The sequence below is a fragment of the Zootoca vivipara genome, chromosome 3, assembly GCF_963506605.1.
Source record: "Zootoca vivipara chromosome 3, rZooViv1.1, whole genome shotgun sequence".
Taxonomy (NCBI): Eukaryota; Metazoa; Chordata; class Lepidosauria; order Squamata; family Lacertidae; genus Zootoca; species Zootoca vivipara.
In genome coordinates, this window is record NC_083278.1 from 46,661,234 (window position 1) to 46,733,322 (window position 72,089).

Sequence of the window (72,089 nt, forward strand, 5' to 3'; positions counted from 1 at the left end):
TGCGCAGAAAGGCTAATTAATATGAACAACCACATAATCCAGCATTTCACATTGATATTGATGCCTTTTAATATTCTCTTGCCTGGCTCCGAGTGCTAATTCATGCAACTTTTCTGCTTTCAGCACTACTACTGCATCAACATGCCACCTAAATAACTGTAATTAAGCATTCTCTGTAGTTGCTGATTACAGTATGCTGATGATCATTCCCACTGGATTTTAACAGCCTCTTTCATAACAACTACAATAATCATCTCATATTATAATGCCTGTGCTTCTAAAGACTTCTTAAATAATCTAAAATTTAAATTGTACTGACTGTTGATTATTACAATCTAAAGTTCAACAGGAGCTTAATCAAAAAGGTTCAAGTATTGCATCACTGACATCTATTAAGCAACATACATCATGGGAAATAAATGCTAAAGCTGTTTAGTCTTTGAACCAAAGTAAACTTTTTTAAAAAGAGCGCACAAGCCTGATTTCCTACTTACAAAGTGACATTTTAATTTATCCCTTTGCTGCAATGAATAAAACAATTTTGAGGCTTTTTAAAAAAGAAAAAGAAGAAGAAAAGAAATAACAATGCTTTCAACAACAATTTGCTATTTAAGAAAATATTGCAGTGAAAATGAATGACAGCTGAAAAGGACAAGAACCGATTAGAAAGATTCAGAGTGCATTCACATTATTTTGTGTGACTTTGAGAGGTATGAGTGTGCTAGTCAGTGTACATATGTATGCTGGGCAGAAGCTGTAAATGAGTGCTTGGTTCAAGGAATGTCGCTCTCTCTCAGGAATAGCCAACATGGTGCCCTCTACTCTTGCTAGACTACAGTTCCCATCAGCTCCAGCCAGCACGGCCAATGGTCAGGGATGATGGGACTTGTAATCCACAAATGTCCTTCAGCATTTCACAGGGACTCAAGTGGCATTCATGTCAGGGTTGACTTTCACAAGCTGAGCCTTGGGCACCAGCAGCAGCCCTTCCTGGAGGTCACCACTTGACATAGCATGTCCCCGGCTTTCTGCCATTCCAGGTGTTCACCCTTGGCTAAACTATGGGTCAGCACTACCTGCAATGGTGCAGGGAGCTAGTCGAACCAGAGCCTATGCAACCACTCACTTGCTGTAATTAATAAAGTTGTTGCCTAAATTCTGCTCAAAACCAAACCAAAAATTTGAGTCTTGTGTGAATTTATTTAAGGGGGAGGTTTAAAGGTCTGAACACGCAATCAATATTTCTTAACTGGATATTCCATGGGGGGGGGGGGACTATAATGTTAGTCCATCTGAAATCTGATTCTTTCATATGCAAAACTGGAGATGTTCAACTCAAGATCAGTATTTTATGAAGTGGTGTGTGTATAATCAGGTGCATAATATGATAATGCACAACTATGATGGGATAGTTCTTGTTAGTTCTTGTGATACACTAGAGGGCAGTCACTCTATTGACTCATATTTTTGAAGGGTTCACCATGTGGTGGTGGGAAAGAGAATCCTTGCACGTGGTAATTTAGAACAGAAGGGGAAATATATTCCCATATCCATCTCCTAAGTATGCACTTTCCTACTGAAAAGTGGGTGAGCATTCAAAAATTATTACTCTTCTGAATTAGTGCAGTTCAGACTTTGGCTACTTTACAGTTCAATCCTAGCCATGTCTACCGAGAAATAAATCCTATTGCATTCAGTGGAGCTTCCATCCAGAGAAGTTGGGTTGCAATCGCAACCTCAGTCTGACACCTTATTTTGCATAATATTTACTTTCCAGATTTTTATCTACCTCTGCAATTCACTTCTTGCCACTATTTGGATACATGCTGACACCACACACAGGTAAATGCAGCCAGGTACTCATTGGAAAAACGCAACCGAAAACAGGAGCAAGGCATTTTTAGGCTTTTAAAAATGGCGTCAGGGGGGATTTTGTTGAATCGGCAAAACGTCAGGGAAAACCTGGATGTATGGAAAAAGCAGCGAAAACAGCTCCAAAAGCTTGAGATCATTTTGGGGGGGGGCAGAGATTTCCCAAGAAAAGCTTCATAGTTTGGGGGTCTTCCTAAAACTTTGCAGGTGTCAGGAATTGTACTTTTTGAAATATGGCAACCCTGTGTTAATTCTCTTTTTTATTACGTAAGGTAGCACATCGGACTGATGAGGAAGTGCTTTCTGCTTGATAAACATCCAGCTTTGTTCCAACTTCATCTTGGGGTGGGGGGTAGGTTTGTGAAAGTACTTAGGAGGCATTTATTTTAAAATGGAAAGTATTTACAATTTTCATATCAACATAAAAACAAAATGATTACCTTCAACTCGAACAGCAGTTTAGCCATAGTAAAAAGAAGAAGAGAGATGCAAATGTCTGGATCTGGATATCCTGAAGTCTGAACTACTGTACTGCCCTGGGTCTATTACTTTTGCTCTCCACGAGCTCTTCCCCCCATTTCAGCTAACCATTGTGGTAAGTTTGAGAAATGCTGCTGACCTTTAAGTTCCAGGGAAATGTTTTAAGTTTGCCTATTCTTGCATATCCATATGAATGGTCCAGTGGTAAAACAACAACCAAAAACAAACAAATAGAAAACCAAAGAAACACCCAACACTGGTTATTTTTGCCCTTTAATTCCCCATAATGCAGGAGAAAGGAATAGGGGGTGGAAGGAAATCAATTGTAACTTATCCCTTGTCGAAGATCAGCAAACACTGTGTCACAAAACCAATGTGAAGAAATGGAGTATGGATTTTCTGCTGACATTTGTAAAGTGTTTGTGTCAAAGTATTTTTCTAATATAGCAAAGGTTACAGTTTAACAAATTAAAGCACATGTTTCTTTTGAACTGACATGCTGGTCATTTGGGTTAATTTAAATGGCGTGTGTTTTTCTAATAAACTCTTAACCTAACCTTCTCTGATCATGGCCGTTCTTTGCATTATTCAGACAGAAGTAATTGCTTTTTTTCATCAAAAATGAGCTCAATGGAGATACTGTAATAGCCTAATTTTTTTAACCTATTATTTTTATCTGGTAAAATTAGTGAACATACCCTATTAACAATGTAATAGAAATCACCGTCCATATGTACCAGTAATAGCTTTTATCTCCATTTGGGCCGAAGGCCTCTAGGCAGTGGTGGAATGCTCACTGTTACATTTTGCCAATTATCTGAGTTCTCTTCTTAGCTGCTCCAGCAGCATTAAAGTGACTTTAAAGTGTTGGTGCTGACCTTTAAAGCCCTAAACGGCCTTAGTCCAGTATATCTGAAGGAGCGAATCCACCCCCATTGTTCTACCTGGACACTGAGGTCCAGTGCCAAGGGCCTTCTGGCGGTTCCCTCACTGCGAGAAGCCAAGTTACAGGGAACCAGGCAGATGACCTTCTTGGTAGTGGCACCCGCCCTGTGAAATAATAATAATATTATTATTACTATTATTACTTGTTTCTTCATAGCTTTGTGACTCTGCCACATTTTACCAGTACAGATTAGTTTGCTAAAGTATTTGTCACTCACTCTGACCAACTTCATATATTGTGCTGACTGGTACAGCTCAGCGTCTTAGAAAATAAGAAATAATTCGAACAAATCTATAAGCAAAGCTCTCTCTCTCTCTCTCTCTCTCTCTCTCTCTCTCTCTCTCTCCAGCCTGTATTCCAGCCTCCATTGGGCTTAGGCTTTTTACTCTCCCTTCAGGAAACTTTCATTTACATCTTCACTCCATGGAGGTTGGGAGACAAAGAATCAAAAGCAACCTCCATGTGTAGAAAAGGTTTGTTGCTGCGGATGTAATGGCGATCAATCACAGTGATGGTAGGAGGAGCTCTTTGACTGGGGTCCATGCATAGCCTTGAACCCTTGTCACCACACTCACCTTTTTCATATGTATAACAAACACAGCACTAGCAACGGGTTTTTTACTTATGTCACAAAACACGTATTAAAACACTGTTTTGTCTCAGTGTCCCACCAAATCCCTTGCCATGTTGCTAGGCTTACTGGAAGAGTTGAGGTTGTTGGGATTGTTGTCCCAATGAGAGCTCAGCAGCAGGAATGCCATCTTGGCTTGATCGCTGCTTTCACACGGTGGAGGCCCTGCTTCTCACTCACAGAAACAGAAAAATCATGGCATTATGGTCAATTTAATTTTGGGTGCATGTTCTTTCTCATACATATGCAATGTTACCACTTTGTCTTATCTTATGGGTTCTACAAACTGAATCCCGATAATCCTGTTGGAATCAATTAAACCATCATTTTTTGGAGGAGACATCTATGATATCAGATGGTTCATTCTATATACTGTATAGTAGTTGGGTTTCACATTTTCCTGAACCTCCGCTTTCTTTCTTTTTTTCTGTGTTGAACTCTTCTTGTTCTTATGAATTCCTTCTTCCTTGGTTATTGTGCTCTCCATAAATAGCCTTGCAGATCTAATTTGTGAGGCAACACCTACGAAAGGAAAGAAGCAATAAGATGTATGTAAGCTATCATTGCAACAAATAGATTCTGGACAGGATGACATTGACCCCAATGCTATCCAAAGCAACTCTACAGGCAATGTTGATTTATAGCATTATCCTTGTGGATTTGCACAGAGTGCAAGAAATACAGAAAAGGACAAGTTTCCTAAGCCAGCAAGGCATATCCTTACACGGGTAAGGCATCTGTGTGCAGAGGTACATATGCATTTGCATCCTAGTTTCATATTCATAGCCACCTTGAACAAACTGGAATTGGATGTGTCAGTGCTCCAATTACATGGAGACCTTCTTCGCTAGCTTTTGTGATGGCTCCCTTGTCAATGCTTTTAGAAGGCTCTGGGGGCATGATTTAAGGGCTCCCCTGCCCTTGCCCCTGGCCTGGCTCTCACAGCTATAGCTCTTTATACCTAAGGGCATCACTGATCTTGCATTCTCCTCGGCAGAGCCAAGAGGCTAGAGAACCTCACAGCACTACAAGCAAGTAAAAAGAAGGAGAGAAGTCAAGAAAGAGTCTTGTAAAGTTATGTATCCCATCCCTGACTTACTGGAGGATTTGTGGCTGCACGGGTTCAGTTCAAAAACTGCATATAAATTTCATATGCAGTAAATGCAATATCAGGAGAGAGAGAAGTGTATGTGCATGAGAACATACCAATATTATTCCAGCAACCATGAAGTGGAATGTGATAATGTGGCCACAGCCATTCGAGCAAAAAACAAACAAACAGGAATGGTGTGTGAGTGGTTGCTGAGTGCTTAGCTCTGTATGTTCACTATCTGTTCCCTTGATGACAATATTAATCCCACATTTGTGTGACTTATTTTTTAACAACTTGGAAGTTATACCCTGAAGCCTCCATTATTCTCTGGGCTCATTTTAGCCCTCTTTGGGCATTCTTTGTTGTTGTTGTTGTTTAGTCGTTTAGTCGTGTCCGACTCTTCGTGACCCCATGGACCATAGCACGCCAGGCACTCCTGTCTTGCACTGCCTCCCGCAGTTTGGTCAAACTCATGTTCGTAGCTTCGAGAACACTGTCCAACCATCTTGATCCCCTTCATGGATCAATGCCTTGTCGTGGCGAAGGGGCTTGAATAACTCAGAGAAGCTATGAGCTATGCCATGTAGGGCCACCCAAGATGGACAGGTCATAGTGGAGAGTTTTGACTAAACGTGATCCACCTGGAGAAGGAACTGGCAAGCCACTCCAGTATCCCTGCCAAGAAAACTCCATGGACAAAGACAACAGGCATATAAAAGTTATGACGCTGGAAGATGAGCCCCTCAGGTCGGAAGGCGTCCAACATGCTACTGAGGAAGAGCGGAGGACAAGTACAAGTAGATTCAGAGCTGATGAAGCAGCTGGGCCAAAGCCGAAAGGACGCTCAGTTGCGGATATGCCTGGAAGCGAAAGGAAAGTCTGATGCTGTAAAGAAAAATATTGCATCGGAACCTGGAATGTAAGAACCATGAATGGAGGTAAGCTGGATGTGGGCATTCTTAGATACAGTCTATAGGAAGAAGCATAGGGGCACAGAGCAGAGAGTCTGATGGGAAGTTGTAAGCACATTCAGTGAAACGTGCTTTCAGTCCTTGTGGCTGGAAACGTGCATAAAAGAGAGGATTGTAAAGGTATTCAACCAGAGATGTCTCTTCAAATCTTCCTTCTCAGCAGTGGAAGAATCCCTTGTATGGGTGAAAGTATCTTCATGTGTTGACATACAGCTAGTTGAAAGTGGTCAAGCTATTCTATTGATAGAGGTCCTAACTGAAAATTGGTAAAGCATAAAGGGCAGGCATTTGCTGAAAACGCAGCACTTGAACAAATGCAAAGCCCAACTGCATTAGCATTTGCCGCACTGTGGAGATGCAATGTAACTCTTTGTGAAGTTCATTCGTATCAAGAAAAGGACGGAAGGCTGTGCCTTTGCTGATGCAATATCAGGACAATGTGTTGCTTGCCTCCGGGAAAGAATTAGCACATCCTATTGACCTGTTTGGCTGCTTGTAATTCTACAGGGCAAAATGTGGCTTCTCTTTGTTCCCTTTGCATGAATCACTGACTCAAAAACAAAACACATTTCAAGCAGAGCAGAGCACCAGAACCCAAATGTACAAAGCCAAACCATTTCTTGACAACCATGCAAAGAATTCATATAGATGTGTGTTTTTAAAAATTATATATATGGATTCACATTCATATAAACAATGTCATCAGTTTATCAGATGAAAGTTATTAACGGCCCCCTTAACTCCTGTATTGTTCACACTGCCAGCAGCTTTAGATTATAAGCATTGCAATTATTGCTTCAAGGCTTCATAAACACACAGTGACAGAGAGACGGGCAGTGTGGCAGCAGGACAGAAAATGACACTTTGGTATACCAGCATGTGGACTGTCACCTTAGCTTACAGGGGTCCCCAAACTAAGGCCCGGGGGCCGGATGTAGCCCAATCGCCTTCTAAATCTGGCCCGCGGGCGGTCCAGGAGTCAGCATGTTTTTACATGAATAGAGTGTGTCCTTTTATTTAAAATGCATCTCTGAGTTATTTGTGGGGCCTGCCTGGGGTTTTTACATGATTAGAATATGTGCTTTTATTTAAAATGCATCTCTGGGTTATTTGTGGGGCATAGGAATTTGTTGATATTTTTTTCCAAAATATAGGCCGGCCCCCCACAAGGTCTGAGGGACAGTGGACCGGCCCCCTGCTTAAAAAGTTTGCTGACCCCTGGCAGATAAACAGACTTGTCAATTATAAGCAGGCAGGAAACACATGGACACCAATGTGTTTTATGATAGGGACGGGGAACTGGTGGACCTTCGGATGCTGTTATACTACACTTCCCATCACCCGTGGCAGCTAATAGTCAATGGTCAGGGATGAGTTGTAGTCAGCAACATCTGGAGAGCCCAATCTCTCATCCTTGTTTTATGAGGCATGGTGTGGCATAGTTTTAAGCATATGTTCATAATGGAGACCATGGATAGCAGCTGCCATGGACACATTTAAGGACTGTCTCATATACGGAATATAAGCTTACTTTCTGTTGCATCTCTCTGCCTTCAACAAGTTGCTATTCTTATTATTTAGTTTGTATAGCTTTTAAGCTTTGTATATCTAAAACAAAAAGGTGGAATTAGTAGATGTATAGTTCCGAATTATCTATCTATTTATAGATATTAAGAATGAAATTGGATATCTGAATGTGGATCTTTATGTAGTAAAACGGGCACTTCCATGAACAAGAGAAAAGTTTCAGTAGGCTTTGGGGAATCACAAAGTTCAAATATGTGGGTAAAGGGGACTTGGGATCTCACCTGCCTGCCACCTTTCCATTTGCAAATTGGCCTACCAGTAATGGTCGACCATCACCTGGGCTTCCAGATAAAGAGCACATGAACTAAATTGTAACAGAATAAAAACAGAGTTGAATGTGTCGAAATATAGCATTTCAAAGCTATTAGGCCTGGGGTGAGATTCAATCTAGTGCTGCCTATAAAATGTGGTCCATTCGCTGCACATAATGACCACAATGTGCTTCCATAAAACGTCTCTATCTTCAGAAGCCATCTAACATGGAAAGCGATCAGGAAATCTATGGGATAAAGGTTGCCAACAATAACGGCTAAATCCGATCATTCAAAAGTAAATTACTAAGTATAATGAGAAGACATAGAATTAATTTGCATTAACCATAAAACAAGACTGGACATCATCCAGAATTCAAATTTATTAACATTCAGAAATGCTGTCAGAGCTCATGTGTACATGGGACATTAGTCATGCATTTTGTTAATGTAACATAATATGGGACATAATTTATCAGGACATCAAAATAATAGCTTTTACTCCATTTCCCCATCTCAATGAGGACATGCACAATAGACTCGGAAGCTATACATGCACTCTATTAGAGCTAATTGAAAATAGATGATACAATTAACCTGCTTCTTAGTAAAAAGCATTAACGCTTGATGTAAAATTCTAATCACAATAAAAAGAGGTTAACATGGGGAGGGAATGTGGTGTATAATTCAAAATTATACTCTTCGCTTTCTCACAAACAATTTTGAAAAGTTGCAAGTATAAGTATACTCTAATAAAAAATACCGGGAACTATCTTAAAGCTCTCCCCCCTCTCCCCCCACACCCTAGGCTTTTGATTTTCCAAGGAATGTGACATTTCAGTCACTTCCAGAATGATTAAGTACACAGACTCATGGCATTTAGGCACAACATAACAGAAGTGAACAGGTGGCTATGGTACGAATGAGTTGTAAAGGCAATCCATTTACAATGCATACTGTGATGTTATGAAAATTGGAGCTGAAACCTGTGTAGGAATGCATACTAATGAGACCGTCAAACTATCTACTCACTGGTGGAATCCATTACAAATTGAGACTGTTGATTATGATTATCTTTTAATTCAGTCATCTGTCAACAAAAGACCCAGGTCAGTCATTATCTATGGAATCAAGTTATATCTATTATCAGGTTGTCACCTAAAAAATCTCTGCAGTTTCATTTGCAGCCTCCCCACAGTTCCCAAACTGGAAATAAACTTTCCACAGGAGGATGCTTTCAATTTTTGATACAAAATTAAAATGACAGTTCATTTTTACCCTTGTAATTTTTTCAGGACAAAAAAGCAGTGTTACTGGAGACAGATCTGCCTCCAGGCCCTTGCATTGTTCAGTTTGTAAGTCATAGATGTGATTGTCCCATTACACCAAATAACCAACCAGATTTCAGACACAGAGACATTGCTAACAACAAACAGATCCACACAGTGCTCACTTTGAATAGACGCCAGGAAGGAGGTTCCCCTTGTCAGTAATCCCTGTCTTGCCCCCTGCATTTCATTCACAGGCAGTTTAAACTACCACAATGTCACACTGGGAGTGTGAGCCCAGTTGTCATTGCAATAGAAACATGCCATCATTTCCTTCCCTTGGTGCCTGTCCTTACACAATAGATGGGTCTTTAAAGACCCACAAACTGTGCCTGCTTACAACTCCCCTCTGCTCTGCTCTCTTCATTTCTCTCTGTGTTCTAGGAAACCAGGGGAGAGGGGAACTGGTCACAGTAGGAGGGGAAGACTCCCTGGCTTCTTCATCAGTCTGCCTCTCTGTCTCCTGGCCCCACACCCCTCCAGCCTCCACTTCTGCCTCAGAGTCTGAACTGCCCTCTGCCACCACCTCTTCCTGCTCACTAAACCCTGTTACCCCTTCTGCTTCCAACACCTCCTCCTACCAGTTTGCTCCTTCTTCTCCCTCTGACCACTGTGTTGTCCCACCACCAATCCCCTGGTTCTGAGCCTTGTGGGGTGCCATTGGGGGTCCCCCAGCTAGTACTTCCCATCACTTCTCAACATCCAACCAGTCCAAGACAATATAAGGCAGCTTCCTGTGTTCCTATGTCCATTAAGGAATCCATCAACATATAATTAAGCATCAAGAGCAATCAATGCAATCATATCAGTCAATTAAAAATTACTAGATTTAAAAAAATATTTTAAACAACCCAACCATCAGAAACATAAAACATAATGCATTTTTCTGCTGATGCTGATGCTGATTTACACGTGACATGATAAATCTCTGTACACTGCAAAAATACGGATGAAAGAAAAAAATGTGTGGGGAAATAAAGAAAGGCAAAGTGGTCTGGTGGTCTGGGTGTTTTTCTTCCTTGTTCTGCATGAGTTATTTCCAAACCCATTTGCCCCTCTCTTTTTCTCACTCCTCAATTTATACCCAATAAGTGCAAACATAGCTGCCAAGTATCCCGTATCCGCCGGGAAAACCCCTTTTTTCTTACCGTTTCCCGGCGGTCTCCCGTTTGGCAGAAAATCCCGGTATTTTCCCTTAAATCGGGATACTTGGCAGCTATGACTGTGGAGGAGAATGCAATTGTTACCCGGCCATTTTTCTGGTGCCGCTTTGCCCTTCTATGGGCACCAGAAAATGGCGGCGCCGGCGCCAGAAGTCGCTTCCGCGCATGACCGGAAGTTGCGTGACGCGACTTCCGGTGGCGCTTTGCCCTTCTATGGGCATTAGAAAATGGCGGCGCCGGTGCCGGAAGTCGCTTTTACGTGTTTCCGGTCATGCGCGGAAGCTACTTCCGGCGCCGGCGCCGCCATTTTCTGGTGCCCATAGAAGGGCAAAGTGCCACCGGAAGTTGCGTCACGCAACTTCCGGTCATGTGTGCGCTGCCGATCCCGGATCTTAACGACCCGGACTTGGCAGCTATGAGTGCAAAGATTACCATTCTCCCTAGTCCCCTGTGATTAGCCTGTGTCCAGTTTCTGGCTAGCAGCACTGAAGGTCCAGAAGAACTTACAGCTGAATGTATTACCACAGCATCCATCCTTACCAGATGTTAAGCTACTTCACCTGCTGAGGTCAGGGCAAGGGAGGTCAGGGCACAGATAAGGCAGTGGGTGAGCAATGGAAATGCCTGTCCCTCTTGTGTGTCAGATGTTCACGATGACATATTGGCTTCTTTTACAAGGAAGTGCTCTCTCTCTCCCCCCTCCCCATGCAAAACAACACAGTCTTGGGTCATACCTACAACCCTTTTCTACCTCTCAGCTATGCAAAATTCAATCAATAACGTACTTTTGAGAATCTCATTCTGCATCGGATAGACCTAGTGATGAAGGTTCTTTCTCTGGTGTTTCATCTGTCTTCTTTACTGCTTTTGAACTGCAAGAAGTAAGAAAACAAAGCATTTATTGTAGTCTAGCTCTGAAATGAGCAGGTGTTATTGCTCCTTTTACATTTTTCTCTTGTTTTGACTTCTACATGGTGGGAGGGATGGCATGGTTAAGAAGCTGGTTCAGTTTCATATTTTGAGATGTGGCTGGGGTAAGATATCATATTGGGTTATTGGCATCCCAAAAAGCCACTCCAGGTGGTCAAAATCCAGGAAAGTTACCATGTAATGAGGAGCAGGAATGAGTGCACTCTTTCTGTTTCCCCTTTGTTGAGATTTCAGTTGTTCTCTAACTCATCTTCATTTCTAGCTATACTTGAGTGCTAGTTAGTGCTTGAAGGGGTTCATACTATGGAGCTGTTTCTAGACTCAGCTATGTCACACCCCCTCTTGTCCATGAGGAAGAAAGTGAAGCATCTTCTCTTCCTTTCTTTCACTCTCTTCTCGCCATGTAATCCAACAAGATGGATGTCTCTGAACTTGGTCCAAGTTCTAACAATATGTTTGAAACTTTGTGTATTTTGCACCCAAGGGTAATCTACCTATATTCTCCTTGCTGCTGAATGAATCAGACTTTTTGAATTAGTAAGTAAAGATTTTAAACTTACGAAAGAATGTGTGGTTTGTTCATTGCTAGAGGGGCAAAGAGAGGGGGACAAGAGCTTTAAAGCAGACTAAATGGGATATACAAAACATTTTAGCAACCTGTATTCCAGGCAATGCAGCTGGTTCACTCTGAGAGTATTTTTAACTCTGCTGGGGACTTTTTCTTGCTGGAGAGTGTACAAAGCCCAATGTTTTGAATCTAGGTGCCTAGCCAATTCTTTTAGTTAATTACCCACACATGGGTCAGATCTATTTCCACCTCCACATTATTGAGTTCAATTAGTGCTTAACAAACTAGTACATTTGGCACCTAATTGTTTCCAAGGTAAATAAACTGGTCACAGAAACATATTACCTAATACAGGCTGCTGTGTTTTTCTTCACTTTGACTTTTGTTAATTTTCTCTGATTCTATATACATATATATGCATATATTTATAACTGTTTCATTTGGTGTTTGCATACTTCTACTGTTACTCCAATGTTGTGTTACTTTACCTTCTATAACTGAAAGGCAAAAAGGCAGCTTTATAAGTGCATAAATACGGAGCAGCTAGGTTGTTTTATGTCATCAACCTATATGCATATACAGTACTGTTATTTCTTAAACAGTGGTCAATGAAACAAATTCCTTTGGAATTGAACCATGAGCTTGCACTCTTTCATATACTGCTGAATAGGAACATAGAAATTTGCCTTACACTCAGTTAGACCATTGATCCATTTTCTTCTTCTTCTTCTTGCACAGGAGTCCACATGTCTGTTCACCACTTTTATCATTGCACATGCATCATTGCCAACTAGCAAGGCTGATGTGAGGACCACCAGTCTTCTGGTTGAAATAGTACTCGAAAAGGCATAGAAATTGCCCTCACAGTTTTACTGAGCACAGGACAGCTCAGCACAATAAAGCAGAATATCCTCAGCTGTTCCTAAACAGATTCAAGCTGGATAGGAAGTTTGAAGGTGGCCATTTTGGCAGTGGGAAGCCAAAACACTCCAAGTACATCAACAGCAAACCTCCAAAATGAGTCCAAGCCTTTCCTTCTGGCTCTAGAGAGGAAGAGTGGGGGTGGCTGTTTTGTGAAATTGATTCTTGCACTTGAAGCACCTCAACAAAACAAGCCCTTGCTCCCCCATCTCTAGCTCCAAAGGTCTGGAGCTGATAAGGGTAGGAAGAGATTGTCCCTGAATTTCTGCAGCATTAGTTCAGGGCAGCAGTGTTATGCAAACTCACAGGCAGTAAGCCCCACTGAACACAGCAGGCCTTTTCCCCTAGTGAATACCGTATGCATAGAATTGCACTGCAGAAGGTCTGGGCACCCACAAGTTTTGACCTGGCTACCTAGGCCAGTCAACAATGGGTGAACCCTGTGCCTGCATATTTGTGTACATTTTGCAAAGTGCAAATTGGGGCAGGGAATCAGCCATTTTGAGTCAACAGCTGGTAGGGAAATCAGCCAGCCTTCCACACATGCTGATCCTCTGCTTAACCTCATAGCCACTTGCCATCACCTTTTGTTAAGCAAATATATATATATCATGGGGAATAATGAATAATGAAACTACCCATAAAATGTAGCCTTTGCAATGTCAAGTTACTGAGCAGTTAGTAAAAAGAAATGGCAGACAACCCAGCAGTGCTGTTCCCAAAGCAAAATCAGTCCCAAGGACAGAGCAGCAGCTCAGGGCAGCTTCTGTCAACTAGCTCCACCAACGTTCGACTGCTTTTTTGTTTCTCTGGTCCAATTCAAACTCTAAGGCAGAAAACTGGTCTCAGACATCAACTTGGAGGGGCTTCTACTGCAGATATATGAAACAGCTGGTGATCGGCTTAATGAGCCACTGGCAAGCACTTTGAAATTGTCAAGCCACACCAAGTCCACTGACACGGGCACTTTGCGTTTGACAGTGTGTGTCCAACACGATCCAAGCCCTTTCTCTTTCCTGGTTTATAGCTTGCACTGTGCATTTTTAACACATGAATTATCCATTTGTAGTCAAACTTCTTAATCTAATGTCTGCTAAAATGGCAGCACAGCACAGAACACTAGGAAGCCCCTGGATTAAAACTGGGTTAATTTTGTCGACCTCAGAGGGAACATAGACAACGATGTGCTGTCTTTTTAAACTGGGTTTTGGGCTGAGCAGTGCTCCTTTTTCTAGTCTATCACCTATCATTCAGGTTAAGATTAGCATGCTTGGGAAAAGAATGGGCAGTCCAGTGTTTGCTTGCTCATCTCTAAAAACTGCAGTGTTCATAACAAAAGACAAGGACACTCTGGCTGTTAACTCTCTGCACGGGCAGATACCTCTAGAAGTAAATAAAGTCTCCAGTGATGACAGATAGGCCTTTATTTTTATTTTTTTACCATGATAGATAGCCATTCTCTGAGTTTTCTATATATCCACTGCACAAATTCTATTTCATCAGTCCGATAAGGGAAAGTGATAGTAGATAGAAATCTGTGTCAACACAAAAGTAAATTAAAAATGTGGGCCTTTCATCTGATAGGATCTTTTATATAATGTAATTTCTTTGGCTAATGTTCTCTGTTTTACTTCAAAAGGTTATAGAAAAAGTGTGTGTGATAGATTATAAAGGAAACAAGCAAAGCTACTGGCAAGGATGCAGTATCTAGGGTTGTCTCAGTAGGTATTATATAAACACAGCTTGTTGTAACTTTTAATAGAAGTCATATATATCGCTAGCTGCCTGACAAGGGTCCAGGTTTTTAACAGTAAAAAACAAAAATGTATTTAACACGAGGAGACTGGGAGTGCCCACTTTTAATGAACAACAAAATGGCAAAGCATGACTGAATATTTTACATGTTGCATTCCAGCTGGAGTCTAGATTAAATGAAATATGTCTGAAGAATGATTTTTAAGACAGAATGAGAGAGAATGAGCGATGTATATTTAAGTTCAGGTGATAGAAATGTAGTGACTCAGTTTCCACAAAACTGCAGCATAATAACTAGGGCTGTGCACAGACCCACTATCTTGCCCATGGCCCCAAACTGGGCATCCCCAATCAGGGGGACCACCCTGGGCCAACCCGGGGGCTAGCTGCCCTACCCTGAATCCAGTGCTGAATTACTTCTGTGACATGGCTAATGTTTGATCAGAGTTAATTAAACATACAGCCAGGAGGTGGGACAGCAAATAAGTTGGAGTTCTAGTTGTGAGTTGAGCCGAAAGGAAAGATACCAAGCACTCTGGCCAGAAATTTCAATGTAAGGGATAAAACCTACTCACGAGTTGCAGTCAAAGGTATGTACAGTAGTACCTCAGGTTACGAACACGATCCATTCCGGGTCGCAGTTCGTAACCCGAAAAGTTCGTAACCCGAACCACCATTTTGCGCATGCACAAACCACTATTTTCGCGCTTTTGCGCACGCGCAGAACGTTCGTGCGGCCGAAAATACTTCCGGGTTTGCGCAGTTCGTAACCCGAGTTGTTCATATCCCGAGGCGTTCGTAACCCGAGGTACGACTGTATTCTGGTGAGAATAACAGATTTAAACAGAACACACAAAAAGCTTCAAGTTCACAGGAGCATATACATGTGTATACTGCCTATAATGGTACATTACAATGAAAAGACATGAAAGAGTTGTTTTATATATGATTTTCTAGCGCTTAGAAGAAAGCAGATACACGTTGATCTTTCCAAACTCAGACACAATATTTGAAAAGCATAGAATTTCATTTCAAAAATCAACACGACTTCATAAATTAGCTGACAAAGGCGTCCACATCAAAACAGGGCCCTGTCCTGGTTTTTTTTCCCCTGAATCGACTCAGCACTTCGTCTTTATATATAAAACAACTCTTTCATGAACAATACTGTACTGGGGTCTTGCCCTGAATCGACTCAGCACTCCAGCTCTATATAAAACGACCCTTTATAACACTTTTGGAATCGGTTTGATAGTTATTGTTTATTGATATCTTTAGGAGGTGGGACAGGGCAGAGGCAGATTTAGGGCAGTTCAAGCAGTGCAGCCGCACTGGACAGGTATCAGAGGAGGCCGCCTTCTCAATGCCCGGTAAATGCTTGCTCAGCTTCAGAAAGGAGGTGTGAGGGCTCTGATAGGGTCCTACCTTGAACTCTGCAGCTCTTCTTCAGGGAGAAAGAAATAAGAAGGCAGCTTCAGCCTCAATTTTCAGATCTCTGTCTCAGGTAAAGGATTCCACCCAGATCAATAGCAATTTACAGAGTCAGACCGGGTCATTGTCAAGGATAAAAGTTGTAGGTCAAATCTGTAAGCAACAAGTAAGAACCTGAGGTGGAAAAGGTTCAAGCTTTCTAGAAGATTCCAGAGGAGAAGACTGACATGAGATGCAAATGACAGCGGTGCAGAACTACAACATAGTGAATTGAGCAAAACAGAAGGCTAGGGGCTGGGGGCACAAAAATTTGGTCTTGCACAGGGCACCACTGAAATTTGAAAGACCAAAGTTTGTCCCTGCACTGCTAATCACCTAGACAACACTCTTTTATTTATGTTTGCTTCAGTGGAAACAATCTGATTTTAAATTCCCCGTGTGTTATACAAATTATGAATGCAACAAATCCATTGGCATTTTTGTTTGAGGCCAAGCTCTTAAGCCTAATGCGGAAGCTGAGATTTTCAATGTGGGGAGGAGCATGTATTTGAAAAAATAAAAATAAAATCTGATACTGAACTTGCAAGACCAGTCACCTCTAGAGCTCCCCAGCCTTGCTTTCAAATATGGTACAAATGGGCCCAAGTTCAGTTTTGACTGAATGTGCTGAGAGAGAGAGAAACCGATTTATTCCTGAGGTGCTTTTCTTAGATTGTTTTGTGTGCAATAGGTTGTGATGTGGTGACTGGTCTGAAGGCAAATTATCTCCTAGATAAGACTACGGGAGTTTAACAAGATTTATCTTTGGATAATTCAGGTCAGCTGTGCCCTTTTTGCTAGAGAACTTGACCTTTTTGTGCATGTGGATTGTTCTGAGAACGCTTTCCACTCCATCGCCCTTAGTGTTTAAGGGCGTTTAGATGCATGCAGGTGTGACGGAGTGAATAATACAAGAAAAATGGAGATGTGATACACTGTATCCATTGTTCAGTTGGGGAAAAAGTCTAAGTATCTTCAATCAATACCTTTTCCCTTTACACTGGAGAAAATTAGCTGCTGTGTTTTGCTTTTTCGGTTTCCCCCCTTCCCTATATGAGGCAAGGTGCTGATTGCTACATGTGTGCTTACAAAGAGTTATCGATCATCATATTCTAGGGAGAAAGATAAAATTGCCTGTTCATTTCAATAAGTCTTGCTTTTGAAGTGGGAAAAAAGTATGGATCACATAAAGCATTTATAATTTATCTTTGAGTTGTGCTCATTTACATTCTGAATAAAGCGTCAACCATCTCCAAACAATAACAAAGTAGTAGCATCTAGAGGTGTCCTTCTGGCATGTTCTTTCCATAACATGTTCAGTATCATCAAGGACCATAAAAATGGCACAAAATGAATTTCATGTTAGGTCACCTATCTCTGTATGAGACACTGGAGAGGATAAATGGGTAGACCTTCCAGAATCAGAGTAGGCAAAATGGGCTAGGTAGACAGAAAATATTGTCTTTTAGAAGAAGACTTCTCCCCCCTCCAACTAAGACTGCTTATGGGGAACTAGATATTTGCAAATGCTTTCATAAAATGGTCTGTTCTGCCCCCTCAACTAATGTGAGGATCAGAGCTCAGCTATCCACTGAATTTTGCTTGCCTTCAAATGTTTCAATACACACCTCAATATTTTAAGAGAAAGATTTTTTTTTAAAGAAATCGAGACATGTTATGTCTTATGTGTTCTGTTTATTATGTGATTTTTGTTGAATTGAAAAATCTCATATATATATATATATATATATATATATATATATATATATGCACTCAGATTAATGCAAAACAATGGAAAATAATTATAGGTAAATGATGAATACAGAAAGATGTGAAACTGTCACAGCCCAGATAGATTCACCCACCCCTAGTTGTTTTCTAGAACATCTTCCACAACGGACATTGTGCAAATTCAGTCAGCTCACAAGACAAGATGTTTTGTGATCATCTGATGAAAAATCAGTTGATTATGACATGACACGACACACAAGTACTGCCCCACATATAACACAGAAACAAAGAAAATGGAATCATATGAACTTAAAAGTTACTTTGCACAAATCAAAACTAAGGTAATATTCCTAACAGATCACCAGTGCAGGTCATACTGTCACTATTTTTTCTGCCTGAACATTCAGAGAAAACGCTAGTGGATTTTTAAAAAATTCACACATCTAAAATGTAACTGATGTTCATGACTCATTTAAGCAGCAGGTCAAAACTAAATTAAAACTGCTGAATGAATACAAAACTTAATGGAGAGTGGCCTCTCAGTGCAATACTTAATGAAATAGATAAGGTCAGTCTCCATATGTTTGATAAGGTCATTGTCTGCATTCTCTATCTGGCCTTTAATATAACTTTTCTGTTGCAGAATTTGTTTTGTTGCTGTAAAACACCATGTTTAATCTTTAGTAGTATAATTGTTATGAACCATATTCTTCCTCACCTTAAAGGAGTTGAGGTTACTCCTGTTTGCTGTTTCATGTGGTCATGTGCCAATACTTGTTGATGTTGGCAGTGGTGGGTGGGAGGGGGAGCTAACAAAGCAATACTGTTTATGTCAATATAAAAAAACCTGTGCTCTAACTGAAAAAGCTAAAAGAAGGATAAGCAGAAAATTGCAGCAGGATGGGGCGGGGGTGGGGCAGAGACTGTCCACTAGCAGCAGCATCACCGTTTATTTGTCTGCTGCCTATTAGGGATAAACTATCAAGCAGTGAAAAAACAGAAAGATTAATCAGCTAAAGTCACATGGTAGAATTGCAGGTCTATAGCTGGCCCTCTAATTTGGCCACAATCAGAGACTTGATTCTGCTTGAAGCTGAAAGAGTATTATGTATCATAGTATTCAGCATTATAGTGCTAAGTAGATATAGTATTAAGTTCAGTTCTGTGGAACACTGGATAGTTCTAGTGGCTCAAATAAATGCCCTTAAATGAGGGGATCATTCAAGGGAGCCAGTATTTCAGACCCTGCTTCTGAGATGGCATGATCCATGGTAAGAGATCTCATATGTTTGGAAACATTGTGATCCACTAGAATATGTAATACTGTCACCATTTAATTACAAGGCACAAACTGCCCCTCTGTCTGAAGCAGGTTATAAATCACACGTGGGCCATCAAACAAAAGGTAAGTTACTTTTGTATTCTAAAGTGTGTTGTTTCCAGGCCCTCTCAGAGAAAAGGTTTCTCTCTGCATGAGCATGGAAGCATCCTGGGAATTCTAAGAGCCACACTCTGGCTCTCCAAGCACAGAGAACTTCAAGGGAGACAGCACAGTTGCCTGTGCACCCACAGGAGCTGAACTAGGCAGGCAAGTGAGCAGCTTGTCTGCCTGACCAGGGGGCCTCAAAGCACTGGGTGGGCACTCACTCACTCACTCACTCACTCACTCACTCACTCACTCACTCACCTGTCTGCCTGCCTCTGGCTGTCCCTCCACTGCCCAGGCTGCCTCAGAGAGCTTTTCCTCCTCATCCATGCCCCTGCCACCCACCTGCCTCACCTTGGTGACTGCCACCCAGGCAAGAGTTGCACATAAGACAACTGAGGAGTGCAGCAGGACTCAAGTCTGGCCAGAATGGAGCAGTGACTGGGAGAGAAAGTAATGCTTTTCTCTTCTACTTCTGGGAGCAGGTGGCAGAGTAAGCCTATGAGGAGAAGCAGCTGCCACTGCTGCTGCTAGAGGTCCCTGCCACTGCCTCCTAGCATATGCCACCAGAGGCAGTTGCCTCCCTTTGACTAATGGTAGGACCAGCCCTGTGAACCCTAGTGCAAGTAACCTCAGATACAGCAAGTAGCCTGGTGGTTACAAACAATATAAACAAGTAAAAAAACCACAGCTTTTTTACTGTGATAAACACAGAATTCCTATAAATTATCCAGTTCTTTATCTTCCATGAGGACTAAATATTGTCATTTTACTTCAGGGATATAAATATAGCAGTGAAAAAATGCTTCTAGTTGTTTGTCAAGATTTGACAAGATATAAATTATAGTCTAAAGAGCTGATAAAAAATTGCTTTTCCGTCTAGCCTTCAGCATTATGACACAGAGACCTGACATAAATAAGTATTCCTCTGATTAGAAAGAAGCAAAGTTGGGCTTATTAAAATGCACCTTGGACAGGAATAAAAAGTAGGTTGTGCACAGTTCACAGAAAATACTGAAAGTCAACAACTTTGAAGTATCTGGAAAGATGTCTGCTGTTGTATCTTTCACAAATAGAAAAGTATTATAATTATCAGAACTGGTGCTTGCAGATTTAAAGAAATTAAAGAGGTAGACACTGAGGCCTGGCATTAAACAATTTACCATGCTATTAAAATAACATGCTTAATGTTCCAGTGTAGGGAATGATGATAACCCAGTTGTTATGCCCAAGGAAACTGCCATGGAAGTTGACACCACTTCCTTGTGCAATTCAGAGTATTCTAAGCACCCGATAAACTAATTGATAAATTATTTTTTCCCCTCTTGTGGTGAGTTGTTTGAGGTAGGTTCTGAACTGGTCTTCTGCAACCCTCTTTATTGTACCAAAATTCCTTTAGAGGAACAGTCTCACTCGTGAGCTTTTAGTCTCGTGAGTGTCCTGCTAGCTATTAACTTACTGAGACTTCTCTTTGAAGAACATAAGGCCTACCTTGTCTAGCATCCTGTTCTCACAGTGGCCAGCCAGAGGCTTGTGGGAAACCCACAAACAGGACCCAAGCACAAGAACACTCTCCTTTTCTGTGGTTTCCAGCAACTGGTATTCAGAAGCAAACTGTCTCCACCCATGTGAGCAGAGCATAACCATCAAGGGTGGTAATCATTAAAAGCCTTATCCTTCATGAATGTGTCTAATCCTCTTTTAAAGCTATCCAAGTTGGTGGGCATCACTGGGAGCAAGTCATCCATAGTTGTCTGTCTCTCCCAACATTCAGCTTCATTTGACACCCACAAATTCTAGCGTTTCTCTGGTGTTCCCATGTTCTCACTGGTCCTTCTCCTAAAGTTCTGATAAAAGAACAAATGAATTAACCAAATGAAAAATCACAAAGCCCACACCAGAGAAAGAACATTTCAACAAAGAAGAAAGGAATGCCAACCAAATCAGGAATCATTTACAAAACAAACAAATTCCTTGCTGGCTCCAAAGATGAGTGACCAGTACAAATCTACTATACTCCTTTGCCAAGTGAGGACAAGTGATGTCTCACAAGAGTTCAGGTAGAATAAAACCTGATGCCTCACCATTGTAGAGGCAACTGATATGTCTCCTTTCCTATGTCCAAGCAACATCCCTCATGAAAGGTTAGAGGACAGAGTAGCCCTTTTCCTAGTAAGGTCAGCTTCTTCAAAGTTGCATGGAAAGGTAGATGCAAGTACTGTGTATTCAGTAGCCCACCCACTATATCTCAGTTCAGAAAGTTGTTTGAAATGTATATAACTTTTTGTTAGTGCTTTGCAAGAGAAAGGAACTTTTATATGTGTTATCTCAGCTGTCGGGAACTCAAGGAAATGGGGCAAATTTCATCTGCTGTTACATGTTTTTTCAGTATTAAATCAATATCCACATGATCAGTGGGTCTAACTCATAATGGAAAGAAAATTGAGTGAATGAAAATTGGGCATGGAGACAGTCTTAGAAAGAATTACTGCAATCATGTGTTTTAGAAGAGATTGTGAATGCTTTGGTTGGGTGTTTTTTTTAAGCCCTCTTTCTGTTACTGAAAACATCCTATACATTATGAACATTATGAAAGAAGGAAAGAACATTATGTGTGTACTTGATTCCATACTTGTGTGCATTTATAAATATTTCTTAGTAGCCTAGTTTGTTTCACTGTGGTTCATATTTATAATTATATTTTATTTAATTCAGTTCATAAACAATTTACAACTACAATTTCAAGTAATGAAAAATTAACAGAACAAAAATTAAGCTAAGCCATTCCAATATTTTAAATTGGTTTAAAACGTGCTTAATTATATCATTTCCAATGTTTGTGTCTTTGTTGTATATTAAAAAGAGTGAATTCAGCATGTAATTTATTTAAGACAATCCACGTTATCTAAATAACCACAAGGGAATAGATATTCGTAAAAGGAAAAATATGTATATACATAATTAAATAATACGTTGAAAGATGAAAATCAAAATTCTACCTTAATACTGAGGTTGCTATCAGATTTAATTAATTCAAGTTATAGAACAACCTCATAATATTCCAAATGATCCAAATATGAATCCAAAAATAGCCTTGCGCTTTAGATATATGTTCAGAATTATCTGGGGAGAAATGGCCTAGAAGATGTAATATGCTGAACTTGCTGCTTCTAGGAGTTCCTGAAATTTGTGGTGACTATCATGTGTTCTTTATTATTTCTCCTGAATTTTTGCCCTTTGTGTGTTTACCTCACTTGGCGTACCCATGAAGTACCATGATTTTGGATTTGCCCATATACAGAAATGAAGCAGTGCAGTGAACAGTGATCAGACAATGAACAGTGCAAATAAATGTTATCACTGGATTGTGGGAGAGATCAGACATTATAGCCTTAGTGACTTCCCAATTCCTTGCCTTCAGTTTCATATATGGCCAAGATATCAGCAGATGCATCCCATCCAGAAAGCCCTACTTCAAGACAAAATAGTAACTTTGAAGGCAGTAGCTTGAGGAACTATTTATCTGACAACTGGCATGCAGCAGCAATCAGTATTTGGCAATAGACAGCAGTGAATATTTGACAACGTATGTTAGAGGGCATGTAGTAGCAGTCAGTCCGCGACACAATCTTAGCTATGAGAATTTGGTAAATCCAACATTAACCATTCATTCAGCCAAGCCGTCAAAACATTTCAAAAGCTGGTGTCACATTTCATTCTGAAAATCAAACATTGGATTTCAGCATTCAAAACCTTCAAAATCATCCAAAAACCTTTAAAACTATCCCAACACTTCATCTTACCAGTAGTTTATAAGAAACCGAAAAGCAACAACATGAATGAAAAGCAGCAACATGGATGAGCTAGATGGACCAATTGTCTGATTCAGTATAAACCAGCTTCCTATGTCCCCATGTCACTATCTTTCATTTTATGCATCCCTTGGGTAAGTTAAGACTGAGCAGGCATATTCCCTTCTGCTGAATATCTCGACTAGATGACCAGACTCTTTAGCAGAGGAAATGGCATTCTGCTTTCTTTGCACTGAACACTTTTTAAAATTAAGGTATTAAAATATGAACATTTGCTCACTTAAAGTAATCATTCACTGGTCTTTTCCAACAGTAGATCTCAGGAAAGCTCCTTAAAAATGTGTCACCCAGTTCATTTTGGCACTTCTAAAAATGCCATCTTTGATTAACACATTTTAATTTTCTCTGCAGCACTTATATTTTTGAAATGTAGGTTAAAAATGGTTATTTGCCGTATAGTTGACAATATTTAAAGCTGCCTTTGTTGGATTACTTAATCTATAGGGAGAAGAATAAAAGATATTCTCAAGTGGCAAAATGCAAAGCTCGTCATCTTATATTTGTCCAAAGGCTAATTTTACTTCTGGGGGAATACTGTTTAAACATTTGTTAGAAATTCAATTTAAAACACATTCTCTGTTTCATTCTTTTTTAAGTAATGCTTTGTGTTTCAAGAGATCCTGAAACACATACACAAACCACTATATCTTACTAAAATATGAATGTCATGTAAAGATATTATAGCACAACTAACAATGACAAAATGAATTATGTCTTATACAGGTGTGGGTGGGTGTACACATAAGTATAATTCTTCAAGATATGTCTCCATACATCATTTCTTTTTCATTACTTTAGCACCAGGAAGCTCACCTGCAAATGCAAGAAAAATACTATTCATACTGTTTTTATCTAGTAAGTGGTCAAGTTGATAATTGAGTAAATCATCCTCATCTTCTTTTTAAGAAAGGTTTGCCCAATTGGTACACTGTTACAGAGATTGACAGAAGCATTATCAATCAAAGGAGCCCATTAAAGAGTTTGATAAGGAATAGCAAGGTACCGTAAATTAACCAGAAGACTCACCCAAAAGCTGATGGTGTGATTTCAAGCTCACTCATCAACTACGCAAGTAAATCAACTCACACAAAATTGTGATAGATTTGATTCTACTAGGATTTAATAGCAATGTATCATCAAAGAAAAATCAACCAATATCCTTCTTAGCAGTCGTTGTTGATTAAGGACACTTTAGCGCATTGAAAGCTCTTGTTTGCAACATTATTTGTCTTTGTTATGTTTTATCAGAATTTTAACTCAATTTGAAGGATCACCAGTCCCATTCTGTATTCCTTACCTCATTTACTCATGATATCAGGAGATTCAGATTAATCCCCCATGGGCTTAAAGCATGCATGAGGTTGAGCAGGGATGTGCGGGTTAAATGAGTCCTGAAACATGTAGTGCTGAGGTTGCCTTCTGTTTATGAAAAGGATGTCATGAAACCTAAGATTAATATTTCCCAGGCTCCTAAGGCTTTGTAGAATTGCAGTATGTGTCAGGGGGAGAAAGAAGCTACCAACACAGATCCCCTGCTGCCAGTGCCACTGCTGGTACCACCACTAGTTCCACCATTCCACACTAGGTTAACAGAATAGGTGGCACTATGAACTTCAGCATGCCAACAGTTCACTCGAAAAGAAAAGAAAACCCTCAGCAGTGAAGGGGAGGTGAAGGGAAGCTGTGGAAGAAGAGTTTAGCTTTTTTGAGTACATTTTTACTTGTTTAGAACAGTGGCGAACGGTGCCGCTTGGCTGCCTGGGGCGGCACCCCCTGGGGGTGGGGCATCGCTCTGCAGCACGCATGCATCCTGACGCATGCGTTGTGATGTCACAACACATGACGCACGCGCCAGGACAAGCCCGGATGGACTGTGCATGTCTGCATATGCGCAGTCTGTCCGGGTTGGGGCTGCTGCTCTGCTCAGCCGGCGCGCTCTGAAGCAGAGCACGCTATGAAGCGGGTTGCCGGGCGGCGGCGGCAAACCGCGAGCAAGCCGCAAAGAGGCTTGCTTGCGGTTTGCTGGCACCAGCAACCTGCTCCATAGCGTGCTCTGAGTACTGGGTTCTCCCCACCTCCAAAAATTATCCATTCATAACAACCCTGTGAGGTAGGTTAGGATGAGAGGAAGTGAATGAGCTAAGGTGAACCCGTGAGCTTCATTGCTGAGTGGGAAATGGAATCCTGTTATCTCCGGCCTTAGTTTCTGACCACTCTAACCACTATAGTTTGACTCTCCTGCATGACGTGTGCACACTATGTTTAGGAAGCAATAGTTTCTGTTCCATGAGAGGAGTGAAACCAGTCTGCAGCACCAGAGCAAGGGAAATTGGTGTCTTGTTGCTGAAAAGCTGTAATTGCACACAGTGGCAGGTTATGGCATGATGCTCATCTGGCTGCAAAAGCCCTGGGGTTCTATTTTCAAAGGTTCATATCCTTGCTTTATTGAATAATATTATGCTTATTTCACAGTACCCAGCATTGCAATGCTTTTCTAAAAAGTTAGGGGCTGGCAAGCCAATCAATTAATCAATGGGAGCGAGGAAGCTTTGCCCCTGGCCAACTTGATACTTCCTTGTGAAAGCTTAGGAGAAAGAGTGTGTATGTTTGAAGAGGGAGACTTCCAGCAATTTGTTAAAGTCCTTAGATCCTAAACTTCTTTGAATGTTCACAAAGCAGAAGTTTTTATTCCACAGTGGCTAGCTAACAACCAACTGCCTCATTTGAAGAAGGTCATTTTGAAGAGACACTTGCTTTCCGAGCTGTTTGTATGAGAAGAGACAAATCTCACAAGAGCCCAATTTATATTGTGTAAAACAAAGAGGAAGAACTTACATAACGTATTGAACTAAGCCTTGGGCCCTAACTTTCCTTCTATGAATGGAGGGAGCTGATAGTAGCGGAACAAGGCTCTTACACTTCCCCTTTCCCCCTGCCACCCCGGGTGATCTTCCAAAAATATGTTCCTGGGAACTGGATAAAGAGTTTGGGAATTATATGGGATCTGATATGGTGGTTGTAGGCTGAGGGAGAAGTTGGTGAAATAAAGAATAGTAGAGATGAATGTGCTAGCTCTGCTCTCCATCCCTGTCACCATCCACAAATTAGAAGGGCAACCTCTGCAGCAGAGAGACTTTTTACTTCTGTAGGCTCTGTTAGAGTTGCTGCAAATGGAATCCCTGATCTGGACCTTATGCAGATTCCAATACCTTTCCTCTCTCTGGTCTCAGAGAAAGTTCCTATGCAAGCAGCCCTATTGCTGGGCTGAGCTGAGCTTCTAGTGCTGCTACTGCCTCCAATGGCTGACAAAGACACTGAGTTCTCAGATTTAACCTTCCTGCTGTGAGAGATCACTTGGGTTTCCATCAGTGAATCATCAATTAGCCTAAGGAATGAAACAGAAACACCCAGCCTTTTCTTGCCGCATTTGCTAGAGACAAACCTCTCTTGCCTACATAAGTTTCCAAACACAATGCATATATCTTTAACAGGCTCTCTATGCATTTTAGATCCATCTGAAGTAGACCTGGCTGTTTGTTTGTTAGTCTTTGGTGAATTGTTCCTTAATTCCTTTTAAATTGCCATGGAATGAAATTGCACCATAGTAAACCCTCTTGGGCCATACTGTAAGCAAACATATCTTGCAATTATCTGGAATATAAAGAACCAGGAAGAAAAGAATGTTTCTGTTTTAGTTTAGTTTAGAAATCCCAAATTTGTCAAGAAATAGAGCCAGATCATACAGCAAAAGGGCATGGGTCTTGGGGACACACTGCTTGTATCTGAAAGGGAGGGAAAGATGTTTTCCAATCACTGATTTAGGGATTAATCAAATATTGCACAAATGTCCCGATCATTCATTAGTAACAGTTTTCAAACAGGAGTCCCCACCCCATCCCATGATGCCTCACAAAGTACATTTAAATGGGAAAGTACTTTCAAAAGTTGTTGTTACTAGCCTGGTTTGGGGTGCAGGGAGAAAATCTGAAGAGAAGAAGTAAATCCCACTGGACTTACTTTTACCAAATTGAATGGATAAACTATTCAATTTGAGGGGTTTTCAGGTTCTAATTTTTCCACTTAAGTTCAGTTCTCTACATTTCTGCATCAGTTTGCGCTTTTATTTTTTAAATCAACTCCTCATGAAAATTCAACAGCTTTAGTGAGAATTTCTCCTAATATACATTTTTTAGTATGCAGTTTTGCTTGATATACCCATATTTTGCAAAGCAATTCACCCTAATATTTTGCATTTTTCTTCTTCTTTTCACTAATATATGCACCCAGTATACCCATTTTTGTTCACATTATTTGGCTGGAGAACTTCTCTACAAAATTCAGAGAATCGTGAATTTTGAAATAGTACAGTGGTACCTCGGTTTATGTACACAATTGGTTCCAGAAGTCTGTACTTAACCTGAAGCGTACTTAACCTGAAGTGAACTTTCCCATTGAAAGTAATGGAAAGTGGATTAATCCGTTCCAGACGGGTCTGCGGAATACTCAACCTGAAGCGTACTTAACCCGAGGTATGAGTGTAATTGGTTCCAGAAGTCCGTACTTAACCTGAAGCGTACTTAACCTGAAGTGAACTTTCCCATTGAAAGTAATGGAAAGTGGATTAATTCGTTCCAGACGGGTCCGCGGAGTACTTAAACTGAAAGTACTCAAACCGAAGCGTACTTAAACCGAGGTATGACTTTACTGTGTTTTGGTTCACATGCTCTTTCAGAAAGTGTGAAAGGCAAACTTAATGGAATTTCTTCCCCACCCCTTTCTGGACACTCTCAAATACCCTTGTAAGGATACCTTAAGCGGCTGCGTGGGTCCCAAAGTGAATGAGCCGACAGGATCCCCCCTATGCTACCAGCCTGATACACCTTGTCATTCTTAAAAATATAGAACTGTATAAAAACTTGCATGAAAACGTTGCCGTTTCCTGTTGCTTCCATTCCAGCTCCTGACATCTCAGAGAATTCTCATCTACTCTCACAGACAAGAATACCTGCTGCCACTCTCTTTGCTACGTGTGTGCCTTCACTGCAGGAGATCTCGCCTCCAATTGAGTGTGTGGCCTACAGATGGGTTTTAATCTTCCTTCTCACCAGTGTGCAGAAATGTTTTCGAGTATGAGAGAATTTCTAACATTCCCTGCTTGATTACAAAGGCATTTTTCTCTTCAAAGATTCCTTTCTTTGCTCAAGAGTCATGGCAAGGAATTGCTTTCTTTATTACCTCAAAGCTTTTTTTCTTTTCTTTTATATTTTATTCTATTTTGCTTCTGGATGGTATGCTCATTGAACAATTTGAGTATGTATGTTGAAGCGGCATTGATAGACTCTGAGGGAATATACTCTTTGTAGTCGAAATATATCCTAGATCCCCTTTTGCAAATGAAGAGATCAATTGTTTTTAGGTAATTCTCTAAATGCTTTCATTCTTTTTATAATAATGGGAGGCGTGGTGGAACAGAACCACACTCCCAACACCCATATATCTGCAGTGTGCCAAGATAGAGTGACAGTGAGGTCATTTCTTTCCCAGGCTTCAGGATATGCAGACCCTACCACTGATTTGAGGATCAGGAAGATGGTCGAAGGATGGACTAGGGCATGGGTAGGCAAACTAAAGCCCGGGAGCTGGATCCAGCCCAATTGCCTTCTAAATCTGACCTGTGCACGGTCTAGGAATCAGCGTGTTTTTACATGAGGAGAATGTGCCCTTTTATTTAAAATGCATCTCTGGGTTATTTGTGGAGCATAGGAATTTGTTCATTCCCCCCCCAAAAAAAACAATATAGTCCCCCGCGCCCCCCCCATGAGGTCTGAGGGACAGTGGACCGGCCCCCTGCTGAAAAAGTTTGCTGACCCCTGGGCTAGGGAGTGTGGTTACCTCTGCATTTTACCTGCCCAATTTCATGTTGCATTTGTGAATATTTGTGGTGGCTGTGGCTGTGTATGTGTATAGCATCCCTTCCTTCCTTTTTCATCATGTACAAGTGGAGATATGTAGCACTGAATGTCATTCTTAGAATAAGTGTAAGAGAAGACACCACAGAGTGCTTGGGAAGAACTCTCTTTTTGAACTGAGCAGAAAATAATGTGTAACACTTCCTCAACCTCAGTGCCTTGGTGGGACAGTGCCACACCAATGCTGCAGTCCAAAATCTAAGTCATCAGAGTTGGGTGGTTGTACAACATCCATAGGAATCCTTAAGTGCATATTTAAACAATCTTGCCCATGACAGGTGTTAGTGTTTTGTCCTCCAGCACCAGAGTTTGCTAGCGCTTGTGGGTGTTTCAGTGTACCTTGGATATAAACACTCCTGAGAGGTTTTGGGGCACAATAAATAACGAAGGCTGAAAAGTTTACCTTTCCAGTTAGGAATGAAAATGTAATTTAATGTCCTATATCTGTGAGAAGTGTATATTAAATCTTTTCAGGGGGGTGGGAATCTAATTCCCTAAAGCACACAGGCACCAATATTATGTGCAATGCTATTTTCTGCATATTGTAGATATCTGCAAGAGAGCCTTCACTTCTCTAAATAACTTTGCCGAATTACTGATAAATAACATTCATTCCTGGTTCATAAAGGTGGCCGGCAGCGGTCCCCTTTTGTTTATGTCATCTGAATAGCATTACGCTTTCATTATGTGAAATGCATAAAATGTAACGAAAGGTACTCAGGAGTCGATAGCAAGGTCATAATTTACAATTGGGATTCTGCTGACATTTACAGACCATTTAAACTTTGTTCTTTTGGTTTATAACATCAGCATCAGCACAATCTTTGTAGAGCATCATTGCCTGCAGTGTGGCTATAATGGAACTCACATTAATAACTGGCAGCAATTTAGAATTTCTTGTTTATGATTTATCTATGTGTTAGCTGTAAATATTAAAGTAAAAAAGGCCCTCTCTTCATTAAACTGTAACTAAACCACCACAAAATGTTGAGGTGACTCTTTTTAGAAGCAAAATATTTTTCTCTCTGATGGTATGAGCTGTATTTGTCCATAAATAAGAGAAATCTATTGAAAGGCTACTTTTTTATTTACTATATTCAGGGTATATCTTCTATTCAGTGTCAAGGATTCTAAAGCCTGTTCATATTTGAGTTGTTTTATTGTTTTTGCTTTAAATAATCATAAAAGAAGCAACCAATATTTCACCCATTCATATTAAAGGGTTTAAGTTCTAGTCTAATTAAAGGGAGAAAATGTTGTTTTTTAAAAAATATTACTTACAATAAATCTAGCACTTGGGAACTGTACCTAAGTTAAATTCTCTTTGCTTAGAAGAAGAGCAGTGACTGTGTTGCAATTTTGTCATGGTGAAACCTATGGACCTCTAGGCATTGCTGGACTCCCAACTCCTATCAGCCCCAACCAATGGCCAAGGATTATGAGAATTCGGAATCCAGCAGCAACTCAACAGCTAGCTACAAGATCCCAACCTCTGACATAATTTGTCTCTTAAGAACCTAAAAACTGCTTTATACAGAATCATAATATTGTTCCATCTACAGCTTATTGCTGAGTTCTATCTGCACAGATCAGCAGGTGCTCTCCAAGAACATCAGAAAGGAGTGTTTCCACACTCATCCTGAAGATTCCAGGAACTGAACACAGAACCTTTTGCATACCCAAAGCATGTGCTCTAACCGTTCATTCCCAGGATTGACAGGTTTGTGATATAGATAGAAGGCTAGATGGCTAAATAGATATAGTCCTGTTTTGTCTAGATGAGGATCTGCACTCACTGCTACACTTTGGAAATGGGAAGGAGAAGGAGAACTAAAGAATCAAAGGTAACTTCAAAGAGAAACCAACAGAGTCTGGACTGGAAATATTTTTGAAGCATGGCCTTCATTCTTGAGCAAGACTTAGTGAGATGCATTGCTGAGCTCTCCTTTCAGGTTGCTGAAGACTCCCTACTCCATACATGGATGAATTACCCCCCTAAAAGATGGCACACAGAGCTTCAGTTCCAAATTTAAGAACAAAGGTCTCCTGGCTCCCACCCGGTGGCGGAGGAACCCTCTCTAGCACCCGGGGCAGGACGAACCACCCGGTGATGCACACACGACATCCGTACAGACTGTGCATGTGCAGTATCCCATATGGACTGTGCATGTGCAGCATCCTGTACAGACTGCGCATGAGCGGCAGTATGTACGGAGTGTGCGCGCATGGCAGCCTGTGTGGAGTGTGCATGCGCAGCAGCCTGTATGGTCTCCATGCTAGAGGTAGCCCGAACAGATGCCCGTATGGACAGCGCATGAGAGTGGCAGCCCGTATGGACACAGTGTGAGCAATGCCTATATGGACTGTGCACGCCCTTGGCCGCTATACAGCTGGGGGGAGGCAAGGGCCATCTTGTCACACACACACCCCGAGTTGGACCCAGGGCGGCCTGCCCCCTTCGCCCCCCCCACTTCATACGCCCCTGCTCCCACCAAGACCATGGTGACAGAGGAAGAAATCTTTGTTGAGGCATAAAACGGAAGCAGACTCAGCAACAGGTAATTGAGTCCCAACAGCTGCTATGCTCAAGTTAAATGACAGGAGAGGCAAATTCAGCCAAACTAGAAGCAGTGACCCAAGATCAGAGTAAGGAGCTGCAGTGAAGCAACAGGTTGGCACATCCCCCTTGCATGCTTTTAAAGATGGAGCAAGGCATTTTCACTTGCAAGACCGTTGAGCAGGCAGGTGCACACTGTGTCGGGGAGGATGCATCTGTTCTCAGCAAAAGGAGCATCCCTGGGGCCTGGGTGACCAGGCTGTGCCCTGACTCTAGATCCTCCGTCCCTAACAGTTGGTTGTTGTATCATTCCCCCCCCCCCCCCGCCCAATTCTGTGGTGTTTCCCCCATCATATCACATCCTGTAACATCCAAGGTTTTTCAGTGTTGTCCACCTGAGCCTTTATGGTAAAAACGGAAATAAACCACAAAGCTGAGATTTAAGACTTGTAATTTTATTTTATTTTATTAAAAGATGTCTGGCTTGAATTGCAGAACAGATTGTAGTTCATGTTGCCTCTCCCTTATTTTTTTTTCACTTTCACATTGGGGCTGTACTATACTTGGTAAATATTCATAAACTTGGTTAGTGGTATAGAAAGTACCTACATTTTCCTGGTTTGCAGTTAAACCTACAGCCTGTAATGTATTTATAAGGGCAAGTGGTACACTGGGGATGAACTGTGGCCTTTCACTAAGAGGATGACATCTATTGTAATAAGGCTTTAATACCCAACTGATTTAAACATGACATTATAAAAAAAGATTTGGCAGTTGTTAAAATTTTGTTAACATATTCATGAAAGATAATGTGTGAATTATTATTCCTTTTAAACAAAAAAGGTTACCTTAGTCCCACGTGGCTCATGGAGTCCCTTTAACATTGTGTAAAATATAATTGACGATTTGCACTGTAAAAGAATTAATATAACGGGTTTATAGTGATGAAGCTTGATCTCCTGAACTGAAATTTCTTATTCAAATTCCAGCCTTGGTTATGTGTACTGGAATCCTACATTAATCATCAATGTCTTTGAAATTAGGAGTTCTCTGATAATCAATATTGTCTGACACTATCAGATTTTGCCAAGATAGATCACTACAGTAACTCCCCCCCCCAAAAATAAACCCTACAACATGGTAGTTTAAAATCCATTTTCTCCCCTTGCCAAGCCTGCTGTGGAATATATTGGCAGGTAAAATATCAGACTCATTCATGTATAAATATAGGCTTTTCTACTATACATTTTGCCTCATGCTTTGTTTGAGAGATTCAAATCCAATTGTGTTACCCATAAGCAGTGCCTTTTTTTTTCTTTAAAAAATGTTTAGGGGTTCTCTCATTTTGTCTCAAGAAAATCACCATTTTACAGTTCAAATCAGGAAAACTAAATACAGCAAATGGACAAAAGTACAAAGATTCACAAAATGTTTAGGGGTATGCGTACACCTGCGTACCCCCCAGAAAAAAGGCACTGCCCGTAAGGCAACTACATAAAAATAGATCTGTTCTGAAGGGATGTTTGGGTAGTTTGAATTGGCCTGCAAATTGACCACTTAAAGGAACTTGCTGTCACCTCCAATCAGCTGATTGTTCTGACCGCATACCTTCAAGGGGCTCATTGTCATAGAATCATAACCTCAATTGATCTTCACTGCTCCACAGCAAATTTGGGGAGTGTGTAAAGGGCTGAATAGGAGAAGGGGGATCTTTCTGCAAATAGTGCCTGTTATACTGGCATATGGACAAGGATAAATGTCACCCTTAATTGGTAATTAATCATAGCTGGAATCAATATAAATTATGGCTAATTTAGGTGCTTCCAGATAGGTGTTAGTTGCAGGATCAGTACTCCTCATGCCTGCATATTTTTTTACATTGCCCAGATGATGTTTTAGGTATCGAAATGCCAGCTCCTATCCCCTTCCCTGCTTTAATTTGGATTCACCCTTTCAGTGAAAAACCTATAAATTACAAAATCAAAATAAAGAATCCATTGTCAATGACCTGTTTGTGATACCTAAATAACCAATGTACTGTATTAAGCCTCCATTTGGAAATACCCTTAAATGTCATGGCTTTCAATGAGACTTAGTCATGACTAAATTTAGCTAGAAGTCCTGTGTGTTTAGGAGAATAATCTTATTTCTTTTTCTTCTGTCCACTCAGTAAAGAAAGACAGCGGAGAATGAAAGCAGTCTTTAAAATTAGAAACTTAAAACTGTTTTAATTATTTGATTAGTTCAGAGGCTTCTACCTTCAACTCTGACTGGCAACATGAACAAGATTGACAATTGTGTTTTCATAACTGTGGCTGTGTGGGATGAATATCTTTTTCGGAATGATTATGATGAATGGCAATAAGAGGCAATGAGAAAGTTGGTTACCTGGCACTTTTGTTCCTTGCTGTTTAATCTACCACTCATAGAAGCTTCAGCTTAGCCTGAAATGACATGATTGACAAAGGTAATCAAAAAAAGATAAAAATGCATTTGTTCATTTTCAACATTCAAGAAGCAAGTGAGACAAACTGCCTAGGAATGAGATAACTGGTAGTGAATAGAAATTGTTCTTCCAAAATCAATTGGAATTCATTTTGGCAACAAGCAGTTTTGATATGTAACTAGTGTGGAAACCAGATTTGATATCATAGTGTTCCAATGGTTTATTATTATATATATATACTTTCTGAATCCAAATTTAACTAAGATTTAAAGAGGCTTTGTTCTAATAATATTTGTGATAAATAAAAAAGGCATCCATCATGTGCTCTCACTTTTACAAGTTATGGAACATTTTGCTCAAGTTTCTTTCCCGTGGGATGATCATAGTTCTGGTTCTTCCTAGTTGTCAGAAGAGAGCAGAAAGTTCCAGGGAGGAGGGTGAAAGAGTGGCTTTTTGTTACTTCCTATGAGGAGTGCAATTTTTGCTCCGCCCTTGGTAGGACTATTGCCACCCCCTGCCCCTCCTGTCACCTTCTACTTCCCTGTCTTCTGCAGCCCACCAGCATACCTTCAGAACTCCTTGGTTCATTGACAAGTAGGGACTTGAGGCACATGCAGTAGGTGTGAGCTTGGTCCCCTCAAGGTTGCAGGTGATGCTGCTCAGAGTCTGGTCGACAACATGACCATGCCCTCCACATCAGACACATCACCAAGCATTGCAGCCCAAGTTCATGTGATCCAGTGACCACACTAGAAACACATTCATGGCTTCCCCATATACCTGATGTAGCCTCTTTCATTACCAAAATAGAATACCCCGAGGCAAGTGCTTAACCTTACCTCATTCTGCCTGGGCCAGCTCAACCTGTGTGCATAACTCCCTGATCCTCGCTCCAAATGAGTCTTTCACCTCCTAAGGTGCTATGAGTATGTCCTCGGTATGGTGCCCCAGACAAGCAGACAAGTCCTCTGCCAGGATCAAATCCATTCTGAACCACACAGTGATGGTCTGGATCTGAGTAGTAAACAGAAGCAGTCTTGAAATCCCCAGAGTCCTTCTGGTTTTCTTGCCTCACCACCTCGTAGCATTCCCAGAACTGTCTCATAATGTCCTTACTCTGAAAGTTCATGTCATACTCCTGACCGTCTATGAAATGGATCACTGGCCTTAATTCTGAAGGCTACAGCTGCCTAGAATTAAGCAGCTGGTGGACCAGAACCCATCCCTCCTGTGGGGGAGAGAGGCAGCCCATGGCTTCTTGAACGTCAGCTGGATGACTGTGGGTACTAACAGTCTGCACCTGAAATGAGGGCCTTCCTTTCCTAAACCTGCTCTCATCCCCATATCTCTCACACTTATCATGGTGACTCCTACTAGCCCCTTCCTCCACTCCCACCTCCTGTTCATACTCCCCTCTATTTTCCCTCTCTGCTTCCTGCACAGAATCCACCGCCTAGACTTAGGAGCATTCCTTTTGACCAGGGTTGGTTGAAACATTTGACTTTGGCTGCTGCTTTCATTCCTGGAACCCCTGGCTTCTCAGTCTGTTGTTGCTCTTGCTCCTTCCCCAGCGCTACCTCCCTAGGTGAGCCTGTGGCTACCGCTACCACCTTGGCTCTATCTCCACATAGGTATGTGATTTCTCCCTGTTCCCTCAGGTGATCTCCCCTGCAGGGAGGCAAAAAGCTCCAGGGAGGTATTTGGAATCAGCTCCCCTGTACTCACCATCTCCAACTCCTGTTCCCAGAGTAGTGGTTCCCCCACTTCTCTCTTCTTCCTAGGCCTGTACCGCCACCATCTCCTTTGGCCCCTCCTTGGCCTCTTCTGCCACTGCTTCTTCTTGTTTATCTTCCCAGGCCAGGAGACTTTGCTGGCCACTTCACACAGCAGGCTTCCCTCCTCCTCCTCCTCCTCCTCCTCCTCCTCCTCCTCCTCCTCCTCCTCCTCACCATCATCCCCTTCCTCCCTCCTTCCCGCCTGCCTGCCTGTTCCCTGGGAGAGGGGACAGTTCCCAAGATTCTTAGGAGGGAAAGTGTGTTGGTCGTGTTTTAAATGTATGGTATGGAGCTGCCCTCATACTGCATGTAGAAGGTAAGCTTTTAGGACTCGTCTCCAAACTAGGAAATGCTGAAGATGCCATAAAGGAAATGTTGAGGTGAGAATCAGTAGGCAAAGCCCAGGATACATTCTAAGAACTCTGACTTGCTCTTTGTGTATTTGTTACCCTGAGCGGTGGCATCACACACTGGATGATTGAGAACACATGGCACAACAATACAAATGCAGGCAGGCAGGCAGATAGGAATATTTTTCCCCTTGCTGCCTGACATTTCATTCCTTGGTTAAGGCAGCACCATGGTGACAATCAGCATGTAGCAGAATGTAATGGAAATGAAGAACTGTGGGCAGATTATGCTGACAGAAAGAAGCCTCTTTCATTGCACCATAAAGTGATACTCTGTCAAGCAAACCTGTGCCAGCGCATTTGAGCTCTCCCTGCTGGAGCCAAGACAATCCATTGAAAAGTCAGAGGTGTCCTAACGTTCCATTGTTGCAGAGCTACACTGACATCCCTATGAGAGACAACCTCTTTCCAATGGTCTGTTAGAGTGAAAAGGTATATGGATTCTATAAGGACAGGCTGGCACACATTTTTAAATATGACCATATGTTTCATCAAATGTAAATGACATTATGGGAAGCTCAATGAGGGCATACTGTATGTAACAGTTGAGGAGCGAGCACCTTTAAGTCAATAAGTCTACTCTGAAATTTAAACAAAACTTTTTGGGGTTAGTTCATTTCTTATAAGTCTACAGACACTTAAGAATAATTTAGAACCCTGCATTCAATCAGCAGTGGTCAGCAGGGTGGTCACAAGTGGAGTGGCATTGCTCACATGACTTCCCGACACCGAATGTCACTGCCAGTAACTGAGAGGGGAGGCATGGGGAACCCAGTGCCACGTGGGAACAGCAGTGGAGCCAATCCGTGCCAACTCTACCCACTAGTTTTATCATGTAAGCCCAGAATATAATGCTTCTTTTCATGCTAGTGCAGTGAAATGACAATGAATGCCAAAATTAAAATGTGTGTTTTTGTTGAATGTGGAGTCTTGTCCTCTTGAAATTGATACTGTACACACAACCCAAAAGGCCATTGCTATTAATACAGTCATTAATTCACATTAAGTCTAAAATATCCTTATATATTTCTTCCTAAATCCTAGCCCATTGGTGCAACTGGATTGTGGCTAGAGCTGTTAATGTCTGACAATTCACGATCACCTTCTCCACATTGGTTGGCAGGACTTCCCTTTCTCCATTAAGACCCCTGAATCTGTCAAGGTAACATTATAAACCATTGCACTCTAGAGCTTCGAAATGGAGTTGAAATTCCCTTACAGAGTCCCCCGTTTCATTAATGATAAGAGCTAGTTCTCAATGAGCAGCTTTCAAGCCCCATGGAAAATATATAGCAATTGAACTTTCCCGAAACATAATATTAATCCTAGGATGCAAAAAGGCCAAGTAGGTGGGCTGGGATAAAGAGGAAGCAAGTATGCCCGGGGAACACAGATATGCTGAAAAATGGCAACTTGAGCAGTTGCTGCTCAGTCGCTACAATATGAGTCTCTCATCCAATCTGGTTTTGGGCTTCAAACAGTCAAAACTGGTACTCATCCAGTAGTCGCAAAGTGATATTCCAAATGTTATTAAGCTTATAAAGAGGGGGTATGGAGCCAGCTTGCTAGCTTGAAGGGTGGGCCTGGCCATGACAGCTGCTCAGGAAATGTCAGCATGCCCCTGATTAGTTGCCAAGCAAGCCTAGCTGGAGAGACAAAGAGAAGGTGGGGAGTTGTTCCTATGGTTGCTTCCAGATGACCTATCTATTAAGCATTCGTCCTGAGTGGTTTGTGCAAAGTTTGTGGTGAAGTTCTGCAACTTCCACTGTACACTGAGTATTCATTCTGATTTGATGGTGAGGAGGTTATACAACATTGCACCAAGCATTTTCCAGTTTCCAATGCCTTTTGTCCATTAATTTTATTGAATCAAGTCGGAGAGAGGGCGAGAGGGAGAGTCGTGGGTTCATTGTGCAAGAGCACAGAAACCACTTTAATTAAGCAATCTGAATCTGCCATTGAATTCCACCCGTAAAATAGTCTGGAAGTGGCCTTTGTGCCCCTCCGTTGTCCTTTGCTCCACTTATCTCCTTTTCTCTCCCCAACCACCCCAAAAAGACAACAAAGGCATGTCAATATAAAAAAGCTACTTAGCAAAGAGTGTCTTATGGCAGCCCTGCAGTATAATTCACATTGAATAATGCAGGTCAGCCTCTGAGTGATTTACAACAACCTATTATATTAACCAGATGCATTAGCTCTACACACACACACACACACACACACACACACACCACATGCAGGTCGAGGGTTGGGTTGAAGCTGAGAGAGTAGCTTATGACTTGGCAGTGTTATGCAGTACTTTTATTCCCACATTGTAAATTGGGCTGAGAGCAGGGGCGGATCTACTATGAAACTAATGAAGCTTAAGCTTCAGGGCCCCAAATCCCAGAGGGGCCCCAGAAGTGACTTTAGTCAACATTGCTTAACCTTTTTGCGTCTAGAAGAACCAATCCGAGTCACACTACTCAAACTGATTTTTTTTTTGTATATATTTCAACAATCCCAAAGTTTGAGAGTCAGTAGCACATAACGACCCCATTGAAGGAGATAACAGTGGTTTACTCAGACCTCATTGCTGGTGGTAAAGGAGCCCAAATAGCACTTCAGGGCCCGCCCGCCCCCCAAATGCCACTGGCTGAGACAACCCTATTTTGTAGTTCATACGCCACTCTTACAGAAATGTGTGTGTGTGTGCTGAGAGAGAAGAGCTTCCAGAAGCCCTGCAATATAGTCCACTGTGAATTGCAGGTCAGAGTTGGTGCTATGGGTGGTTTGGATTCCCTATCAAAAATCTCTCATACATCTTTTTGTTGCGACAAAGCTTTAATCTACTGAATATGTCCCTTCATTTCCCAGGTGAAATCCAGCACATTTGCATGCAGATGCCTCATGCTCCATTGACTTGCATGCAGACTGGCTTCACTTCTAAATGTTTAATAGCAAATACAACCAACAAAATAAATTTTGCACATGAAGGAGCATTCAAGTTAGAGCAGAGAGGCCTGCCTTTGATGCTAGCTTTTGTTTTTCAGACTCCTCAGCCACAAGTTCAGGTAACACATATGCACAAGGGGATACACTGCAACATTTTGTGAGACCCCCTAAGCATACACACATTGAGAATTATTAAGCTCTTCAGTTGAGGATCTTCTGAAGTCTTTAGAACAATCAGCTGTCACAGAGGCTACAGCCCTTCCCCTATCCATTTCATCACAGTCAAACCCTAAATGGACCCACTCACCTCTCACTCTTGGGGTGCCAATTTGCTTATGCGATTCGGCTCTGGGTATTCCTACCAGGTGTTTCTTTCCATGGCTACAGTTTCCTGAACAAACTTTTCATTTATCAAGCAATTCCCACAAGTAAGCCAATGCCATTAACCTTGTCTGCAGAACTTTGTCAAGAATACCTTCCAACAAAAAAAAAAAAAAAAAACCCCACGTCATTGTCATTTCATTAGAAAATTTGCACTTTGGTTCAGAAACCATTCTTATGTGAATCCACTTTTAATCTTCAAGGATGTGTCATCCCCCATCATAACCTTTGATTTCTCGGTTGAAGCTAAAATAATTTCCTTTGCAAAATCCTGCCATCTGAAGCCCTTGCCGTGACATTAATTTAGTTTCTGAACACTTATGATTAATTTATATATGAAGATATTTCTTTCTTTGAAAAAACCCACAAGAATGCTCAGAATACATCTGCATATCCTAGCCAAATGGATTATTTCGCCTCTTGTCTTCAAATGTTTTGAGAATCTTTTCTTAGGTAGTTATTGATATACAGGATTTGCTGATCCCTATACAGTAGTGGGGAACTGAACACACACGTCCATGGAATTCTGTGGGTTGTATCCAGACTTTGCTCCTAATAGCAGGGGAGGAGGCAATTTTTGCCAATTCCCCTCCCTTTGCAATCCCCAGTATTACTTCTCACATCGTTCCAGAGAGTTGTGGGAGCCTCCAGTGTGGCAGGCAGTGCTGGGGTCTACCAGCAGCATCAGAATCTGTCTGTGGGTGCAAGCAGCCCTTCTGCCCATGGAAGGCAAAGTCTGGATCTCACCATATGACTCTTCTGATATGCCACCACTGCAGCTGAAATTCATACATATCCCTATGTCATCCATATATAATTGAACAAGGAGATGTAGTGAAGGTAAACTTGTTTAGGATTAAAATATACAAATGTCAGGGACCATGCTGAGGAAGACTGCACTGAGGAGGAACGGTGGGAGCCGCCCCCTCCCCCTGACCCTGAATCTTCCCAGGAGCAGGACGATAGTATAGATTTAGAACAGTGGTTTGCAGAGGGGCATAGTTCAGAAGGCAGAAGCTGGGAAATGCTGGATGGGGAACAGCTAGAAGAAGAAACACTGGAAGAGAGAGGGTTAACAGATTCACAGTCTCTGGACAGCATTCCCCCTCCCCCATCCCCAAGGACAAGGACAGTTCAGAGAGTGTTAGAACAGAAAGCGCAGAGGGTACAAGCTTAAATTACAAGATGTAGGAGTTTCATATTAAAGAAAACTACACTTTACTGTTTTATTATTGAACAATTACCAGTAAACATGCAGGGGTCTGTTAACAGCTGTTCTACAGAATGTGCTACAGTGGGATAGAGTCTGACACTGGGATATGTATAACATTTTCCTGTGAGCAGGTCCCGATGAATGCAGTGGGACTTGCTTCTGAGAAGAGATGTTAGAATTGTACTGCCAATGTATTTCAAAAACCTGGGACAAAACCGAGGGGTAGATTTCTCTTGCACTTGGTGGTATGTGAAAGTCTTTGCCCCATTGTCATTATTTTCCATGGAGAATAACTTGGTGGTAGTTATCTGACTGCTAGCATTACATTGATTATAGAATATTTTAAATCAGAACCCATGTGATTACTCCTAGGTTCAAAATAGTTAAATTATGAAATTGACAGTTTTATTTATTTGCTTGTGTGCAGTGGTAGAATCCGCCAAGTTCACGATCCTCTCATGGGTCAAAGAACTGGGGGAAATAAATGTGCACTTTTTAAAAAGTACAGATAATTCCACTGCAAACAGTTATTTGATATTTAAAATGAACACAAATGCCTGAACACACAGTATAAATTAATATCTTCATGGTAAATGTGGTATGCCATCTATACGTTAGCAACTGCTTGGATTATATTCACACTGAGAACAATCAAAGTATGTGGTTAAAGATCACCCTCAACCCACATTAAGTTGCTTTGCAACAGATTAAATGAAACTAATAAATATGCAAATTATGATATTATTATGTAAATTGCACCATTCAAATGCTCTGTTAGGGAAGAGCCATATAAACAATTTCAATTAAAAATTACAGTTGCCTGAGCATTGTAGTTTGTAAGCAGGAATTACTTGACAGCACACAAAATGTTGGGAAATTATTATTTCTTCATTACATGCCACTTCACACAGCCTTCAACAGTTGAGTCAATCACTAGATGCTATTCGAAAAACCTCCAGACTGCATTTCCCAACTGCATTTCCTTTTGTTCTGTTCCTAAGAGAAAATTACCTACAATGAATTAAAGTGAAGATGAACATTTTGCTATTGCTTTCCTGCTTCTCACTTTTGGAAGCATTCTTCTTGCACCATTTTGAAAACAGACAATAGAAATGAGGACTTTGCTCCTGAGATTTCAGTGTTGGAGAATGGGCATATCTTTAGTCCTGTTCAGAAGCAAGGATGCTACCATGTGGAGGGCACAGCAGGGACAAGCATTCTAACTCCACCTCCTCTGACCCTGTTTTGGTTTTCTGGGAAATCCTGGACATGCCCTCTTTAGAGGGGCCAACATGCCCTTCCAGGTTTTTTGGGGGGATTTGTTGGTTTGTTTGTTTATGGCTCACGCTTGGGTGTGGGCTGCTCTGCGTGCACAGCCACTGCCAGCCCGGCTTAGGCTAGCCATGGCTCAGGTTGTCCTCTTTTTTGCTAAAATAAAAAAATTCCTTCAGTAGCACCTTAAAGACCAACTAAGTTTTTATTTTGGTATGAGCTTTCGTGTGCATGCACACTTCTTCATGGCTTGCTCTTCAAGATGTGGCAACCCTAGAAGAGGGTATTCATAAACTTTGAAGGATAAAATCATGTTTAGTAGGAGTGTACTAATAATGAGATTGTTTGATCATATAAATCATGAGCAACCACCAAAAGAAGTCTGAGGGGACCGCATCACTCCTGGAGGTCACTTTTTCAGAGATGGACATAAACATGGCTTTTTTGAACCATGAGTCCAAAAAGTAGCAAGATACATCCTACTATCCTTGACAAATCACTAAATAAGTAGGGACCAGCTGATATAAAACTGTTTATTTTATTTTATTTTGACAAAGTAATAATCATAAATGAATAAAAATAAAAAATATGCACCCCACCACTGAGACCATTCCATTGTAACTATCCAGCCTCCCAAAATTCCAACACCTCTTGCGATGGTTTGACCCCTTTCCGGTTTAACAGTACAAATTCTACAAACACCCTCCATATCTCCTCAAAATAGTTTCTCCTGCATATTCCCCGTCTTACCTTAATGGCACGTGTTAATTTATCATTAATAGCTATAAATTTGTAGGAAAGACTTGTGTAGAAAATGTAAAAAAAATACTTATATTAATTATAATACTTATATTAGAATTCTTTCAGTGAAGCAGATCATTTTTAACCACACAAATGTTGATTGGTTACAGGTAGGTAGCCGTGTTGGTCTGGATCGAAGTAAAATAAAAAAATTCCTTCAGTAGCACCTTAAAGACCAACTAAGTTTTTATTTTGGTATGAGCTTTCGTGTGCATGCACACTTCTTCAGATACAGTGAAATGGAAGTTTCCAGGCACTTATGTAGAGAAGGGGTGGGGAGGGGTGGGGATGGGGAGGGGGGATCACTCAGAAGGGTGGTGGAAATGGGTGATTGACTGACTGATAGCTGTTGATGACCGCAAACGACTGCAAATGGTTTTGCATGAAAAAGCAAGGGTTGAGATGGCTGAAGATCGCTTATCATGTATAATGAGATAAGAACCCGATATCTCTGTTCAAACCAGGTCCCTCCATGGTTTTGAGCTTGGTGATAAGTTGCAATTCAGCAACTTCTCTTTCCAGTCTATTTCTGAAATTCTTTTGTAGTAAGACAGCTACTTTGAGATCTTGTATAGAATGTCCTGGGAGATTGAAGTGTTCTCCTACTGGTTTTTCTGTCTTCTGGTTCCTGATGTCAGATTTATGTCCATTTATCCTTTGGCGTAGGGTTTGGCCTGTTTGTCCAATATAGAGAGCTGAAGGGCACTGTTGGCATTTGATGGCATACACAATGTTAGAGGATGAGCAATTAAATAGTCCTGAGATGGTATGTTGGATGTTGTTGGGGCCAGTAATGGTGTTGTCTGGGTGTATGTGGCAGCAAAGTTGGCATCTGGGTTTATTGCAGGCTCTGGTACCAGTGTCCATGTTAAGTCTGGTGGTTGTATTATTGTGGGTGAGGAGTTGTTTAAGATTGGGTGGCTGTCTGTAGGCAATGAAAGGTCTTCCTCCCAGAGCTTGAGAAAGGGAGCGGTCATTGTCCAGGAGAGGCTGTAGATCTCTGATGATGCGTTGTACTGTTTTAGCTTGGGAGCTGTATGTGATGACTAGTGGTGTTCTGTTATTTTCTTTTTTGGGTCTGTCTTGCAGCAGGTTCTCTCTAGGTATCTGTCTGGCTCTGTTGATCTGTTGTTTAACTTCATCATGTTGATTGGGTAAGATTACAGATAGAAAGTTTACTTGCAAGTGGACAAAGACTAATATCAGTAACTTTCAATGGGAAACCGGAGTTTGCTTTTTCCAACTGCTATTAACCATATTAGGAAGCTTGCCCAACCTCCATTTAGACAAAGGTGCTGATGCTGTTTGTAGAAAGCATAATGAACATCAAAGTCTGGAGATTGTTCATGGCCACTTAAACTTTTGACTGCACTTTGAGACTTCAGGATCATCAATATGTTTTTAGGAAGCAAGGAAGGATTGATGATTGTAAATGGAGAGACGTAATGTGAATGGTATTACATAGTAAAGATAATCAGCACTTTGTACTGAAATGACTAAGTGTTGACCCAAGCCATGGGAACTAGATTTTACTTAAGAAAGGAAAGGGTAAAAGAGACAAAAGGAAATGCTAGCAAGAAATGAGACAGGAAAATTTCAAAGTACAGGGAGCAACTGACTTTTCTGAAACAGTATAAAATCTATTTAAAATAAGGTTTCCTTAAAATATAAAAACTGAAGAACAATTGATCTCCCCAGCAAAATCTATTCCAAAAAGAAGAATAAAAAGCCTATCTTCCCCTCTACATTGTTGGTTCTGAGACTTATATATGTACCAGTACCAGGCGTAAAGGCAAAATCCAAGACCTATCTTCATTAATGCTAAAACAATCTAATTTAGGGCATTATTTACCTTTTAAAAATTCAATAAATGCAATTAGAAAAGAGTGGGTCTCCGTGCTTTAAATATTTAACACAATCCATTAGGAGGTAACTTTATTGAGTGCCTTGTACAAAAGACAGTTGATAGGCAATGAATAAGCAAACAAATGAGCATCACACACACTTTCGTTTAGATGTTAAGAGAGTGGACTTCTTTAGGATCACCTTGAAAATGTTTCCCAAATGATCCATTTCAATCTGGTCTGTAGCTTAGATTTGCCCATAACAGTTGGAATTGCTTTGATGGCTGACCAATATATCCGAAGAAGTGCAGGGGAAATGCTACTTTCTTCCTTCTTCTTGACCTCTCATGCCATTCACCATAATATGATTCTCCAGCAGGCATCCAGTAAGAATTGGGGGATAAAGTTATATGTTCCCCAAAGGGTTGTCATATTCTGAAGAGCAAAAATGAGGACATTTGCTGACTTTAAATATGAATCGCTATGATGACATGAAATAGAGGATGTGTCCTGGAAAAAGAGAGCATATGGCAACCCAACAAACTGTTGAAAAAAGTGAGCAGCTTACCGTAGTTGGATCTGATCATGCTTTATCTGAACATCTGTTAGATTTACAGGTGGGGCTGCACCTAGGTATTCTTCCAGCCCACCACACATATGGGTACTATGTACCATAAGGAACTGAGAATTGCAGAGCACTCATGCCATCATTGAAATCACAAGCAGTGACGACATTGGTAGTCACCATAGGAATTGTTACCTTCCTTCTCATAATGTTTGAGCCTTTTAAGAATATTGGTATTGGAAACCCCCTGAGAATGGTGAATATTCATTCCCCACTCCTGGGAACGGGAATGGATTTGCCCCACCCCATGAACAGAGAGCGCTTGCAAGGCTTCCCTCTAGAAAGGCTGTGAAGGATGAGACTTTACTGGCTAGCCTAACCAATTAAAGGGGGTTTAGCATTACTCTTTAGACAGACAGTGATGTCTTTGGACCAGTATGACATCCTATACACTTTGAGTAATGATGATGATTTGTTGTTGTTGTTGTTGTTGTTGTTTAATTTGTATACCGCTTTAAATTTTAATTTTAAAGAAGAAAATCTCAAAGCAGTTTACCAACCTACATTAAATCATTAAATAAAACAATCCAGAAGAAAACATTACAGAAGAAAGTCAGACATAAAATATACATTCCAAGCAACATAATTAACAAGAAACTAAAATATTATCATAAATATTTCAAAATGAAACATTACTAATGAGGTCAACTACAGCAAAGTTTACAAAAAAAAGAAATCTTAACATTTCAGAAGGAAACATTACTAAAGGAAGTCAACTATAAGATGCACATTTAAGACAGCCCGATTAACAAGAAAATAAAATATCACTATTAGCATAGAATATATCTGCTACTGTTGCTGGTAGCAGCTGTAGAAACTCAGGCTTGATGACCTGAGTGTGCACTAAGAGACAGCCAGGGTTGGTTATTGGATCATCTTCTTTCATATATTGCACAGAGCTCTTTACATTTGAGGTTCAGTGATATTTTATTTAACCAATTGTCTCTTTAGGGGGTCATGTAGTATGGGCATGGAGACTAGCATAAGTACACTTGGAAAATATTCATAGGCACTTTTTCAGTGACCAACCTATCTCCCATTGATGATCACCTCATGAGGAATTGTGTTGGTGTTCCCCTCCCCCAACTGTTATTTACCTCTCTCAAAATTATTAACATAATAATAACATGCTTCTAGTTTTTATCATTGCTAAATTCAAGCACATTATATTTGACAATTTCCACTGGAACAGAAGAATTTCTGGTGCACACCGTGGCAACCATAACATGGCCACCAGTATGCTTGGCTTTAAAAGAGGATTAGACAAATTCATGTAAGGTTAGCAACAGATTGTATGATATTACATCTACATTTTATAGTTTTGAAAAATGGCATTGGAGGGACTGATTTCTTCATGTCATGGATAGATTGTTGGTTATCTTACCTGTCTTGGGCAACAACAGGACTTTCTCCTGTGTTTTTCCATCTCTTGTGTCAAAGAATGGATTTCCACTTCATAACTGGGACCCTTCGCACCCTAATGTATGAGACTGAGGTACTACAAGCAGACTGGTGGCAAGGTAGTTCCTCTGAATGATATGCTTCCCATGCATATGTTGTGGAAACCGAAAGGTCAGCTTTTTAATCTTATCTCTGTTGCAAAAGTTCATTACCACATAAAGTGAATGAAACAGCCTGGCCAAATGAAAAGAAAATGGAGACCAGCAGTCTTCATTTTCCATAAGACATTTCAAACTTCCGTTAAAATCAAATGGAATGCACCATCACAAAAAGACATAGTAGTAAATGATTCCTTCTGAAGTTAAGCTGCAGGTGAAAGGCAAGATCCATGCTGGGAATCTGAAGCTTGGGATGGGAAACTATAGGTCATGATGGGTGCAAAAGATTGCAAATTGTTAGCAGTCACAGACCAAACAAGCCAATTCTGTAAAGACAAATTGAAACAGAAGGTCAAAGCAGAATGTGAGTTCTAATTCGCAGTGTGGGGGATTTTCCAATGAGTTAATGCTTCTCAGTGTCATCGGGGGATTTCAATGGAGGTCTATGAAAAGATGGAAGTATATAACATCATAACAGGAAATTGGGAGGTAAAAATTTCAGGAAGCCATAGCTAACAGGCTTTGGGGTTCATGAAAGGGCTGAATTGGTGTAACTCACTAGAGACAACAGACATATTTCTGTGGCATAACTGTCTGTAACGTCCTAAGAATTATATATTATAGGGGCTATTGTTTAGGTGGGAAACTGTTCTGTTGATTGTATGAAGGTGCTAATTGCATTTGGCTGTGAATGCCAGAATATGTAGGTGAAAATATACGCCTTAATGGAAGGAGCTGAAAAGGGATGGGCTTCTCAGTCTGCTGTCTGAGAATGTAAGCTTACTGCACATCAAGGTAAATTAGACTCAAAGCAGAGTGGAAGGGAGTGAATCAAATTATGAAAAATTCCTTGGTCAACAATGTCAAACACTGCCAAGAGAAACAGCAGGTGCTAAAGAGATACAGCTTGATGTTTTCTTTCCCCCCGCCCTGCAAGCAATCACGTTCTTTTCTCTCTCGTCTTCCTAGTAAGCAATGGCAATGAACAAGAGAGGATAATCTGAGAGATCTATCTAATTCCTGAAGGCAATGATCTTTTGATGTGAACACATCAATATGAATTGGTTAATCCTATGCCTGGTTCATAAGACAATGACAAAGGCAAACCTTTGTGCTCCTAAAGTGGCTTGAACCCAAAGACAGAAATGCCAGGCAAATATTAATATCCAAGGTAAATATAAAAGAGTGTTGTGAAGGGAGATTAAATGGCATGCCCAGGCTGACCACAGTTAAGTCGCAATCTTGTATTCTGCTGTTGAATGGTCATTATGTAGCAATTACATGCAGACGAGTTATGAGAAAATACTGTCAGTGGTTCAAAAGGTAATTCTCTCTTTCCCTCCCAACTTACCTTTTTATCAAAATAAAAATAAAAAGACAGTGTATTCACCTGCATCCATTATACCAAGTATTTCCCTTGAGTCGGTTTAGCTGGCTGGTGCATTGCAGACAGATGGAGCCTGGGCTTTTGTCAAAATCTTTTCATTTCAATATAGAGGTAAGTCTAAAAGCTAGGTAGAACCACCTCCACCACCCCAATTGTTAGGGCTCCTTTCTGGAATAAATATCAAAAGTATTCGCAAAATTCACAGCCAGTCTGCAAAATCTTATAGATATAAATAAAATCCATCTAGATTGCCCTGGTGCAGGGGGGGCTTAGGAGCGGCACATGGGGCCCATTTGGCCAAATTGCTCCAATTGCCTGATGAGACTGTGCAGGGGTTGGACTGACAAACCCTGCACCTTCTAGGTCCCTGGTGTCACTATTCAGAGTACGGAGTCAAGGACTTGTTATGGAAATAAAGGGAGGGCACTTATTGGAAATAAGTTTTGTCACCTCTTCCCCCCTAAACCCTGGGACGATGAACCCAGCCATCTTTTATTCACAGTTGCATAAGCACTACACTACAGCATGGCCATAAACCTGTACGTTCAACTGCTGAAATATACACCCAACACGTAGCAATGGAGAATTATGTTACTGCTTTGTGAATGAACACTGTGTTTTATGAATGGACTCTGTATTTTGTGAATTACCTAAGAGCCATCAATAGGGAGCTCTAGAATCTGACAGCTAACCAATTGGGTACTACCAAACAGAGACCCCTATTGCTGAAAGCAGGTAACCAGCAGGGAATGCTTCAGCTCAGCCTTTGCACTGTTGACTGAACACACCTTGCTGTGCAGATAATGGAAAAAGCTCATAAATTGTATCCCTTCTGGCATCCTGGCCAACTCTATTACGTTGGTGTAAACCCTGGTGCACCAGAAGCCCAGAATAGCAGCAAATAAAATCCGCTCATACGTCAGCAACTGATAAGACTTGTCAACCAGTTCTTCCAAAGTCTTGCTAAATTATAAAGCTCCAAAATACAGGCCAAAAGAGAACAGGTCTGGGAAGAGCGAGGCTTACAATGGGCACCACCAGTGTAGCTCCTGCCCTGTCATTTGATAGGGTGCCCACTTGCCCTCCTTCTTGACATGGAATGCTCTCTATTGGAGTCTCCAGGTCCAGTACAACGACCATAAGAAGGGAGAGCAGGGACCTTGAAGTTCCCAACAGCTGTTAATCAGGCAAACAAGCACACAGGTCACCTTTGTTACAGTTAGGACACCTATGTCCTGGCCAGGCCTGCACCCAATCTTCTTTTTGTACAATCTTGTTTGTCCTCAGTAACCAAAATTATATTATTAACATATATAACTAATCAGAGGCAGCTACAGTTGCAAATGGCAACAAAATATCTGTGAAATGAAGAGGAGCAGGTTTGCTCAAGTGTGTTGCAGGTAGAAATACTGTTTGTAATGAAGTGAGAGCAGTAGTTTACTTGCTCAAATTAAATTAAATTTGAGGATTTAAATTCTAGATTTAAATTGATTACTTAATTGAGAAGGGGGTTGTAACAAAAACACCAGGGCCTAATTTGAATAGTAGAGTGTCTGGTATCTGGTGGGCAGACCAAAGCACTCGTCAGGAGAGCTATGAGATTCAGGAGAGGGTCAGATGCCTTGTCATTCCCAGCAGGTATATAACAGGAAGACCCGGCCTGCCCACCTCTGTTATAAAATGGAAGTCTCACAGGGTGCAAGTTCATCACCAGTAGATGTTGCAACTTAACTATTTAAGACACATTAATCATGTATATGAACGAGGCATTTCAATTAGTTTTGATGTAGTCTGGAGGTGAGACTTAGTGGAGGCTGGTCCATTAGGGTACCCAGGACACTGCCCCACCAGCCCTCTTGCCATCAGCTGCCGGCCTTGTTACCTACAATCAGTCCAAGGGGTGACACAGTCTGTCTGCTTCTTCCTCCTTAGTTTCAGTGTTGCCCATGTAGAACTCAGCTGAGAGGTGGCTGGTGACAAAACTAGAATTAGTTTGCTCTACCTGCCATTGGCTATGGCTCTCCCTGAAGTTGGGGCTTCCTGTTTTCCACTGCACCAGCCCCAATGGACACCAGCCACCACTGGTAAAACTGCTTTCAAGGAATCCCAAGGCCATTTGGCTGCTCAGGCTGGTGAAATTTTGGGTTGGTTCTGTAAGGCCAGTATGCCTGTTACAACCGCATTTGTATAAACTTATTTTTATATAAAACTGAGAATCTTATACATTATATATCCCAATTTCTTTGACTGTGTGGTAAAATGTGAAGTTGAAGGTCAATGGAAATAAGGACATTGTGGTATATGCCACTCAGTTTGAACTTGGCATTAGGCCCAGAACTCTCCAAAATGTGGGTGTAGTGTGGTGTAGTGGTTAAGAGCGGTAGACTCAAAATCTGGGGAACCGGGTCCGTGTCCCACTCCTCCACATGCAGCTGCTGGGTGACCTTGGGCTAGTCACACTTCTCTGAAGTTTCTCAGCCTCACTCACCTCACAGAGTGTTTGTTGTGGGGGAGGAAGGGAAAGGAGATTGTTAGCTGCTTTGAGACTCCTTAGGGTAGTGATAAAGCGGGATATCAAAACCAAACTCTTCTTCTTCTTTCTTTGTCCTGCCACAATTTAACTTGATGTGAACTTAAATAAAAGCTGAGATAGTTCTATGGCTTTCCGTGTGCAGTACTCGTATAGTATTTCCATTATTCTTTGCCATGCATCAAGAATCATGAAAAAGCAGAGCTGGCTCATTCCAAAAGGCAATTTTAAAACTTTTTCAATATATTATCATCACCACTACACATTTATATGGAGCTTTCTTGGGACCACCGACCATAAAACCAAAATTAGTCGATGTACCTACAATAGAACGTAATGACAAATGACAACAATCATACTGGAACTCTGCATCAACAACAAATAATTAAACATTGAATGAACCTGACAGAAGACCTTTAAAACATTGCCAAACTCTATTTAGATAAACGTAATGTTTACAGCAAGTCTAATGATTTCATCAGTCTTAATTATAACTGTACCTTGGTGAAAGACTTGCATGCACTAAAAGTAATGAAGAATGTGTCAAATGTTTGAACGCAAACAATTAACTTCTGCCCAAATGTTTATTGTTTTGCAAATAATCAGAAAATAGAGAAACTGGTGGTAATTGCAAGACAGAGTCTATTATCTGTGCAGCAGCACCAAAATGATTCTCTCTAACAGTTGCTTAGAGGATTGACTTCATCAGCACTTATCCTGGCTCCACTGAAGTCAATGGTTGTCATTAGATTATTTTCTCTTGCCTTACATGAAAGTAAAACCTACCAAAATAACTGCACTGGTTTAGAAAATGTAAAGCAGTTTCTGTGTATTAATTTCCACTATAGCATGCACAGAAATTTGCTAGGGTATGAAATATGCAGAGAGAGGCAGAGGAAGGAATTCCCTCAGTTGCCCAAGCAGGTGTGTATTTGTGGCTCATGTGTGCAGTGGAAACAACTCAGACTGGACACCAGCGTTGACTCAAGACATTTTGGCACCCAAGGTAAACCACAAAATGGTGTCCTCCCGCCTGACTTGGGAAGCAGGAGATGGCAGATCCACCCTTAGATAGCAGATTCATTCCTTAGAGGCTGGATCTGCTGCCCATGCAGATCCTGCCACTTGAGGCTGCCTCCTTACCTTGTCTCATTGGTGGACCTGCCCTGCTGGACACTAGTTTTGGTTGAAAACAAGTGACAACTTTCATTGGCTAAACAGCAGGCAAGCAGGGGTGGCATGGCACTAGGGTGAGGTTCACTTCTGTATTCCGTTCAGCCCTTTGCTGATGGAATGGCATTCTGCTTGGGTTGGGAAGTGACCACTCCCTCCCATGGGACTAGTTCCTAAAGCTGCAGCCCTAAGCACATTAAGTTAATTTTAAAACAATATAAATATTGCTGGAGTCTTTTCAGTCTTATGATTGAATACTGTAAATGTTTGTTTAAGGAATGAAAAAATATGCTGTTTTCAGAGAGGTTTTCATGAAAGCATCTCACATTTTAATGTTAAACTCAGCTTCAGTACAAATGCCACTGAATAACCCTATAGTACTCTCAGATCTCTCAAAAGCACTTTAAAATGCCTCGTCACTATGAATTATGAATGTTTGCTAGTTTTGTTCTTCTTCATTCCCCCCCCCACTATGTATTACTGATCATTGACCTGCCTAGGAAATTATTAGATGTGCTTGCCCAAGGACAATCTAATCACACAAAATACGGATACAGCATTTGTAAAATCCCAACCCTTATCAAGTCTGAAGGGGAAAGGCCATGAGTCCTACCATAGACAAAAAAGTTAAAAGCACTTATCAGCCTTCTGCAGGAGTGTGTTCTGCTGGCTTTGCATCTAACGGGGGCGGGGGGGGGGGTTGGAATAATCTAACCTCAGCTCTTTCAACTGAATTGGGGGGTTGTTGTTTTTCCCGAGGGAAAGAAGAAAGGCTGGGAGGGAAACTAATAGTTCAAATGAGAAGACATTCCATTAAAAAAAAACTTGAGGATTTTTAGAATATATATGCATATGCTTGGTGGCACTCAGATGTTTTCTCATTACTGGAGGAGAATAAAGGGTTGTGTGACATGACCCTTCCTGTTTCCAAGGCCCATGAGAGCTCACAGAATATGGTGGAGCTATATTCTCCACCATAACTCTCTCCACATGACCAAGTGTGCATACTGGAAGGTGAGGTGGTAGAAGAACTATATCCAACTCCCATCTTCACAGTTCTTCACCACAGAACCTACTCTTGTACATGTTTTATGGCTTCTATGCAAAAGAAGCTCTCGGCATGGAGAAGTCAGGGTTTGGACTTCTTCCATCATCCCCCTTTCACTTCCATCATGCATTCATTATATCCAATTGGAACAAGACACTTGTATGCTATAGAACAGGGATAGGGAACCTCAGTCCATGTGGTCCTGAAGGCCTTGTCTCCTCCTCAGACCCCGAAAACTTTCCTCCTTCCACAAGCTACACCCCTTCCTCCCAGACTGCACCCCAATGAACCTGTTCTGTTCCCTGCTCAATGACTTTTACTTGGTTGGAAAGTGTGTTTGAATGGTGATAGTTGTTTGTTTGGATGGAGAGTAGACATTTGTGTATGTAGTAAGAGCTCTGACTCTTATGTGACTGGAATGTGGCCTACTGAAGGAAAGAGTTTTGTGTATTGTTTCACCCACTTTTGGCTCTGGCCCCACCCACTCTGGCATGCAGCCTCCAGGAGGTTTTCCAAAAAGGAATGTGGATGTTAAGATTGAAAATGGTTCCCCGCCACTGGTACAGATGGACCATGCTGAGTACTCATGTTGGTTTCTCCTTTGCCGTAGCTGGGTTTCAATGGTGCAAAAGGACAACTTGTCCTCTTGTGACTATGATGAAGCACGCATGAGAATCACATTAACTACTTGCTCAGCACAATGGATGTTGGAAACGGCTCATTATTTCGTCAGTAGGAGAACAATTTGAGCTGCAATCCATAGCAAAATCACCCCCTCTTATATGGTAAAGGACATGGCTTGCAAGGAATGCATCCTAATTAGGATCATAATTTCCATAAAAGACCTGCCACTTTGCAGTAGGGAAGAAAGTTGTCTGGGAATAGGGGTGGGATAGCCACCTGTTAATGACCCACTCTATTTTAAACTTTTTTAAAAAAAAAAATCTATAAACTACAACTTGAAGGAAAGTTTTTTTTATAGTGTTTTATCATGTTTCTGCGTTCTTTAATTTTCAAATATACCACACATATTCTGCTTCTGCTTATTTACTATGCACTATAAACCCGCTGACTCTCAGTGACTTTAACTTCTTTGATGAAGTTTAACTTCTTTTGATGAAGTTTAACTTCTTTTGATGAAGTTTAACTTCTTTTGATGAAGTTATTGGCTCCCTCGGCCAATAATGCGAGATGAGCGCGCAACCCCAGAGTCGGTCACGACTGGACCTAATGGTCAGGGGTCCCTTTACCTTTTATAAACCAGCTGACTCTCAGTGACTTTAACTTCTTTGATGAAAAATGACGTTATATAACTATACAAAGGACTCTTTTTTAAAAAAAAGCCATTGCTCTTTTTCCTCTTGACCCTGTTAATTCCTTTCATCATAGAGCATGTTCAAAGACTGCATGTTGCACTTTTCCATATGCTTCAAGGTATAAAGGGTGATTGCTGGTAGCAGGATATATGCTACCCTTAGGACTAAGGCAGCTGTTAGATGTAGTAGACCTATTGGGTGTGATACAAAGAAAATGAGCATGAAGAACTACAATCATGGATTGCAGGCAGGCAGCGTGAGAGTCTGGTGGGGCTTACCCAATAAATTATGCTGCCTGAGATTAAGAATAAAAGAGCACTTCCCACTTCCATGTGCAGAAGGTGCTCACATTGGTGTTTACAGGCCAAACGGCTTAGGCACCAAATATCTGAAACACCTTCTCATGCCCTCTCAGGTGTTGAGATTGACAAAGATAGGGCTTTTTTCAGGGGGGAATTTGCCAGGACTCAGTTCCGGCACATAGCTGGTGGGTTCCAGAACCTCTCAGGGGAGTTTTGGCACCTCTCAGGTGGGTGCCATTGCCATTCTAAGAGAAAGAGGGAGGCATTTATAGTGACTTCTGGCACCTCTTTTTCCAGAAAAATAGCACTGGACAAAGATAAGTTTGTTTTGATTCCATGTGGATAACTGCATAAAAAACTTAATCCATATATTTGTCTGGGGCATAGGAGATTGGCAGAATGGGCCCTCTTAGTAGCTCCACTAACCTGAGGAGTACAAGGTATGGTGGTCCAGGAGACGACGTTCTCTGTGGCAAACCCCTTAACTGTAGAACTATGGAACTGTGGAACCTGTCAGACCACTGACAGGAGCAAAGGCTACAACATCAAATTGGAAACTGATTTTGTAGACCTTTGTGTTGGTTTCTCAGACTGCAGTCCCAGACACTGAGCATGTGCATACATGCACAGAGGCTAAAGTTTTCTCTATTTCTGTATTTCTCTAAAAACCATTTTCTGAGCATTGTATGTACAGTCCTGTAAGCAAACTATGACTATGTACAACAGGAGTATTTCAGGTGACAGAACCAGAATATCCTTTATCCCGCTTGTCAATTGAAGTGAATAAAACATGATTTTCACATATTTTGTTAAGTATACACAAGCCAATCTACAATCTTAAAAAATAAAGTTCACTGTCTACTTTTTTCATGTGGAAAGCTGAAATTTGAAGACTTTCCTCAAGACTTTCCTTTACATAGGAATTGTGTCTTAGAATATAGGCATTTCTCCCTACAAAATTATATAAATAACAATAATGCAGGTTATGAGTCTTTACTATATTGACAGCACATTTAAATATAGATTTCATATTAAGTGGATTTAATGTTTAAAATGCAAATAAATTTCACCTTGCCTCTAAATACCAATTAAAAAGTCAGATACTGCTGCTGATATTTTAATAAAACCAAATGAAAAGTGAACATTTTAAGTGGCACAGCAGTAATTTAGAGTGGTAGTTAAAGCTATAACCATAGCAACGAGAACACTGAAGGCAAAGCTAAGTCATCTCCCCAGTGTTTGCATGATTACTGAATTATACTTAATGGAATACATTATAGTTTATTTAATACCAATTTTGTTTTTATGTTTTTAAAAGGACTATAATACGTCCAATTCCTACCACATATAATTTCCCCCTAATGTCAAAGCACACATAAAAGCACATTGATTATGAACTATGACCTTTCAGAAGACATTTTGAGCATTAATTGTCCTATCAGCATTCAAAATGAAAACTGTGGGCAAAAATACATGTTATCTTATAAAAAATTAATCCAAGATGTTGAAGGCCTTAGAAGAAAATAATTGGTGATACTGTCATGCATTTGCTAAAGTGAATCAGTGGATGAAGAAGAGTTAAACAGCTCAGGCCCACCTGTAAATTCTTCTCTACAAGTGTCTCCATGACTTGTATTTGTGTTATGATAAAAGCATGGGGTGGGGAAATCCATGTTTTCCTTAAAATATGTAGTTCCATGCTTAGATTTTCCATATAGTATGATCTTAGTCACATGATCACCTCATATGGCCTGAATCCACAACACACAATCAATCCACACACCCCTTTAGCATGTCAGTAGCTGATCAAGTGGGCCTCACTCTGTTCTGGATGGCAGTCTATGAGTTTTCTTTTAATGTTCTTTTTGGGGCAGTGAGTGGGGGAATTTACAAGTAAATTCTACCTGCCAGTTAGAAAATGTGCAAACTTGGAAAAAATGTGCACTCTGCTTCCTTCTGAAACTAAATCTACAAACATGCTGTATCTTTAAGATATATGTATGAGCTCTCAAATCTAGCTTAAGGTAGAAGTAGGTGCACAGTGGTTGGCACCTTGAAAGCTCAAATATTTCATACATTTGTTGTTCATTTTGTGTGACCTCAGCTCTCCAACCATGTTCTGTTCACTAGCCTTTCAAATTAATATCACACCTTCAGTGTCCCATCATATTCAGGGGCAGGGGGAGCTTGCAGATCAGCAGATTTCTATCTGCTACTTTTGTAGTTGCTTTGTTTATTAGCCCATAAGGTTATTTTAACTGCTTTGTGGTTATCAGTGCTACTTTACTGCTAATCTTCCTTCAGTATACTCAGCATGTTAGCATGTCAACAAGAGCTATAGGATTCAGATATACTTGTTAAAACTTTCCATATCAGTACTGCAATCCTATACATATTTCCTCAAAAATAACACCCATTAAGTTCATTCAGACTTCTTATAGAATCATAGAATCATAGAGTTGGAAGAGACCACAAGGACCATCCAGTCCAACCCCCTGCCAAGCAGGAAACACCGTCAAAGCATTCCTGACATATGGCTGTCAAGCCTCTGCTTAAAGACCTCCAAAGAAGGAGACTACGCCACACTCCTTGGTAGCAAATTCCACTGCCGAACAGCTCTTACTGTCAGGAAGTTCTTCCTAATGTTTAGGTGGAATCTTGTTTCTTGAAGTTTGAATCCATTGCTCCGTGTCTGCTTCTCTGGAGCAGCAGAAAACAACCTTTCTCCCTCCTCCATATGACATCCTTTTATATATTTGAACATGGCTATCATATCACCCCTTAACCTTCTCTTCTCCAGGCTAAACATACCCAGCTCCCTAAGCCGTTCCTCATAAGGCATCGTTTCCAGGCCTTTGACCATTTTGGTTGCCCTCTTTTGGACACGTTCCAGCTTGTCAGTATCCTTCTTGAACTGTGGTGCCCAGAACTGGACACAGTACTCCAGGTGAGGTCTGACCAAAGCAGAATACAGTGGTACTATTACTTCCCTAGATCTAGATGCTATACTCCTATTGATGCAGCCCAGAATTGCATTGGCTTTTTTAGCTGCTGCATCACACTGCTGACTCATGTCAAGTTTGTGGTCTACCAAGACTCCTAGATCCTTTTCACATGTACTGCTCTCAAGCCAGGTGTCTCCCATCCTGTATTTGTGCCTTTCATTTTTTCTGCCCAAGTGTAGTACCTTACATTTCTCCTTGTTAAAATTCATCTTGTTTGCTTTGGCCCAGTTGTCTAATCTGTTAAGGTCATTTTGAAGTGTGATCCTGTCCTCTGGGGTATTAGCCACCCCTCCCAGTTTGGTGTCGTCTGCAAACTTGCTTAGGATGCCCTCGAGCCCATCATCCAAGTCATTGATAAAGATGTTGAACAAGACTGGGCCCAAGACAGAACCCTGTGGCACCCCACTGGTCACTCCTCTCCAGGATGAGGAGGAGCCATTGATGCCCTTTGGGTTCTTCATAGGTTTCTTTGATGGGTACAGGATTTCAACCTAAGGCTACTTTGGCCTGTAAAGCGAGATGACTGCTGCAACCCCAGGATCATCTGCAACTGGACTTAACTGTCAGGGGTCCTTTCCCTTTAAAAAAAAAACTTTAATAAACTATGGGCTTGTCCACACTTCTGCTTGTCCCTGTGCCCAGAAAGCCTGGGTTTAAATGATTTTCCACTTGTCCCATCATTTTCTAGGTATGGATCTGAGTGGTTTTGCCTTTGTCCCCAGAAAACCTGTTGTCTACCACTAAATCAGAACAAACATCAGCCCAGAGAAAACCCAATTCACATTTGCATTGATTCAGCAGGTTTTCCCAGAGGAAGTGGAAATTTGGATGAGCCCTCGGTTTAAATAGGAACTAGAAAATATTGACATATCTATGTGTGTGTTTTTATCTAAATCAACTGTCTGTTGATGCACAACATTGGGAAGCATGCATTAACCCCCAATATTTAAATAAAGTGTAATTATTAAAAGTTTTCTAAAATAAAATGCCTGCTGATTAAAAACAACATCCTCCAAGTTTTGTTTCTAGTTATGACTGCAATGCACAGCCTTAACAGTCTAAACAGTTTGGGGACAACTGCCCATGGGGTAACCGAGTTACCCCAGAAGAGTTAATACTGTAGCTAAAAAGGATAAAAAGACAGATAGAACTCTCTCTCTAGCAAGGTCACAAAACAGGTACTAAACTGAACACACGGAAATTTTCTCAAAATAGGAAACACTCCCTGATGCTTCTCTAACCTTTGGCGAAATAGCTCTGATCATATGTTGCCCCACAGAGCTGTTTTTGAAGGGGCATTGGCTCCTCCCATTCCTATGCATTTCAGCTGAAAATTATGCAAGCAATGAGGTATTGTAGGAACAGCACTACAGTATTTCAAATGGATTTAAAATGCCTTTGAGTGATAAAGTGCAGTGCACATTCTTATGGAATGAGCTAAAACAGGCTTGGAACTGTAGCTGGTAATGTCCTCTAATTTAAAGTAGTGTTTCATTTCTCATTCCTTTATGTTGCTTATTAATGAACCCAAGGAACCTTAGCGAGGCATTGTACACTTATGAAAAGCATGCTGGGTCTCAATCAAAACTGAATTTTCAGAGACTTGGAAAAAGAAAAGCGAATAAAAATTATCAATTTCTACCTCAACAAAAGTTTTCTTTTCAGAAGGGAAAAATACTTCAGGCGCTTTTCTAAAGAAAATTGCTATTTCAAAGAGAAATTGGTTCACAATAGCATCAGGCATCATTTAAAATAAACTGCTGGAACCTAATGAAACATTCACCATTCATTTGCAGATATTATTAGTTGAAAAAGATCAAGTTTGGTTTAATCTGTTACAGTATCTTAGACAATATAGTTCCTGCTCCTGTAGCAGGGATGTGTTTGTCCCAATTCCATTTCCTCAAATAAGACTTGGGAGACTGACTCCTAAAGGAAGGGGGTTAAGGAAGGACCATGTAGGCGCCTAATGACCAATTGGAAGGGGGGGGCAGTCCATGAATTTATCTGCCTCTTTCTTCTGTGAGTTCTTTGTCTTTGTGTTTTTGCTGTGTCCACCTGTCCTCCCTATATACAGTGTGGGATTTTTCTAGTCATCTGTTAGAAGGAGCAGAGTAGGGATTTTCCAGAGGGATTTTTCCAGAGGGATTCCACATCAGACTGCAACCAAGCACATATTGCAACCTGGTTTGTTGGCTTAGAATGCCTGTTTCAAGCCAAATTTCTGCAGGATGATAGTTAAGCGGAGTACCCTGTGGGCACCAGGAATTGCCTTTACTAATGAGTGCCATGTTGACAACGCCTAATATATAGAGCCATTCTGGTGGTGTAGTGACACTGAATTGGAGTACAGAATTGCTCCGTAAATCTGCTTATTTAATAATCACATTAGTATTGTGGCTTAAATGGTTTGTGGATCGCAGACTAATATATATCAGTACCCTCCAATGTTCTGTTTCTTTAACACCAAGGTTCAAAATTAAAAAGTATTTGGTGCTGGTAACACCCACCTACAATTTTTACCCATATACTCTCTATCTGCTTTTCATGCTCCAGGTCATGAATTTCTTCACAAGTGTACACATCCTTTATATATAATGCTCCTCTTCCCTTCCTGTTTAGTCTATTCCTTTGAACAGTTTATTCAATTCCTACATTCTAGTCATGAGTCTCATCCCACCAGGTTTCAGTAATGCCTACCAGATCGTATTTGCCCTCCAGTTCATCTTGTTTGTTTCCCATTCTCTGTGCATTTGTGTAGATACAACTGAAACCATGAGTTGTTCCCTGCAGCTGCTTCCTTCCTGAAGTTTCTTGCCCTTTAGCAGGTTTCTGGAGTACCACGTCAGTTTCCTGTGCATCAATGAAGCTATTATTCCCAGTGTCAGGTGCTCTTTTGTCATTTCTATTGTTTTCTTGCTCCCCCTCAAGCTCTAGTTTAAAGCTTTCCTGATCAGATTCTCAAGACTCTTGGCAAACACATTTTTTGCCAGCTGCTGTGAGGTGCAGCCCATCTCTCACCAGAATTCCTACCTCAAGGAAGCAGAAACCATGATCCAAGAAGCCACATCTTTCCTGACTACATCACCTGCGCAGCCAGTGGTTTACCTCAAGTATTTTCTTCTCTCTTCTTGGGTCACAACCTTCAGCAGGAAGGAGTGATGAAAAGGCTACCTGTGCCCTAAATCTCTTCAGCTCCCTGCCCAGTGTCTCATACTGTAGTCCCTTACTATGTGTTGCAGGCTATGTGTGGCAGTATTATTTTTACCCACATGAATCAGAAAGAAGGGGTAGTAGTCAATGGGCTTTATAAGACTAGGCAACTTCTCCTTCACACTATGAATCTTTGCACCCAGAAGACAGCACACCTCCCATGACATTCTGTTTCCTCCACATACCACTGCCTCTGTCTCGTGTCACTACCACTTGTCTCCTCCTCGTCTGGCGAGTAGCAGGAATCATTCTATGGGCTGTAGTTTGACTTGAAACGTAAACACTCAAAATAATATCCTCAATTACATGCCATAGTAGTAACTTTTAACTGTGTTATATTTTTCTCAGCTTCTTAAAAACAAAACAAAAACATAAACAGTATTTAGACTCTGGGGATTATATTTTATTTTGTTTATAATTATTTTTAAACCCGCTAAAACAAGATAAGTGCTCCTGGACAGTACAGCAAAAAAATGGGGGGGGGGGTTGGATACCTGGAACAGAAAGTAGGCATTGTATCAGAAACTCAGTAGGATAAGGAGCAGATAAGGCTGAAGAAATGCTGTCAGGAAAGAAGAAAGATTGGCTAAGGTGCCAGCATGTAGAAAGTTTAAGAGGAGTACTCTAGAAGCTAACAAAAGCACCTCAGGTGTCACAAGGCTGCTGCAGGAAACACACACTTTGAGATTAATGGAGCAAAGGTCTTTCGTATAGTGAATAGAATGCTGCCCTTGACTAGAGAGGCAGATCTGGGTTCTAATCCCTACTTAACTCATGAGAGATACTTACTATCACTAGCTGCAAGTTGTAACTATGCCTGCATTTATGCTTTCAGAACTGGAGGAGGCATCCTCACAGTCCAGAACCAAGGTACTCTGAAATATTGCAACAATGAAAATGCTGAAAGAGATGCAGGTATTGCACCAGTAGTGTTTGGTTGGACAAGGGTGCATTATGGGACCACAAACTGGCTGGAGTGTGCTATCAACAGTCAACTACTTTTACTGGTTACAGATCAGAGTTCGGTGCAACATGGGGCAAGAATCCTCTGATCAGGCAGTTCAACTGACGGTCAATATTACCACCCCAGCTCAGACAGCAGAATAACAACTGCTGGGAGTGGGATAAATATTGGGCCCATCATTGTGCAAGTAACATAGGAAGCTTCCACTGGGTATAAGCATCCTTGCATGCCTCCAATCAGTGGAGGGCCGGGTTGAGACTAAGACAATCAGGGAAAATACATTTTGCGGTTTCCCCCTAAACACCTAAGCTCCACCCTTTCTCCTGCTCACTCTCTGTCTTCTCCTTTTTTCTTGCAAGAGGATTCCATGAAGGCAGCTCCAGTCATGTGGTGTGGAATCCAAAGTCATCCTTGTGCACATGAATGAAATGTAAGTAAGGAACCATTTTTCTTTACCAATGGGACTCCTGTGTGATTCATTTTTTTCCTTTTAAGCTGTGCTAGTGATGTGTGAATGAAACAGAACAGGTGGTGGGACAGAGTAACTTCAGGCAGCTCCAGCTTAAGTAAGCTTGTAAGCTCTCATGGATAGATAGATAGATAGATAGATAGATAGATAGATAGATAGATAGATAGATAGATTAGATAGAGCTTCCTATTACTAAGGCAGACGAGTGTGGCTCAGTATTGTTCATACTGAATGATAGCATTTCTCATGGGTTTCATGCAGAATTGAACCTGGAACCTTCTGCATGCAAGGCAGAAGTGCTACCACAGAGCTAAGGTCCTAACTAAAAAATGGACCCAAATTATTGTTCATATAAGTTTGTGGGTTTTTTGGAGGGGACGGGGACCATGAAGTTCATGTACTCTAAAATTATATACCTGTGGTGTGGTGACTAACAGGTGAATAACAAAAGCGAGCCCTGATGGTTGCAAAGAGACTTATACGTTCTGGAAGATTGGAAGGATAAACATACATACTCCGAAAATAAGACACCATTTTATATTTATTTTTCCTTAAAAAAAAAAAAACACCACTATGGGTTATTTTCAGGGGATGTCTTGGTTTTTTCCTCCTCCTGCTGCTGCTGCATCCGGCATTGCTGCTGCGCCTATCACTATGTCTTATTTTCGGGGTATGGCTTATATTCCTTGAATGCTTAAAAATCCTGCTATGGCTTATTTTATGGCTACGTCTTATTTTCAGAGAAACAGGGTACTACTCAGTGATCTGAAGATCTCATTACCCTTTCTGCATTTGAACATATAATTCCTACAATGCCATAGGGGTACCTATTTGGAAATATGGACTGGCTACAATAATTTATATGTGTGAAGGATAGATGTTGATATGTGCATTGTTAATGTCAGCTGATGAGATTTATTTCTTTTTTCTCTAATATACCTGCAAAAATAAAATACAGTGGTACCTTGGGTTACAAATACTTCGGGTTACAGGCTCCGCCAACCCAGAAGTAGTACCTCAGGTTAAGAACTTTACCTCAGGATGAGAACAGAAATCGCACGGTGGCAGCACAGCGGCAGCGGGCGGCCCCATTAGCTAAAGTGGTACCTCAGGTTCAGAACAGTTTCAGGTTAAGAACGGACCTCCAGAATGAATTAAGTTCGTAACCAGAGGTACCATTGTAAAGGTTATCATAAGAATGCTAATTCACATCAAAATAAAAAAATTCCTTCAGTAGCACCTTAAAGACCAACTAAGTTTTTATTTTGGTATGAGCTTTCGTGTGCATGCACACTTCTTCAGATACCACTTCTTCAGATGCATGCACACTTCTTCAGATGCACACGAAAGCTCATACCAAAATAAAAACTTAGTTGGTCTTTAAGGTGCTACTGAAGGAATTTTTTTATTTTACTTCGACCCAGACCAACACGGCTACCTACCTGTAACCAGAACTAATTCACATCAGTTAGTTTAGGATTAGTTACGGGCCTACAGTGTTCAATCATGCTTGACTTATTAAGATTACATACAGTTTGAAATACCAAAGTTACTGTATGAAAATGCAACTTCTTCCCACAGCTACAAATTGCATATGTCTCTATTTAGCATGTGGAAATGCAAGCCTTGGCATATTGTTGAACTACAAAATAAAATAAATGATAAGCACTTATAAGAGCTACAAATGGTGGGAAACTTGACATAACTGACTGAATGGCAACCTCTCAAGCATAATAAGCTCCTACCCGATTTTTTAAAGCAAAGTGTATGAAAAATGTGCAGTAGCCTAAACGAGCATCTCATTCATTTGCTACCTCCTTCATGTTTTTTCTTTAATTTTTAAAAGTGCTGCTGTTGCAATTCATAAATCTCCAGGAAATACTTGGTGTAGGATATGCACCTCAGAAGCCAAAATATGCCCAGATGTAAGAAGACCACGACTAAATTTCCCATATATTGTTGGAGAGAATTTGCTGAAAACTACCGAGTGCACATCTAACTGGAAAACTATCTTTAAAGTGATGGCAGATTAATTTTACATCTGTTGTGAAATCGGGAGCGTTTTTCTGGAAGATGCAGTGACAGGGTATGATTCTGCAAGTCATTATTTCCAGTGGATCCATTTCCATTTCATCTTCTGACAAGTGATGACATCCAATATGCATCGTAGAGGGAGGGAGGAAAGCAGTGGGGCAGAGAAATTGAAGCAGCATAACTGACATGAAATGCCCAGAAGGCATTACTTACCCACTGGGCTATTTCACTGGTGGTTACTGATCAAACAGGCAGCAGAGAGGTGTCCAGAAATAGCAGATAACAGCAAGCAGGCTGTTAGGAATGTTCCCGGTAATCAAGAGCTTGTTAGGCAGGTATGGGTTCGAATGTTAGGCAGGTCATAGTTCGAATGCCATTGATTTCAGAAAATAGATAAGAATAAGGGTTGCACATTAGGAATGGCTGAAGCATTCGATTGCATTACCAGGGAAACCTAACTAATCTGCATTTTCTGAAACAATATACGAACCAAAACACAGCCACCCTTTGAAATTTTCACCACTTTGAATTTTGCAGTGCATCTCTCCAGCCAAGAAATAGGTTTAAAAAAATGCATATACTAGAGTAAAGTGTGAATAAAAATGCAAAGCTTGGTGTAAATATTACCCAAGAATGCATTGTATCAAGAAAGTTTGTTTTGTTTTTCATTTATATGGCAAAAGTGCATACTAAATGTGTATATTAGGAAAAATTAACTGATGAATTTCCATGGGGATTTTTTAAAATTAAAAAAAAATCACAAACTGTTGTGGGAATTGTGGAGAGCTGAATTTGAAATTAGAAAAATGAGAAACTTGGAGAAAACAAAACTTACAGATTTGTCTGTTCCTAATTGAGCTATAAGCAGTTAAAGCATGTCTGGAGATATTCACACATACTTCTTTTTCTTCCACTCAAACACAATGCATAAAGTGAAAATTAACCAGATGTTAAAATGTGGATTGATATAGATTTCATGGCAATCTTGAACACTGCCACTGAGTTAATGACTCCTAAGACAATTGGGTGGGCTTTGCTGTATTCAAAATTGCAATCAGAGTTGGGCAAGAAGAGGACATGTGTGCCTATCTTATACTCTTGTCTTCCTCCTCTTCATCTTCTTACTCTTGGATTCTCTCATTTATCTCCATAGTAAAGGCTGATAATGAGATGAATTCCTTGGTGATGGCCTCTCATTTTTTCTCATTAAGATGGCTGCCCGTTTCAGCCATTCTGTTGCTGAAGAATTGCTTTAGGGATATAACAGTCTTGTAATTCCTCTTCATTAGTCCAGAGGAAGTAGAAGTATGTAAAAATCGCAATGTCCCTGTTGTGTCAGCAGCCTGGATGAGGAGGAGTTTAATGGTAATAGATGACCTGTCTGTCATTAAAAATGTCTCCTACTAGGAAAAAAAGGTAAAGGTAACCAAAAACTATTGTCTGTTGTGCATTATTGCATTATCTGCAGCAATCTAAAATGAATCGAGCTCTTCATAGTATGTGATGCATTCATTCAGGAAAAGATAAACACAGTAATTTCATTTTTGAAAACCTTTTTTTTGGGGGGGGGAGAACTGAAACCTAGGATATTCCACAGTACTCCCTCTATGGATCCTTTTAGATCTTTTTTTCTGGCCTACAGGACACATTCCCTTCTAGACAACCTTCCAGGGGTCATCTGTCAATGGCAGGCAGGGCCAGAAACAAACCTGGGCAGAGCAATGAATGTAAGTTTTATCTTTCTACAGTGGTCTAGTTTCTTCATTCTCTCATGTCTTTCTGCCCTCTATACAGGCAATCAAGGAGCATTAAAGTTCAAATCAGGAAGAAACACTCAAGGAGTCTAAAAAGTGGGGGCTGGTAAGGGCTCAGGAGGATGCATGCCATGGTCCCCCATTCCTGGCACAGGACACTCTAGAACAGGGTTTCCCAAACTCCAGCTGGTTTTGGATTACAATTCCCATCATCCCTGACCACTGGTCCTGCTAGCTAGGGATGATGGGAGTTGGAGTCCAAATGCAGCTGGAGAATCAAGTTTGGGGAACCTTGCTCTAGAATGAATGAGCATAGGAAATAGATTATATTCTTCCATTCTCTCTATCACACACACATGCATACACATATAGGGTGGTTCATGCTGCCAGTTCTTCCATGCATTTATGCTAGGGTTGCGCTATTTCAAGAGGTAAAAATCCAGACACAAAAACGTGTTGAGCTTTTTAGGGGCCCAATAGCCCCTCCAGTGCCACCAAGCTAGAGCCAGAGCTGGCCACACAAATTCTGTTTTTTAAAAAATAATAATAAGAAGAAGAAGAATCCAGGACATTTGCTTTAAAACAGAGGTTGGCAACCTAAGGCCCATAGGCCAGAAACAGCCCATGAGGGTCAATTAACCGGCCCATGAACTGCCCCCGAACCAAGCCACCCGCTCGGCAAGTCCCCGCGGAGTGCGCTAAACCAGCGCAGCACGGCGCAGAGAATCTCTCCCGTGGCTCCGGAAATTGCTTCTGCGCATGCCCAGATGCCGGAAATCACTTCTGTGCAGGCGCCATTTTGGCACCTGGGCCTGCACAGGTGCGATTTCCGGCGTCGTGCTGCGCTGGTCTGGCCCACGGAGGATCTCCGCGGGAGTGATCCGGCCCATGCCTGGTAAGCCTTGCCGACCCCTGCTTTAAAATGTAAAATCCCCCCTGGATGGGCATGTAAGACCCCTAAAAGAGGACATGTCCTGGAATTCCCAGACATATGGCAACCCTAATTTATACACATGGCTGGAGAAAGTATGGATAAAGAATAATGAGAGCTGTGACTTACATGCTTGAAGCCAAGAACAGCTGAGAGTCTTTGTGATTGTTGAGGGCAGGGGAAATGCTAAGAAAAATAGGGAGGCAAACGTTTGACAATGCATTGTCTTTCTATGAAATTATTGAAGAACTATCCAAAACACACATTGACATCTATGAGGCTGCACTTGCACATAAATTTATCATCAGGGTGCCACCTTTCTGCCTTCAAAATCTAGACTATAAAGGCAGTATGAGCACTAATATAAGAGTTAGGGGGGGGCAAACCCTGCAATCATTATCCTTCCCATGAAGCTTGCACATTATTATAAATTATGTGACTGTTAAATATAATGTGCTCCCATAATCTGTTATTCCATCCCAAACATTATTTGCATATTCCGATTGCTCATTTATAACACTTATGTCCATTCTTCACTTTTATTTGAAATATAATTTATGTAAAAGCATAAAACACAGTTAAGAGGAGAGCTTGAAATATAGGGATACTTAAGCTTTATGAATCAGACTAAAATATATATTTTTTAAGAACCCACACTGAGCATTTGTCACTTTAGTAATGTACCAAAGTTTATAGCAAAAACTCAGACTATCTGTGAAATGAACAGTGGACATCATTACCTCTGATAATTTAAATGGAGAAATGCAAGCACAGAAATGTTGGACATACACATTAGATGATAGAGAGAGAGATAGATGGAGAGAGAGAGAGAGAGAGAGAGAGAGATGATAGATAGATAGATAGATAGATAGATAGATAGATAGATAGATAGATAGAGATGATAGATAGATAGATGCACACACACACAGACTCATACATACATACATACATACATACATACATACATACACAATAGCCCCTACAAATAGAGAATAACACTGAGTGATAATGATCCATCTTTAGCTACTTTCTGACATAGGGATGTATAGTAGTGTTAAAGTGAGCAGACAAATGCCCCACGCCAGGATAGGGGTATGCATACTTTTCAAACTGAGTCCATTTGGTTCAAATATCATTTGTTACTGGATTAATTCAGTATTAATTGGTTCACCTTTTGTTTTCCCATTTCTAGCCAGTCATCGACCATAGGAGGGGGGCAGGTTTACTTGTCACCAATTTTGGTGGGTGCTTCCTATTGCCTACTCCCCCCCCCCCCGAATGCCTTGGATGCATTATCCCAGGACATTTGAAGGAGAAAAATTCCAGCCTTCAGTGGAGTAATCAGATAAAATAAAATAAAATAAGTAAGTAAGTAAACAAACAAACAGTGGTGGCTGCCAGAAGGCTCTGGCCCAAATCAACTCCACTGTTATTGTTGGTGGGGTCCAGGGCAAAAATAAACAAATAAAAAGTTTTCAAAAAAAGAGAGAAGTGACACATGATGAATGTGAGCAACAAAAACGAATGCGAGGTTAGTGAATGGATAATGAAACAAATGTGCTTTTCACAAATCAATGACAAAATACATGAAGTTTTCAATGAATAGATTAACAAAACTTATTGCACATATGACGAATCTTGCTGTATCAGGTTCCTATACACCTGCTAACAAATGTTGGAAATAATAAACCTGTATTAAAGCAGGGTTCAATATAAGAGCGCTGCCAGGTTTGAGTGGGCTTCCACTGCTGCCCTAGCTGCTGTCTCTCTCAGCATACTTGCACCATTGCTTTCCCCACCCCTGCCATAGCTGCCAAGTTTTCCCTTTTCTCGTGAGGAAGCCTATTCAGCATAAGGGAAAATCCCTTAAAAAAGGGGATAACTTGGCAGCTATGACCCCTGCTGCCATTTTCCTGCTCTGCTGCTGACCACTCCACTGCTTTCTCCTTTCCCCACCTCCTTTATAACAGCATAAGAAGAGTCCTGCTGGATCAAGCCAATAGCCCATTGAGTACAGCATCCTGTTCAAATGGTGGCCTAAAGCAGGTCTTCAAGCGGGACCTGACTACAACAGCATTCTGCCTTCCTGCGATTCCAAACAACTAGCATTCAGAGGGATAATGCATTTGACAGGGGAGGTAGAACATAGTCATCATGGCCAGTAGTTGTTAGCGATGACCTATAAAGTCCAATACTGCTTAGGTTCAAGCTGTCTGAATGACCATATTCTCCCATCCAAACCTGCCCAGGCTCTGAGATCTTTGAAGGAGGCCCTTTTCTTGGTCCTGCCACCCTTCCAGGCATGATTGGTGGGAACATGGGAAACTGCCTTCTCAGTGGCTGCTTTAGAATTTCCTCCCTAAGGAGGCTAGCCTGGCTCCTTCCTTGTTGTTCTTCTGCCTGCATATGCAAAATGGTTTATTCTGGCAGGCTTTTGGCATGTGACTTCTTTCAAGGAAGGGGCTCTTGATAGTATCTATCATGTGTGTGTGTGTATATATATATATATATATGTGTGTGTGTGTGTGTGTGTGTGTGTGTGTGTGTGTGTGTGTGTGTGTTTTAAATCCATAGATGGTTTTGTTACTTTTTAACCACATTTTTTGTTTTAATTTTTGTGAGCTGCCTTGAGCCTGGGGAAAAGATGGGGTAATGACAGTAAGAACAACTTCTCTAATCCTCTTTTAAAGCTAACCAAGTCAGTGACCATCACTGCCACCTGTGGGGAGTGAATTCCCCAGTTGAACTATCTGCTACGTGAATAAGTGATCATTCAAAGATAGGGAAAATATTTCAGTGAGAGGAGGGAGCAGGGAGAGAGACTTCACTGCAGACTTTACCTCTATGACTCTACCCACCAGTCCAAGTGCCCCAGATGTAAACCTCAGAGTCATTTTTGTATGGCATCTTAGAAATAACAGGTTCATATTGCCTGATGAAAACAGTAGCACTCAGTGTTCTGAACGGGGAGGAAAGAAAAAAAGAGCAATTTCTTTTATCCTGGTTAAACAACATGGAGCAAGATTGCACCTCCTCAAATGTTGTTTTCCAAGCCATAATTGCACACCTCATGCTGACAAATTAAGGAGCAAACAAGTCCCATTCACGTTTAAATAATAGACTTACACACCGCAAATGTCAAGCACTTTCTTGCGAAACACACTTCAGTGAGCAACTGTGTGTGTCAACTCACATATGTTTTGACTAAAATTTAATGGGAGGACATGTCAGCAACCCACCACACAAAGTCTTTTTAGTGTAAGAACCATTTTGAAAACATATTAATTGCTGTATGTGTTTGGGGAGATGTCTTCCATTCAGCACACATTACAGAGACTATTAAAAATAATAAACCATCATAATGGTAGGAACTTAGTTATTAATGACCCCTGCGTGCCTTGAAATTAACTAAACACGCTACAGATCTCTGGTGCAAGAAAAGGTCTTTGATTAATGCAGTGTTAATGTCTCGAGCAGATAAACCATTACGGCTGCAATCTTATCCCCAGTTACCTGACAGTAAGCCCTTCTTGAATTCAGCTGTTTTTACTTCTGAGTAGGCAAGGGTAGGATTTCACTGCACATTACCAAAGTACTTCTTCAGTACTGATTCACACTTGTTTTGGGTGGCAGTGGGACTCACAACTTCATTTCACTTATAGTGGCCTTTCTCCCTGCTGTGGGTGGCTAACAGAAACAGTGATGAAGCAGGCATCAGAGTAATCCAGTTTAGCATCCAATTTTTCTGACTTCTTTTTGCTGGTGTGGTATATAGAAGGATGTCCTTGGTCAAAGTAGGTAGAGTACGTACTTATAATAATAATAAACTTTAGTCGCATTAGCCAAAGGCCATAGCAACAATAAAATGATACAGTGTGTACAGAAAAAAGATTTGATAAAAGCACAAATTGGAATCCTGAGTTATCAGTCAGTTGGTGGCCCTTATTCACATTGCCCCAGCAATGTAGCTAGCAACCTTAGCTGTTGTGCGGTCTGATAGAAGGAAATACATTGTGGCCATGGTTGAGCACCCTGGGATGATTAGAAGGAGTGGGGTGAGGATCTCGTTCCTCAGGTCTTTAGGTATAAAGGGAACAGGACAGGAGGACATGTGCCCCTGATTCTATACTACCATCTCCACAGGGGCAAAGTTGTTTCTCAAATAAGATCTTTTTGAATCGACCATCAAGAACAGCAGGTGGCAGAACGTCCAATCTTGCAAATGTAAAGGCACATCTATATTTTGGGATAGTACGTTTGTGCAGATAAGGGGCCAGAGAACCAAAGTTGGGAAATGAGCATACCAGGGGCAAAATTTCTTTATGGTGGCCAGGTTGTTCTGATGCTCTATGTCTTTTAAACGTTGACCAATTAGACTGTTTGCTTTGGTACGTACTTCTTTTATATGCCATCTGCAGGGATGGGAGTTATTTAAAAGTTGTCAAATAGAAGAGGAGTTGAGAACCTTTTTAGTCCTATGAACTCATTATGATGATATTTCAGCGAGTGCTGAAAATACCACGCAATTCTTTCCTCATCCTTCACCTGGATCAGCTCCCCGTTGCCACCGCCAGAGAGAGACAGAGAGAATGTATACACAAATAGATTTTTGCTTATCCAAGGGATCTGGGTAAAATAATGAATCTGAGCCTTGAAAAGCACATGGAGTTGTAAGAAGAAGTGGGAAAGAGTATCACTCTTCAAATTTCCTCCTTCAGTTCTATGCACTTTCCTTCACCACCTCAATATCAAAGGGACAGTGGATGAGGATCTAAGATACTTTGAGAAAGACCTCAAGTCCACCACTTTAGCCATGGGTGTCACAATGACAACTCCTGAAGAGAGAAAACACCTCCAAAGCTGCATTTAGATCTAGAAAGGTTTGCTGGCAATTGTACCCATTATTATTATTATTATTATTATTATTATTATTATTATTATTAATATGCCGTCCTATACCTGGAAGTATAGGCCGCTTACCCTGATCTTATGGTGTATGGCCATGAATTAGCCTTCTTTCTGTATCCACCAAAATACATTTTAAATTCTCCAGAGTTTAAAACTGGGGCTGAGACAGTAACACTGAAAAGAAACTTGTGGGGTGTATGTGTAGCAATCCCTCTGCATTGTTGGAAAATCTTAGCCATCCACTGGAGAATATTTTTTAATAGCACAAAAT